Genomic DNA, 72,089 nt, shown 5'->3' on the forward strand with positions numbered 1-72,089 from the left:
AGGAGGCAAGGGACACGAAGTTTTACCCAGGTTCAGGCCCTCTTGATGGAGGTAAAACCCTACGTCCTGCTTGATTAATATTGATGATATGGGTAGTACAAGAGTAGATCTACCACGAGATCAGAGAGGCTAAACCCTAGAAGCTAGCCTATGGTATGATTGTTGTTCTATATGTTGTCCTCGAGTTTATATAGACACCAGAAAGGGTTAGGGTTACACAAAGTCGGTTACAATGGTAGGAGATCTGCATATTCGTATCGCCAATCTTGCCTTCTCTCGGGTGGTAGGTACGACATATGCCAACGGGTGGCTTATCATTGTGGGAGCCAGTAAGACGTCGCCGGTGCCTGGAAACGGGATGAGGCGAAGACATGCACGCCGGCGAATCTTACCCAGCTTCGGGGCTCTCCGTGGAGATAACACCCCTACTGCTGCTCTGCGGGGTCTCCGCATGATCACTAGATGAACAAGTAGCTACACAACGCTCCTTGAGCTGTTTGGGCGAGAGGAGGAAGAAGGGCATGGCTCGCTCTCTTCTCCTCCCTATGTGGTGTCTAAAACTAGCAGGGATCCACCCTTTGCATGGGTGTCCCGGGGGGTTTATATAGGCCTACCCCCCGGGGGTACAATGGTAATCCGGCTGGGCATGGGGCCCAGCCGTCTGTGTCTACACTCTCCGTCTTCTGTGCCGACTGCTGGGGCCCGCCGGCTGGTGGGTCCCGCCGGCTGCCGGCTCCTTGGTCGACAGGCAGGCCCCACTGTCCAGGGCCATGTCGGCGGCTGGTTACTGTTGTTCAATCTTGGTGACGAGGGCTTCGCCGAGGTGGGCGTGGCTACAGTGCCGCCGTCAGGCGGGTGATCGCTGTAGCCTCACCGTGTCTTGTCTCCTTAATGGGGCGTCTCCTTCAAGGGAGGTGGCAAGCCGGCTGTGGGGAGCCGGCTCTATCTTGGGCCGACTGGGGGAGGCCTAGCCGTCTTCGGGTGTCTCTCTGCCCGAAGGGGCTCACCGCCCGTGGGCCATGCTGGCAGCCCGTCGTGGATGACATCAGGGTGAACGTGGCAATAGTGCCGCGCCGGACGGGTCATGGCCACCCGTACGGCGTACTGTGCCAGGCGTGCTCCGGGATTCGGGGGTGGCACGCTTTACTGTAGCCACGCCCCGTCTCATCGTCGTTATGTGGATGCAGACTTCGAGGGTACGATCTTGACCGCTTTGTGGGAGCCGGCTTCTAGGGGTCGGCCTTCTCGCGGCCGGCTTCTCGGAGCCGGCCCTCCCGCGGCTTTCTTCATGAGGGCTGAAGTCGGGCCGCCTTCCGATAGCCGGCCTGGGAGACAGCCGGCAAGGGGAAGGCGGCCCCGTGTCTTGGATTCTTGAGGGCCGAATCGGCTCGTATTGTTTTCAGAAGGGCCAGGGGGAGCCGGCTAGGCTACCCATGGTTATTTACTCCGACAGTAGTCCCCGAAGCTGATCGAGCTTCGAGGCTGACAAAGGGACGAGAAGCTAGGTCAGCTTCCTATCCCGAGGGGCCGGCTTTGCTTGTGCGCGCCGTCTTCGGAAAGCTCCGTTTCTCGTAGTCGGGAACGCGGGCCACGTGGCAAGGAAATCCTGCCAACGCACGCGCGCGACGGGACGCCGCCGCAGGCCCGGGCCCGCCACTCGTAGGCCTCGGCCCGAGCGCGGATCTTCTGTGGCCCACATGGACCGCTCGCCTTCCCGCGGCGGTTTTATTATGCCATCAGGGCACAATAATCACGGGACGTGGGGGAGTGGGCGCAGTTGATCCCCACGTTCCCCCACGCCGCGCCTCCTCGGCTCCACCGCGCGGGTCTATAAGTAGGAGGAGGAGGGGGAGCGGCAGAGGCTCGCACGCTCTCCCTCACTCCGCCCCTTCTCGCCCTCCTTCTTCTTCTCTTCGCCGCAGCAACCCTTTGCTGTGCCGTTCCACCGTCGCTTCGTCTTGCTCCCCGCCGCATCGCTCCCATGGCGCTGTCGAGCTCGTGGGATGGCTCCAACGTCCACGAGGACCACGTCGAGTTCCTCCGCCGGACGCGGCACCTGCCGGGCGAGAACTTCGTGCGGGTTCGTCAAGGGCCGGCGAGGGAGATTTCGCCGGCACCGGAGGAGGGCGAGCGGGTGATCTTCCGCTCGCACTGCCTGCGCGGCTTCGGCCTCCCGGCGAGCGGATTCCTTCGAGCCTTCCTCGAATTCTACCACCTCCGGCCGCATCACCTCACGCCCTACACGGTGATGCTGCTGTCGGCTTTCGTCACCCTGTGCGAGGGCTTTCTTGGGGTTCTCCCCACGCTCGAGCTCTGGGGGGAATTCTTCCAAAGCAAGCTCGGGACTGTCGTCGCGGGCGTGCCCGCCCCCTGCGGAGCCTTCATTGCCATGAGGCGGGCGAGCGAGAACAATCCGTTCCCGTCCATTCCGCTGATCCAGTCGATGAAGCTCTGGCAGAAGTCCTACTTTTATGTGAAGAACGTCGCCTAGCAAGGCGACTACGTCAACCTGCCGGCTTACGTAGCCGGCCCGCCGGCTGGGAGGCAACCTTCGTGGAGCTACCAGGCTAGGTCGTTGTCCCAGGCCGGGAACGCAGCCGTCTCCCGGCTTCAGGTGATGATCCAGTCGGAGGGCCTGACCGGTGCCAACTTGGTGGCCGCCTTCATGGAGCGCCGGGTACTTCCGCTCCAAGGCCGGCCTCACATGATTTGCCAGATGAGCAGCCGCTTCGACCCATGCCAGCTGAGCACCAGGGAGATGCCTGATGCAGAGGTGTCTTATATGGTGAACTACATCTCCAACTGCAAGCTCGCCGAGGATTGGCGATACGGCAAGGAGCCGTATTCCCGCGCCAACCCTCCGCCTGCCGTAAGTTTTTTCTTCTTTTCTTCCTTCTTGTAGCCGGCCTCATGATAGCCGACTCTTGATAAATTGGTTTGCCTTTAGCAGAACCCTCTTCTTCCGCTGACAGCCGGGGCCGCGGGGGTAGAGCGCCAACTCCTCCCCGACCGCACGGTGGACGACGCCGACGATCCGGACCTGGGAGCGGCCGCCATGGAAGATGCCATCGTGGGGGAAGGCGACGAGGCCAGAGGTGCGGGACTCGGGGCCGGCTTCGAAGACTGGCCGGACAACGACGAGGTCGAAGCCGCCCCGCACCACTAGCCGGCGCCTGATCATCAAGGCGCGGGCTCGTCTGCCGTGCCGGCTGCCCATGGCGGCGCATAGAAGCGCCGGGCCGCGTCGACCTTCTTCGGCAGCCGGCCGAAGAAATCCAAGGCTTCCATGGCGGCGACCAAGCGGGATGAGGCGGCCGCGAAGGCGGCCCGCTTCCGCAAGGCGGTGAAACAACCGCAAGCGATCTCGGCGTAAGTTGTCGAATGTCTTGCATATATTTTTTGTTGTCTTTTTCGACCGAAGCTCTTCTAAACCTTTCTTTGCTTGCCGGACAGGGCGCCGCTTTCCCTTGAGCGAGGTCCTGGCGGCTCCGTAGTCGGTCCGACTGGAGGGTCCTCAAGCTCCCGTCACGTGGATCCCTGCGCCAACCTTAGGGAGGCCACGGAGCGGAACGCACGGGAGGAGCGGGAGGCGGCGGAGCGAAGGACCGCCCAGGCGGCGAAGGAGAAGGCCGACGCGGCAGCCAAGGCCCGGGCGGAGGCGGCAGCCGCGGAGATGGAGACGGAGACGGAGGCGGAGGCCTCGCACAACCAGCCTCCGCTGCTCGTCATTCCCCTCCGCTGCTCGTCGTTCCCCTCCGCGCCGTGGCCCCCGACATTCCCGTGCCCCCGTCAGAGGAGGTCGACCAAGGCCCGCCAGTGATGGAGAGGAGGGAGGACCACGTGATCTTCGTGGAGGGGGCGCCGCAGACGGCGCCGACTTGAGCGGGCCAAAGCGGCCAATCATCTGCGGCGCCAGAGCAGCCGTCCGGGGGTGAGCCGGAGGCAGGGGCCGGCCTCGAGGTGCAGCCGGCATTGCGCCAGCGCGCAGGGGGTGGCGCCTCCGCGCCGAAACCGCACTGAGTAGCGGGCGCTAGCCAGATGGCGGAGGCCCTGGAGGCGGCCAGCGCCAGCACGTCCGAGTGGACTCCCAGCGGGGGGACGGGCGAGCTGAACGCGGCGGCCCAGGAGGTCCGGAACCGGCTTCAAGCTCAGGCCGCCTCGCTGCAGCGATCCACCCAAGAGTTCCTCACGACGCGGGCCGTCATCCAGGTGAGTCTTCTGGCCTTGGTTATTTTACTCTTTTGATTTCTTCCGTGGGGGCGCGTCAGCGCACCCACTGGGTGTAGTCCCCGAGTTCCGAGTCGGCTGCTGCGCAGGCGGCTTGGAACTTACTAGGTTCTGACAACTTAACTCATCCTCGCCTCCTGTATAATCTTCCAGGAGTATCATAACCTCCGCGCAGCCGCCTTCAACTCCCAGGCTCAGGAGCTGGGCCGAAGAACCGAGTGTTGGGGAACGTAGTAATTTCAAAAAAAATTCCTACGCTCACGCAAGATCATGGTGATGCATAGCAACGAGAGGGGAGAGTGTGATCTGCGTACCCTTGTAGATCGACAACGAAAGCGTTAGGTTGATGTAGTCGTACGTCTTCACGGTCCGACCGATCCAAGCACCGTTACTCCGGCACCTCCGAGTTCTTGGCACACGTTCAGCTCGATGACGATCCCTGGGCTCTGATCCAGCAAAGCGTCGGGGAGGAGTTCCGTCAGCACGACGGCGTGGTGACGATCTTGATGTTCTACCGTCGCAGGGCTTCGCCTAAGCACCGCTACAATATGACCGAGGTGGAATATGGTGGAGGGGGGCACCGCACACGGCTAAGGAACGATCATGAAGATCAACTTGTGTGTTCATGGGGTGCCCCTTGCCTCAATATATAAAGGATGGAGGAGGAGGAGGCCGGCCAAGGCTTGGTGCGGCCAGGATGTGGAGTCCTACTAGGACTCCAAGTCCTAGTAGGAGTCCACCAAGAGGGGAGGAAGGGAGAAGGAAGTGGAGGAGAAGGAAAGGTGGCCGGCCCCCTTTTCCCTAGTCCAATTCGGACTAGAGGGGAGGGGGGGGGGGCGCAGCAGCCCCTTGGCCCTTTCTCCTCTTCCCACTAAAGCCCATCAAGGCCCATTGCTTCTCCCGTAACTACCCGGTACTCTGAAAAATACCCGAATCACTCGCAACTTTTCCGATGTCCGAATATAGTCGTCCAATATATCGATCTTTACGTCTCGACCATTTCGAGACTCCTCGTCACGTCCCCGATCTCATCCGGGACTCTGAACTCCTTCGGTACATCAAAACTCATAAACTCATAATATAACTGTCATCGAAACCTTAAGCGTGTGGACCCTACGGTTCGAGAACAATGTAGACATGACCAAGACACGTCTCCGGTCAATAACCAATAGCGGGACCTGGATGCCCATATTGGCTCCTACATATTCTATGAAGATCTTTATCGGTCAGACCGCATAACAACATACGTTGTTCCCTTTGTCATCGGTATGTTACTTGCCCGAGATTCGATCATCGGTATCCAATACCTAGTTCAATCTCGTTAATTACCGGCAAGTCTCTTTACTCGTTCTGTAATACATCATCCCGCAACTAACTCATTAGTTGCAATGCTTGCAAGGCTTCAGTGATGTGCATTACCGAGAGGGCCCAGAGATACCTCTCCGACATTCGGAGTGACAAATCCTAATCTCGAAATACGCCAACCCAACATGTACCTTTGGAGACACCTGTAGAGCTCCTTTATAATCACCCAGTTACGTTGTGACGTTTGGTAGCACACAAAGTGTTCCTCCGGCAAACGGGAGTTGCATAATCTCATAGTCATAGGAACATGTATAAGTCATGAAGAAAGCAATAGCAACATACTAAACGATCGGGTGCTAAGCTAATGAAATGGGTCATGTCAATCAGATCATTCAACTAATGATGTGATCCCGTTAATCAAATAACAACTCTTTGTCCATGGTTAGGAAACATAACCATCTTTGATTAACGAGCTAGTCAAGTAGAGGCATACTAGTGACACTCTGTTTGTCTATGTATTCACACATGTATTATGTTTCCGGTTAATACAATTCTAGCATGAATAATAAGCATTTATCATGATATAAGGAAATAAATAATAACTTTATTATTGCCTCTAGGGCATATTTCCTTCACCGAGGACCTGACCAGCAGCCGGAGTGCGTGCTTGTCTCGTTCATCTCCTGCGGGGGCGCGTCAGCGCACCCACTGGGTGTAGTCCCCGAGATTCGGGCCGACTGCTGAGCAGCCGGGTCGGATCTTCCTTGATGACTTCTTCCTTATTAATTTTTTCCTTTGTCTTCATGCTTGCAGGAGCCAATGCTGACTTGAGGGGGCATCTCAGCGGGGCCCAGGCCGCCCTTCGCGCAGGAAGCCGAGTACAACGCCTTGGTCCTGGAGCGTGACCGCCTGGCCAAGAAGTTAGCCGACCAGGAGGAGAGCCACAAGGCGGCCCTGAAGAAGGCGTAGGACAGCGAGGACGCCCTGAAGGCCGAGTTCGAGACCGAAGCGGCGGGCTGGGCTGAAGCGAAGCAGGCGCTGAGCGAGGGCTTCAGTCGTATCGAGGATCTGATCGACGGTAAGCCGCCTTCTTCACTCCCTGCTTGCCCCTTGATCCCTAATTTGTGTTCTGACTTGTGCTGCTTTTTGTTCTCTATGCAGACTACTTTCCCGGCTACTCCGTCTTCGCCACCCAATCCATCGAGGCCCATCGCGAGGCGCGCCGGCAGACGGGGGCTGAAATTGCGCCAGACGCGAGCCGGACGCTTGAGGAGAAACTCTTGGCGGTCCAAGCCCGGCTGCAGTCGGCTCACGTATGCTCCGCCGCCTCCAGCGCGCCGGAGCGTAGGTGTTGGCCGCCCTCTGGCCAAGCGAGACGATTCCCCGCACCCCGAGTCGGACTGCCGACTGGCTGGAGGTTGCGGTTGGCCGCTTCGAGGCCTGGAAGGCGTCGATAGCTCGGCTTGGAGCTGGGCGGGCGCTGGAGTTCGTCCGAGCCTGGTATCCGGGGCTGAACCTGGACCAGCTGCGCACCTGGTGCCTGGAGGCCGATGAAGAGATGGAGGAGGTGCGGTCGGCTATCGCTCAGCGCGCTTCGACGATCGCCGAGTGTACTGACATCGGCGTCTTCGCTCCTGAAATTAATGACGACGGCGTTGCCCAGCCAGAGGAGTGGTTCAGGCTGGACCCGGCAGCGGGTGAAGACTCGGCAGAGGAGATCGCCTCCAGCGATGAGGGCGAAGACGACGAAGGAGAGGAAGGCGAAGATGTTGAGTCGACCGGTGAAGTGGCCAGCCAGCCTCAGCCTGATCGTGCCTCCGGCAACAAGGCGCGTGCTTGCGCGCCCTCTGCGGGAGGCGGTGATCATGCCGAGGTTCCCCAGCCGGCCACTCCTCCAGCCGGCACTGCCGTCTCCACCGACCTGCCCGACTCGCCAGTCGCTCCCTTGGCTTAATCTGCCGTCCTTGTTTTTTCCTGCTTGTTGCCTTTTGAACAATTTTATTAAACTTGCACAGTTCCACCCACTGGGGGTGTATTCGAACTATGTTGAATGCTGGCCTTTTGAAGGTCTTTTATGTAAATATTATTGTGTGTTTGGTTTCCATTCATGTATGCTTTTTATCCTTAGGCTGTTTCCGTTGCCGCCTTCCCCTTTTGGGAAGGCAAGTGATCGAGCTTTCTTAGATTAAAGCGAGGTGAATGGAAGCCGGCCGGCCGGCTACTCTGGTAGTCGGTCGGTGGTGGGAGAAAAACCGGCTTTTGTTATATTAGTCCGTTAGTCCCTAGCCGTTTTTTCGTGTGGGCGCCCTTTCCTACCTTTAACTCTTGCCAGCCGGACAGCCGGTTCTTCGAACTGCGACTTTTGGCAAGAGAAGGCTTGGGAGCCGGCACACTACTTGTCTGACTGCGGGTAGGACTTCTAATATAATTCCAGGTGGCCAGTCCCCGGGCCGACTAGTCGAACCCGGTGCCGGACGGAGAAAGTGAATGTAATGACAAGGTCATAAGCATGATACTTTTCATCCATAGATAAAAGATGGCAGTCCCCAAGCTCTCCTCGGGGGGCCTATTGTCTCGTACTTAGTACAAAAGTTAGCGTGATACATACTGCATTTCAACTGTAAAATCTTCGGAGGAGGTTGGCGTTCCATGGTCGTTCCTACTCCTTGCCGGAGTCGTCTCTCTTTCGTGCCTTCGGCTTCTGCGCGTCGATCAGGCAGTAGGAGTCGTTGCCTAAGGCTCTGCTGATGACGAAGGGGCCCTCCCAAGGGGCCGAGAGCTTGTGCTGGCCGGCTGTTCGCTGGATCAGCCGGAGCACAAGATCGCCCTCTTGGAAGGCCGGCTGTGGTAGCGGCGCAGGCCCTGCTGATAGATGGCGGACCGGCTGAGGGCTAACAGCCGGCCTTCTTCCAGCAGGTCGACGCCGTCTTCTCGTGCTTCCTTGGCCTCCGCTTCCATGTACATGGTTACCCGAGGCGAGTCGAACTCGATGTCAGTTGGGATGACCACCTCGGCACCATACACGAGGAAGAAAGGAGTGAAGCCGGTTGACTTGTTTGGTGTAGTGCGTAAACTCCAGAGGACGGCCGGCAGCTCATCGAGCCAACAGCCGGCTGAACGCTCTAGTGGTACGGCCAGTCGGGGCTTGATGCTGGAAAGGATGAGGCCGTTGGCTCTCTCGACCTGGCCGTTTGACTGCGGGTGGGCAACGGACGCTAAGTCCAACCGGATGCCTTGTGTCGCGCAGAAACGTGCCAAGGCTCCCTTGGCGAAATTCATGCCATTGTCGGTGATGATGCTGTGTGGCATGCCGTACCGAGTTGTTATATCTGCGATAAATGTCACGGCAGTCAGCCCATTCAGCTTCTTGATCGGCTTTGCCTCAATCCATTTGGTGAATTTGTCCACGGCGACAAGCAGATGTGTCATGCCGCCGCGCCCCGTCTTGAATGGGCCCACCATGTCCAGTCCCCAAACGATGAAGGGCCAAGTGAGGGGAATGGTCTTGAGTGCTGAAGCCGGCATGTGTTGCTTGGAGCTGAAGAGTTGGCATCCTTTGCAATGTTTAACTAACCCCTTGGCGTCATCCAAAGCAGTCGGCCAAAAGAAACCATGGTGGAAGGCTTTGGCGACGAGTGATCTTGAGGCTGCATGGTGGCTGCATTCTCCTTGGTGGATGTCTCTGAGGATTGCAATGCCCTTCTCTTGCTCGACGCATCGCTGGAGGACTCCAGTGACACTGCGCTTAACGAGCTCTCTGTTGACGATTGTATATGCTCCAGCTCGGCGTTGGACTTGTCTTGCCTCTACTTCGTCAGCCAGCAGATCTTGGTTTATTAGGAAGTTGAGGATGGACTGAGCCCATGATGGAGCTGCGACTTCTTCTATTGCCAATGCGACTACTGCGACCAGGGCGGGCGGGCTGGGTGGTGAAATGCTGGAGTCGGCCGCCGCCTGTTGTGTTGGTGCAGTCTCCGGGCCGACTATCGCAGTCCCCGAGCCGTGTGTGGCAGTCCCTGGGTCGGGTGTAACTACAGAAGTCCCCGAGCCACCTGCTGATGTCCCCTGGCCGACTATCGAAGTCCCCGGGTCACCTGCTTGGTTCTTCGAGCCGGCCGCGTCGGGGTCAGGCGGCACGAAGATGGAATCGGACTCTGGAGACGACTTGATAGACGGCTTGAGGAGGCGTTGTAGAGAGACACCGGTTGGTATTGCTTGCCGAGTGGAGCCTATTCGAGCCAGGGCATCAGCTGGCTCGTTGTCGGCTCGCGGTACGTGGAGGAACTCGCATCCTTCAAAATACCCACTGATCTGCTGAACGAGGAAGCGGTAGCTTGCCATATTTGCGTCCTTGGCATCCCAGTCGCCGGATGATTGCTGGACCACCAAGTCCGAGTCGCCATAACATAGGATCCGGCGAATGCCGAGTTCTTTGGCAAGCCGGAGCCCGTCTATGAGCGCCTCGTACTCGGCCATGTTGTTGGAGGCGACAAAGTGAATTTGCAGCGTGTATCTGAGCTTGTCGCCTTTGGGAGAGGTGAGGATGACGCCGGTTCCCAAGCCGGTGCGCATCTTGGACCCATCGAAGTGCATGCGCCAATGAGTGGAGTCGGGAGCTGGCGGTAGGTACTGGGTCTCGGCCCAGTCGATGAGGAAGTCGGCAAATGCTTGGGACTTGATGGCGGTGCGAGGCTGGTAGAAGATCGTGTAGGGGGCCAGCTCGACGGCCCATTTCGCCACCCTGCCGGATGCATCCCGGCTGCCTATGATCTCGTCCAGCGGGGCGGTGCATACGACCGTGATGGGATGCTCTTGGAAGTAGGGCTTCAGCTTCTTGGCGGCGAAGTACACGCCGTAGCACATCTTCTGGTAGTGCGAGTAGTTCTGCTTCGAGGTAGACAGCACCTCGCTCAAATAGTACACCGGCCTCTGGACCGGCTGGGCTCGGCCCTCTTCTGGGTGTTGGACTACGATGACGGTGCTGACCACCCGGCTGGTTGCGGCAATGTAGAGGAGCATGGGCTCTTTCTCAGTCGGCGCCGCCAGGACAGGCGGTGTGGCCAGCATCTTCTTCAGCTCGTGAAAAGCTTGGTCGGCTTGGCCATTCCACTCGAAGTGGTTGGTCTTCTTCATGAGGCGGTAGAGGGGAAGAGCTTTCTCTCCGAGCCGGCTGATGAAGTGGTTCAGGGAGGCCAAGCATCCGGTAAACTTCTGGACGTCTCGAAGTTTGGTGGGAATTGCCATTCTCTCAATGGCCTTGATCTTTACTGGGATGCATTCGATGCCGCGTTCGGAGACCAGGAAGCCTAGGAGCTGGCCGGCTGGCACTCCGAACACGCATTTCTCGGGGTTGAGCTTGATTTGGAACCGGCATAGGTTCTCAAATGTTTCCTTGAGGTCTTCCAGCAAGGTGCCGCACTTCTCCGTCTTCACCACAATGTCGTCTACGTAGACGTGGGCATTTCTGCCGAGCTGCTTGAGGAGGCACTTCTGCATGCAACGCTGAAAAGTGGCACCGGCATTTCTCAAGCCGAATGTCATAGTCAGGTAGCAGAAGGCTCCGAATGGCGTGATGAAGGCGGTCTTCAGGCGGTCTGCCGGATCTAACTTTATCTGGTGGTATCCTGAGTAAGCATCCAAGAAACTCAACAGCTCGCATCCGGCCGTGGAGTCTATCACTTGGTCAATCCTTGGCAGAGCAAAGGGATCTTTGGGGCAGGCCTTGTTGAGGCTCGTGTAGTCTATGCACATGCGCCACTTGTTGTTCTTCTTTAGCACAAGGACCGGGTTGGCGAGCCACTCTGGAAAGAAAACTTCCATAATGAAGCGGGCTGCCAGAAGCCGGGCTATCTCCTCTCCTACAATCCTTCTCTTTTCCTCCGACAGTCGGCAAAGGGGTTGTTTGACTGGTTTTGCGTCTTCTCGGACGTGTAGTTTGTGCTCGGCGAATTCCTTCGGAACACCCGGCATGTCCTTGGGGGACCATGCAAAGATGTCCCGATTCTCACGGAGGAAATCGGCGAGCTCGCCTTCCTATTTGCTGTTTAGGTTTGCCCCAATGACGGCAAACCTCTCTGGGTGCTCGGGGTCAAGAGGTATCTTCTTCGTCTCCTTGGCCGGCTGGAAAGATCCTTGAGCATCATGTTCCTTGGGATCGGGGGACAAGGCCGACTGTTTGCCGGCCATGGCCATGACTCGGTCCAACATCTTCTTTTCTTCGGCAATCACAAGGGACTCGGCAAGCCGGCTGCTGGCTGCTACGCACTCGGAGGACTCCTTGTAATCGCCAGCTATGGTGATGATGCCCTTGGTGCTCGGCATCTTCATCTTGAGGTATGCATAGTGGGGAACTGCCATGAACCTGGCCAAGGCAGGTCGGCCAAGCAATGCATGGTAGGGGCTCTCCAGGTCCACCACTTCAAACCAGATTGCTTCCCGGCGGAAATGCTCCTTGTCCCCAAAAAGTACATCAATCTTGATCTTGCCAATGGGGGCGCAGGACAGGCCGGGTACGATGCCATGGAACACAGTCCGAGTAGGCATGAGTTGCTTCGTCTTGACATTCAGCTTCTCCTGGGTGTCAAGGTACAGGATGTTGATGCTGCTCCCGCCGTCTATCAGCACGCGGGAGAAACGGGCGGCGCGTCTATCCGTTGCAAGGGTGGCATCAAAAACCAACGCATAAGAGCCGGGAGACGGCATCGCCTCTGGGTGGTTGACCCGGCTCCAGCTGATAGGTTTTTCTGACCAGTGCATCTGCTCGGCGGGGTTGGCAGCGACCATGCTGACTTCTTGGTGCTCACGGCGTTTGCTGCGCCGGTCTTCGGGCTGGCTTGTAAAGATGAAATAGGTGGCATGCTCGTTGGGGAACTCATCGTGCATGGCTCCGACTGCGGGCCGAGCGATGGGCGGCTGCGGAGCCGGAGGCGGCGGACCGGCAGGCGGAGGCGGCGCGAGCCCTTCTCCTTTGGAGATTCGGTGAGCCAGTGGCACTTCCGGGTCGTGTTGTTGGACGGCTTCACGCCGCTGTGGAACTTGCATGGGGCGTCAAGAGTCTGCTCGTAGGAGAAGGCCGGCTGCCAAGCCGACTTGCCGCCCCTCTGCTTCTTGGGTGCGGGCCGCCCTTCGGGCTGTTCGTCTTCGACCGTGGCCACCTGCCGACTGGTGGAGGGCGGCACGGGGCCCTTGCGCTTGTGGTCGTTCTGGTGTGGGCGTCGGCTGGAGTCCCCAGCCGGCGTCTTGGGCGCCGGGTTGAGTACCTTCCCGGACGCGTCTATCCGGAGTTCGGTCTTCATTGAGGAGTCGGCGGTGGCGTACTTGTCCGCTACGACCAGAAGCTCGTCGAGGGTAGTCGGCTCGTCGCAGAGGAGCTTGTGCTTGAGGAGGGTGCCTTCTCGGCACCCGGCAGTGAAGTATTCTATGGCTTGCACCTCATGCACCCCTTTGCAAGAGTTGCGGAGCTCGGCCCAACGCGTGAGGTAGTCGCGAGTGGACTCGGCGGGGCCTTGTACGCACAAGGAGAGCTGTCTGGGCTTGGGAGCCCGCTTGTAGGTGCTAGTGAAGTTGCGGACGAAGGCTTTTGTGAAGTCTAGCCAGCTGTTGATGCTATATGGCTTGAGGCTGTTGAGCCAGGTCCGCGCCGTGCCTTGCAGCATCAGGGGCACGTACTTCACGGCAACGCGCCTGTTGCCGTTTGCTATGCTAACCGCCGTGGAGTAGTCGATCAACCAATCTTCCGGCTTCACGGAGCCGTTGTACTTGGGCGTGTCTCTTTGGAGCGAGAACCCTTTGGGGAAAGGCTCGTCGCGGATGCGGGGGCCTAAGCAAGGCGGGCCGACATCGTCTTCTTCTTCCAGCGCCAGGGATCGCGCCAGGCGGTCGATCCGATGGCGGACGTCGTTCTCGCTGACTCCTTCGCGGCGACCTAGCCGGCCACTGAGAGTCGGATGCGCAACAGGCGGTGGGGTGGGATATCTCACTCCCGGGGCCGAGGCGGAGGCGGGTTGCCCCGCCACTCCACGGCCCGGGGGTGGCCTTCTGCGTCTCGCTCGATGGAGATTCGGGTTCGACTTCGGCTGGCAGCTGGCTCTTTCTCGCGCCGCGCGCTGGTTTTACCCGTAGTCGGCGTCCGGGACGTCGCGCCGTGATCTCGGCGCGGGGAAGGGCTTTCCGCGCGGGTGTCGGCTTCGTGCCGCTGCGCGGCTGCATCGATTAGCTGCTGGATGCGTCGGGTCATGTGGGGGAGTTCTTCGGCCCCCAGTCCATCTAGCTCGTCTAAGGCCGCCTGGGCGGCGCACAGGTTCTCGAGTGGAGTGGCTTAGACTGGGCGGTCGACTCCTAGCGTATCCGTGACGACAGCGCCACGTTGTCTGACAACGCCGGCCCGGCTGGGCCCGCCTGGGGGCGGCGTGCCAAAGGCGGCGCGGTCGGCCTCGCGTCGGTGGGCCTCGGCGAGGCGTCTCATCGAAACCAACTTCCGGCCCTCTGCGAGGAGGGCGAGGCGGCGAGCCTCCAGTGCTTCAGCGTCAGCATCGGCCGGGAAGGGGATGGACAAGTCGTGGATCGCCGCGTGCGGGGCGTCGTGGGCGCTCTCGTCAGAAGCGCCGCCGTGGCCAATGACCATCACCTCGGTGGTGACAGCGTCGCAGCCATCGGCCCGGGGAAGACGGTCGTTGTAGATTGCGACGTCGGTGGGGAAAGTGTCGAGTGAGGCCGTGTCGGAGTCGACAGGCATCGGATCGGTGGAGCCAACCGACTCCAAGTCCACAGCAGGCTCGCCGGAGACGTGGACCTGGCCGAGGAGGTTGACGAGGTGGTCGGTGCCCGCGTCGGAGGCGAGCTCGTCGGAGATGAGGGTCTTGTCAAGGAGATCGGCGAGGCCGCTCGCCGCACAGACGTTGGTGACGCCTTGCAGCGCGTCGTGGCAAGCGCCATCGGGCGTGCCGGGCTGGCTACGCTCGCGGGGGAGGAAGAGGGTTCCCGTCCAGAACAGGTGTCCGGACGACGGTGCACCTGGCCCCACAGTGGGTGCCAAATGTTGGGTGGTAGGTATGACGTATGCCAATGGGTTGCTTATCATTGTGGGAGCCAGTAAGACGTCGCCGGTGCCTGGAAACGGGATGAGGCGAAGACATGCACGCCGGCGAATCTTACCCAGCTTCGGGGCTCTCCGTGGAGATAACACCCCTACTGCTGCTCTGCGGGGTCTCCGCATGATCACTAGATGAACAAGTAGCTACACAACGCTCCTTGAGCTGTTTGGGCGAGAGGAGGAAGAAGGGCATGGCTCGCTCTCTTCTCCTCCCTATGTGGTGTCTAAAACTAGCAGGGATCCACCCTTTGCATGGGTGTCCCGGGGGGTTTATATAGGCTTACCCCCCGGGGGTACAATGGTAATCCGGCTGGGCATGGGGCCCAGCCATCTGTGTCTACACTCTCCGGCTTCTGCGCCGACTGCTGGGGCCCGCCGGCTGGTGGGTCCCGCCGGCTGCCGGCTCCTTGGTCGATAGGCAGGCCCCACTGTCCAGGGCCATGTCGGCGGCTGGTTACTGTTGCTCAATCTTGGTGACGAGGGCTTCGCCGAGGTGGGCGTGGCTACAGTGCCGCCATCCGGTGGGTGATCGCTGTGGCCTCACCGCGTCTTGTCTCCTTAATGGGGTGTCTCCTTCGAGGGAGGTGGCAAGCCGGCTATGGGGAGCCGGCTCTATCTTGGGACGACTGGGGGAGGCCTGGCCGCCTTCGGGTGTCTCTCTGCCCGAAGGGGCTCACCGCCCGTGGGCCACGCTGGCAGCCCGTCGTGGATGACATCAGGGTCAACGTGGCAATAGTACCGCGCCGGACGGGTCATGGCCACCCGTACGGCGCACTATGCCAGGCGTGCTCCGGGATTCGGGGGAGGCAGGCTTTACTGTAGCCACGCCCTGTCTCATCGTCGTTATGTGGATGCAGACTTCGAGGGTACGATCTTGACCACTTTGTGGGAGCCGGCTTCTAGGAGTCGGCCTTCTCGCGGCCGGCTTCTCGGAGCCGGCCCTCTCGCGGCTTTCTTCATGAGGGCTGAAGTCGGGCTTCCTTCCGATAGCCGGCCTGGGAGACAGCCGGCAAGGGGAAGGCGGCCCCGTGTCTTGGATTCTTGAGGGCCGAATCGACTCGTAATTTTTTCAGAAGGGCCAGGGGGAGCCGGCTAGGCTACCCATGGTTATTTACTCTGACACCTTCCATGCCAACGAAAGTCCCTTCCGCACACAGGACGAAGTCTTCAATCTTGTATCTTCATAGTCCAGGAGTCCGGCTGAAGGTATAGTCCGGCTATCCGAACACCCCCTAATCCAGGACTCCCTCACTAACCCTCTCCGGTGTCTATATAAACCGGAGGATTTTACTCCGTAGGAAAACATATAGAACAACAATCATACCATAGGCTAGCTTCTAGGGTTTAGCCTCTCCGATCTCGTGGTAGATCTACTCTTGTACTACCCATATTATCAATATTAATCAAGAAGGACGTAGGGTTTTACCTCCATCAAGAGGGCCCGAACCTAGGTAAAACTTCGTGTCCCTTGCCTCCTGTTGCCATCCGGCCTAGACGCACAGTTCGGGACCCCCTACCCGAGATCCACCGGTTTTGACACCGACAGGGGTGTTTGCCTTTTATAGTTTTAATTATTGTGCATCTGATGCCAAAAGTGGAATGGATGTTTACTTATTGTGTTCTGGAAGATTCTAAGCTGGTTCAACTTTTGGATGTGGGAATAGATAAAGTGTTCCCCTGGACTGAACTTTATGTTTACTTTTTAGTTGTTATTTTTGTTTGCCATGTGAACTCTAGCTATGAAAACTTTATGTTTACTTTTTGGATCATTAATCCTTTAATCATGTTGCTTTAGGGAAATGGCGCCACCACCACCACCACCACCACCATGTCGACGGTGCAAGTCAAGGTGCGCCAGCAACATTGCAACTGGCACACTGTTTGGCATTTACTTCGAGTCTAGTTTTCTTCATGCGGCGGTCATAAATTATATGAAACTAGTAATTACTATTTTGTTTTTAGTGTTATTGGCATTAATGCATCGTGTATATATCATTTTGCTTTTTGTACATAGATCATCCCATGCAATGTGAGGTCAGAATTCAACAATCTGACTGGAGACTCTGTGACCTTTGAGGCCCCCTACACTATGGAGATCGAGAAAGGACGAAAGATGACGCGGGTGGGAGGAGATGGATGGGTCCGTTTCATCGATCACATGCGTATCACCGGTGGTGAGTTGATCAGCTTCTCCTTCAGAGCTGAAAGACCCAAGCTGGTCATGATTTATGTCAACAAAGTAGAAGATTATGAGGATGATGAGGATGATGATGACCCACTCGGTGATGCCATCGTAGCTCAAAGAATGAAGTTGAGTGAGGAGGAGGTGTGCAACCTATGGGACATCATTCCACCACGTGCTGACTTCGTCGGGGTGCCATTCGTGTCCCGCCTGACAAGTACCATGGTTGATCGGCATATCATGGTATGTTGCATTTACTGTAGTAATTTGTTGATATGATTTATTATTATACTTAGTGTAGAGTCTGATGATATATATGCTTAGTGAATCTTATATACTCAGTAAATCCAATGATCTATATGCTTAGTGAATCCGATGATATATATGCTTAGTGAATCTTATATGCTTAGTGAATCCAATGATATATATGCTTTATTGTTATACTTAGTGTAGAAATGTAGTTTTGTCTTTTGATAGTGTAGAATTGAAAGTGCTAGTGATCGACTAGATGGGGTGGTGAATAGGCTATTTTTATGAAAGTCTTCAAAACATGGAAGTTTTGTAGACAAACAATAGAAATAAACCTATTACCATGCAGCGGAAGGTAGACTACACTAAGCAAGCCATAGTCAAATATTCAATGAAGTGAAAGCACAATGACTAATAGCAGCTAGGCAGTTTAGATCAGATAGGAAGATAGTGTGAAGCCAATCAGAACAAGTAGTCACTCAGTGAAGACAAAACATAATGCAATCATACAATGACTTCACCAGGGCCAACCGTAAGTAAAGGAGAGGGAAGGATGAAACCAGTGACTCATTGAATACAATGATTTGTTGGACCAGTTCCAGTTGATGTGACAACTGTACGTCTGGTTAGGGAGGCTGAGATTCAACTTAGAAGACTGCGTCTTCATCTTATTCCCCTTGAGCTAAGGACACCCAGTCCTCGCCCAATCACTTTGGTAAGTCTTCAAGGTAGACTCCCAAACCTTCACAGACTTCGTTCACTGGCGATCCACAATGACTCTTGGATGCTCAGAACGCGACGCCTAACCAGATGTAGGATTCACAGTCCTCAAGTGTAATAAGTCTTCAGATCACACAGACAGGAAGACTTCAGTGATGCCTAACACTCTTTGGCTCTGGGTGGTTAGGGCTTTATCCTCGCAAGGAATTCTCTCTCAAAGGCTTCGAGGTGGGTTGCTCTCAAACGACAAAAGCCGTACACTAACTCTAAGCAGCCAACCGTTTATGGTTGTAGGGGCTGGGCTATTTATAGCCACTTGGCAACCCGACCTGATTTGTCCGAAATGACCCTGGGTCACTAAGGAACTGACACGTGTCCCAACGGTCAGATTTCAAACTCACACGACAACTTTACTTGGGCTACAAGCAAAGCTGACTTGTCTGACTCTGGACAAGATTCGCTCTCATAGTCTTCACTCGAAGACATAGGTTTTTGGTTTAGGCATCACTTTAGTCATTCTGACTGGTTCTCTTGGACCCCACTTAGCAGTACGGTGGTTCCTATGACTCAACACAAAAGAAAATGAACTACGAAAGATCTAAGTCTTCGAGCTCCATAGGCTTCATATCATATCTTCTCTTGTCATAGTCTTCAATGTGAATATCTTCATATACCACCTTTGACTTCAATGTCTTCATAAAGTTTTAGGGGTCATCTCTGGTAGTAAAACCGAATCAATGAGGGACTTCTACCTGTGTTATCCTGCAATTCTCACAAACACATTAGTCCCTCAACTAGGTTTGTCGTCAATAATCCAAAACCAGCTAGGGGTGGCACTAGATGCACTTACAATCTCCCCCTTTTTGGTGATTGTTGACAAACTGGTTGAAGTTTTCAACGGGGAATATAATTTGTGAAATTGTAAAGATAAGGAATTGTCTTCACAAGTTGCAAGGGCTCCCCCTGAAGATGTGCATATGAGTTAATTTGTTTTTGGAATGCAAATGCACATGGCAGGTTGTACTTGTGGAGATCCACTTCAGCTTATGATGACAATCCACTATGCATGTGAAAGTATATGAAGATAATGACATGAATAATGGAAAATGGACGACTGCAGAATGATCTAAGTGCGGAATTTATCGTCGCACATGCGGAATTTATCTTCGCAAAAGAAGGTGGCAAATAAGTAGCAGACGACCATCTAGTTTAAGTGTTACAACTCATAAGAACCAAATGTAGCAAAAAAACGAGAGTTGTAAGCACGAAGCAAAATATAAGGCACCCACCCATATGAACCCGCTTGAAGACTATCAATCTCATATGCTTCTCCCCCTTTTGTCAGTAATGACCAAAAAGGCTTGAAGACATAGAGCCTCTACTCGTTCCCATGAGGAGTAGGTGAAGTAGCAGGATTGTTGGTGTTTTTTGGCGGTGCAGAAGAGCTTGGAGGTGCTGAAGGATATGGAGGTGAAGTAGCATCGTCTTCTTCCTCAATAATTTTGGCAGTGACTGTGGCAGCAGAGGAAGAGAACTCAGAGTCTTCAAGGGATGGAGTTCCTAGCAGCACAGCCCTTCGAGGAGGTGTGGAGTCAAACTTGAATCTCTCAGTGAAGCCATCCTCTTGAAGATCAGCTTCAGAAAGCATCATCGTTATCCCTTTCCATGTGCAGCAACAGGTTTCATGGGCAACGAACGCATTCTTGGTGGCAAGATTTCGAGTGCGATTAACATCCACCAAGAGGCTTTTCATCTGACGCTTCAGCCAGTCATGATGCCTATCTTGTTTCTGATGTAGAGCCACAAGAAGCTCTCGGTCGTTGAGAACACGAGTGTGCTTCTTGGGTATTGGAGCAGTGGCACTGTCAGTGGCTTCAGTTGAAGCAGGGTGTGGTGCACGTGTAGTGCCAGCCAAAGGATACACTCGAGAAACTGCTTCAACGCCTTCAACGTTCTGACTAAAACTCTGATGTTCGGCATTCTGTAGACTTAGAGGTTGCTCGGCAGGCTCAGAATATATGGCTTCAGTAGACATGTCCACGTCAGGCAAGAAGATCCGATGGTTGCGGGCTGAGGGCTGATACGAGATGGCGGAGTGTAGCTTGATCAGCCGCATGACCCAAGGGGCGTAGAACTTCAAACCAAACAGATCCATGCCTGATGCAGCAAGTTGGCGGATGAAGAAGTCCTGTGCATTGAAGCATTTGCCATGAAGTATATAGAAGACCAAAGTCTTCATTGCACCCTGAAGCTTGGCATTTGGAGAGTGCCCTTTGATAGGCCAGAGAGTTCGCCTGATGATGTGATAGATGGTTCTGGGCAGGTACTCAAGGTCTTCAATGAAGAACTCTGTGGGATACGCAGCATCTTGGGGCAATGGCTTCATCATGCTAAGCATTTGACTCATATTAGGTTCTGGCCGCTGAAAGATGCTCTCAATAGCTTCAGCATGCAGCTGACAGCCTTGCTCGAAGAGATCGCCAGGAGTGGGCAAGCCAGTGAGCTCAATGATGTCAAATGCATTGGCTTCATGATGAACGTTGCCAGTCGTCCACTCCAGGACCCAAGTCTTCGGATCTCTGCTATACCCTTTGATGTGAAGTGTGGCATAGAATTGCAGCAGCAGCTCTTCATTCCAATGCTCTTCATCAGTAACAAACTGCAGCAGACCCACTTGCTTGAAGAAATCCAGCGCTTCTTCTAGACAGGGCAGACCAGCTATAGCTTCAACATCGAGGCGCTTGTGTGGGAAGATGCGACCTTGGTTGTAAAGAATGCAAGAGTAATAGCTTCGCTGAGGATAGCTCCAGAACCGATCAGATGATATCCTTTCCCTTGAGTAGGGGTTCCTGGAGCTGTCGACGAACGTGTTGTCTGCCCTGAAGCCATTGATGTTGAAGGAGCCAGGTGCTGATGCAGGACCTGGAAACCTTGGCAGTCTTGTGATTGGCTTCTGGACCTGAGGCCTGTGCTCAACATGATAGTTGAATTGGGGACCGGCAGCAGACTCAGGAACAGAAGTGGCGGGATCAGTGGCTTCGCTGTCTTCTGAAGCTTTTGCTGGGGAGGGCTCCACATTAGCTTCATTGGTGGTTGTGGCAGCCTCAAGATTTTCATCCTCCACTTGACTAGCTGGAGGGTCGGTCACAGGCACGTTCTCCTGGAGAACTGCTTCTTGGTGGAACAAGGGAGTGGGATCTTGTGGTACTTCTTCTTCTGCGGCTGATGCAGCCGGAATGTCTTCAGCAGCGACTTGAGGCCTTGGACCTTTGCGAAGCCTGCGGAACACAGACGACGCCTGTGGAGTTGGAGTGGGCTGGGCCTCATAGTCTTCTTCCTCTTGTGGGCGATCCGCCCATGAAGCATCCTGTGCAATTGGCGTCAGTGGACAACCAATGCTGATGAGTTCGCTGTTTTCAAACTGAGGAAGGACTGCATCATCTTCTACATTGTCATGATGACCAATGTCTTCAGCAGCGATGGGATCAGCTGCTGGAATTTCTTCAGCTTCAGGAGCCTCTCTGGAAGCAGGCTCATGAACTGTCAGTTGACGTTCTGCGTCAGGATGAACCATAGAAATGGGTTCAACTCTCAAGGGCTCTGTGGGAGCAGCCCGAGCCTTCTTGGTCTTTCTCTTTTTCTTGGTGGGGGCAGTAGGAGAGGCTTCAGAGTGTTTCCTTTTCCTGGCTTCAGCCTTAGCAGTTCTTGTCTTCTTGAGCTCTGAAGCTGTTGACCGGCTCTTTGGCTTCGAGCCAGTCATTCTTGTTGGGAAGACAATCAGAACTGCTTCTTGCCTTGGTGCATCAGATTCAGCCGTAGCAGGCTTCTTCTTCTTCTTTGCGGCCATTCTGGGGTCGATGCCAGGACGCCCAAGTGCTTTGCGCTTCTCAGCCTCATTATAGGCTTGCACACATCTGTCAGCCAGAGTCTTCATGCGCTCACGCGAACCCTGAGCTTCTGCACGCTTCTTCACAAAGGCTTCCTTGAGCTCGTGCATCATTGTCTTGAAGTTCTTCACTTCTTGCACGCTGAGCTTGGCCATATGCTTCTTGAACTGAGCCTTTTCATAGTCAATCTTCTGCTTCAGTTCAACAATGCGCTGGGCAATAGCAAGTTCTGAAGCAATGGCGCCTTGGAAGGCGACACTGAGGCCAATAGGTAGCTGCAAATCTTAAAAGCTGATGTTTGGCGTGTCAAACCAGTCGTCAATGAAGTTGTGGATGATGGTGACATCAAAGAGAGGCAGATCATTGAAGATTTCTGCTTCTTCTTTGCTCTTGATGAGTTGCTCAAGAGCGTCATCTGCAAGATCCTCATCACTTGACAGATCAATGTCATCATTGCGCAGGATGGAAGCAGCTGTTAGCTCTTTGCCAGTGTGAGACAGAGGCATCTTGGCCTTCTGGGGCTTGGAGACGCGTGATAAATCTTCAGACTGCACACTGTCTTCAGGAGGTGCAGTTGCAAGTGGCTTCGCCCTTGAGATTTTCGGTGAAGAGGCAGGCTTTGAAGCTTTAGGCTTCTTCATCTTCTTTGGCTTCAGCACTGCAGGAGCTTCTTCTGATTCAGAATCAGCTGGAGGCTCATTCACTGCGGTCCCTTGAACTAAGATGCGGGTGATGAGGCCTTCAAGGTTGGCATAAGGACCGATGACATTAGGTTCTGCCTCTCGTGTGCCATCTGCCCTTGGTGCTGAGGGACCAGGGTTGAAGTCTAACCCAAATTTCTTCTTGTTCTGCTTCGCTGAGTTTTGGGCAAACTAGAAGTTGCGCTTGAACAGATTGTCGTCACAACACCAGAGTAGTGACGACGGATGTGCATCATCAGGCTGTGGCCCACGAACCATGCATGGATAGAAGCTTTGGGCAATAGCTTCATCTCTGGACCTGGGTAGAAGATTCTTGTATAAGATGTCTCCCCACGGTCTTTTGATGGCACTTTTCTCAGCATACTCTTGGGTTGTGAAGCGGTATTTGAACCATTGTTCTGCCCAATAGCGTTGAATCCATTGGATTCGGGTCTTGCGCTGACTATAATCCTCTTCAGGATCTGTCTTATACATTTCTGCGAGTTCATCAGGCAGATCTCTGGATGTTCCGCCCCGACGTTGTCTGCCCCCCTTCCTTGCTGCTTTCTCTGAAGCCATAAACTTTAACTTGAAAGGCTTCAAGACGTTCAACGGCTTCAAAGGCTTTCTCTTGCTGGACCAACAGGAACTGGCTTCGGGAGAATTTATGTGATGCTGTAAGAATTCTGCAAATGAATGCAGACTATGAGAACCAAAGGATTCTCCCACGGACATGTACCTGTGATAGCATTAAGGTGTGAGGGAAGGGGAAGAGGTCATATGCATTCTCAGAAGATTTTGAAGATAAATCAGTTTAGAAGACATTGACCTCATCGTGCGAAGACATTCACTCATAGATAAGAAGTTGGTTCCAGATTTGTACGAACCCACAGATCAGTACAAGTGAGGAATCTAACTACTTTGTGAAGCACAAGTGAATATACTAGGCATGTTATGAGATGCAGTATGAGAGAGATCTAGCTTGTGTGAACAGAAACTGCTTGTGGTAGAAAGTGACAGATCAATAGGATCAACGGTGCTGTAAAAAGGGAGTTTTATTTACCAGACTGAGAACTGCTAGACGGAGTGGGAGATGAGGCCGAGCAGTTCACTCTTCCGTGCCCTAACTTGGCGATGGAGGACACCTACGGCGACGAAGGAGAGGACGATGTCCGCGGTCGGCGTGAAGACGGCGTCAGAGAGGTTGCGGCAGCGAAGCGCTTCGTCGCCGGCGTCGTCGAGAGCTAGTGGTGGCGCTAGGGTTCGTGCGAGGGTGGAAGAAGAGATAATTACCGCTGTGAGTGTGTACTTATAGGCACAGGGGCGGCACTGTGCTATTACACAGGTGCCCCTGGCAATTTGCATCTGACGAACACGTGGTCAGTATGCGGAATTATGGGGTTTGTTCCACGTCCCACGCACGCCTGGATTGTCGGGTGGTCGTTCCTACTTCTCCGGATTTCATGTGGAGGAATGAGCATTGAAAACGGACTTAATGGTTGTCTCTGTATCTTCTGCTGACAAGGACGCAGAGAAGACATTCGACAGTTTCAATAGAATGCATATGACTTGGAGAGATAGAGTTTGAGATAGAAAGCATAGAGAAGTTGGGGTCCGATCACATTCACTTAGTTCAAAAGATTCAACATGAAGACATAGCTATAAGTGAATGCTGTAGAGGACAGAACACTAGCATATATATGTATATATATCTATAATCAACATAGTGAAGATAATCATGAAAATATGTTGAGTTCGAAGCCAAACCAAATGTGAAGACATTGCAAGGTAATGCCATGAGTGAAACACTTCAAAAATAGAACGTTTGGTGGTGGCGTTACCCATCGTATAGGAAGTATTAGACCCAGACACGGCGCACAATTATCGTGGCGCTCCGAAGTCAAATTCCACATTAATGTATTCACACTTAGACTGTATGTCTTCATTGATTGAAGATATACTTCACTTCGTGTGTTGCACATCTAAGTCATCAATATGCATATGGGTTAGGATGTGTGCCTGATCACAGGACATTTGAAGATTCCAGGATATTTAGCTCACACCGTAACTTGCAAAACCTCTTCTCATCCAAGGGCTTGGTGAAGATATCTTCCAATTGCTCTTCAGTGTTGACGTGTATGATATCAATGTCTTCCTTCACAACATGATCTCTGAGAAAGTGATGACGAATTTCAATGTGCTTTGTCTTCGAGTGCTGAACTGGGTTGTTGGCAATTTTGATGGTGCTTTCGTTGTCGCTGTAAAGTGGCACTTGCTTCAGATGAATGCCATAGTCCTTGAGTGTTTGCTTCATCCACAGAAGCTGAGCGCAGCAAGATCTAGCAGCAATGTATTCAGATTCAGCAGTGGAGAGAGATACACAGTTCTGCTTCTTTAAAGACCAACATACAAGTGATCGTCCCAGAAAGTGACATGTGCCTGATGTAGACTTGCGATCAACATTGTCACCAGCATAATCAGCATCCGAGAATCCAACCAGATCAAACTCTGAGCCCTTTGGATACCATAATCCTAGAGTTAGGGTGTGAGCCAAATATCGAAGAATTCGCTTCACAGCTAAGTGATGCGACTCCTTTGGTGCCGCTTGAAATCGAGCACACATGCAAACACTAAGCATAATATCTGGCCTAGATGCACATAGATAAAGTAAAGAACCAATCATGGAGCGTTATACCTTTTGATCGAACTTTTTACCATTGTCGTCAGGACGCAGATGATGTTTGGCTGGCATTGGTGTTGTGAAGCCTTTGCAGTTTTGCATACCGAACTTCTTCAGGCAATCTTTGAGATACTTCTCTTGAGATATGAAGATGCCATTGCGTTTTTGTCGTATTTGAAGACCAAGGAAGAACTTCAGCCCCCCCATCATGGACATTTGATATTGTTCTTGCATCATATATCCAAACTCTTCACTGTACTTCTGATTGGTGCAGCCGAAGATAATGTCATCCACATATATTTGGCACACAAACAGTTCACCATCATATGTCTTCGTGAAAAGAGTGGGATCTAGGGAACCAGGTATGAAGCCTTTGCTCTTCAGGAAGTACTTGAGTGTGTCATACCAGGCCCTAGGGGCTTGTTTGAGGCCATACAGTGCCTTGTTGAGCTTGTATACCATGTCAGGATGTTTTGGATTTTCAAAGCCAGGCGGTTGTGCAACATACACTTCTTCTTCAATCTTGCCATTGAGAAAGGCACTCTTCACATCCATTTGATATAGAAGTATGTTATGATGATTTGCATAGGCCAGCAGTATGCGTACGACTTCAAGTCTAGCCAGAGGAGCAAATGTTTCATCGAAGTCAATGCCTTCCACTTGAGTATATCCTTGAGCAACGAGACGAGCTTTGTTTCTGAAAACTTGACCATGCTCATCTTGCTTGTTGCAGTATATCCATTTGGTGCCTATTATATTGTGCTTCCGTGGATCAGGACGCTTAGCCAGTTCCCATACATTATTCAGCTCAAACTGTTGAAGCTCTTCTTGCATAGCTTGAATCCATTCAGGTTCCATGAAGGCTTCTTCAACTTTCTTGGTTCTGATATTGAGACGAATGCGAAGTGCCCACAGAAATTTGCTAGCTGAGTTGCCATTGAACGAGTGAGTGGACCAGGTGCATTTATGCTATCAATTATTCTTTCAATCTGCACTTCATTGGCAATGCGAGGATGTACAGGGCGAAGACTTTGCTCTTGCTGATCATTGTCGTTGTTGGAAGGAATGTCTTCAGGCTGAGCATTGTCTTCATGTTGATCAGGTGCTGAAATGATAAGTTCTTCTTCAGGATGAGCTTCAGAAGGTATAATTTCTCCAGTTCCCATTAGCTTGATTGATTCACTGGATGGAACTTCATCCAGCACACTTGGCAGCTGCTCTCTTTGTGAACCGTTGGTCTCATTGAACCGCACATCCACTGTTTCAACCACTTTGTAATGAAAGAGATTGAAGACTCTGTAGGAGTGCGAATCCTTTCCATATCCAAGCATAAAACCCTCATGTGCTTTTGGTGCAAATTTTGAGGTGTGATGTGGGTCCTTGATCCAGCACCTTGCGCCAAATACTCTGAAGTAACTGACATTTGGCTTTTTGCCAGTAAGGAGCTCATAAGATGTCTTGTTCAGTAGCTTGTGAAGATAAACACGATTGATTGTATGGCATGCAGTATCAATGACTTCGGGCCAGAATTTTCTTGGGGTCTTGTATTCATCTAGCATCTCAATTAGTGTTCTGTTCTTGCGTTCGACGACGCCGTTCTGCTGTGGCGTGTACGGGGCTGAGAATTCATGTGTGATGCCCAAGGTATCAAGATATGTATCAAGGCCAGTGTTCTTGAATTCAGTGCCATTGTCACTTCTTATGTGCTTTATCTTGGTGCCAAAATTGTTCATAGCTCGACTGGCGAACCGTCTGAAGACATCCTGCACTTCAGTCTTGTAAAGGATTATGTGCACCCAAGTATATCTAGAATAATCATCAACAATAACGAAGCCATAGAGGCAAGCAGTAGTAGTTAGAGTTGAGTAATGAGTGGGACCGAAAAGATCCATGTGAAGCAGTTCGAAGGGTTGAGTAGTAGTCATGATTGTCTTCGAGGGATGTTTGGCCCTCGTCATCTTCCCCGCTTCACAGGCACCGCATAAGTGGTCTTTCTTGAACTTGACGCCCTTGATGCCTATGACATGCTTCTTCTTCGCAAGGGTGTGGAGGTTCCTCATGCCAGCATGTCCAAGCCTTCGATGCCAGAGCCAGCATTCTGAAGCCTTTGCTAGAAGACATACTGCAAGCTGTGGCCCTGCTGAGAAATCTACCACGTACAAATCATCTTTTCGATACCCTTCAAACACTAGAGACTTGTCAGATTCCATTAGTACAAGGCAACGATATTTTCCAAACATTACGATAATGTTCAAGTCGCAAAGCATTGAGACAGACATTAAGTTGAAGCCAAGGGATTCAACAAGCATGACTTTATCCATGTGTTGATCCCTTGAGATTGCAACTCTACCTAGACCCAATACCTTACTTTTACCAGTGTCAGAAAATGTGATGTGGCTCTTGTCGGATGGACATAAGGTTGAGTCCATAAGACCTCTTTTGCCAGTCATGTGATTTGTACACCCACTGTCAATAATCCATTCTGAAGACGCTGGTGTCGTACCCTATAGTGCAGTTAGGGGGATAGGCTTCACCAAGAGCATTGTGAAGCAAAACATTTGACGAACCAGTGGGTTATGAAAGCTTAGATCCAGGTTAGGACTAATAGGGAGAGTAGCAAGTGATTCAGGTATGAAGTACATAGTAAGACCATTTGGGCATTTGATCTTGCGCCCTACAAGATGTTTAAGGTCCCCAGCAATAGCGTCAGACGATTTTGGTTTTCTGCTGGAGACCTTTCCCTGCAAAAGAGAGTTAAGCCTTCTTAACCACCCACATCTTCAAGGGTGGCTTAGAAGCAATAAGACTAAGTGCGGCATCTGAGAATTTTGGCTTTGAAGCCTTAGCAAACAGTCTTGCAGGCGGACAATAGTACTCATAAGAATAAGCAGAATAGTTCTTGGTCTTATGAACATGGCGGTTTGATGAACCGCTCTCATATTCATATGCCTGAGTATGATTTTCCTGCAAAACATTTGCATTAGTGTGACTCAGGTGAGTCCTCTGTTTTTATGAAGCCTTTGGACCGTATGAAGCCTTTGGTCTGAGGTTTGTCTTCTTCACATGAGGTGTCATGATGACATTCACAGGAAGACTCTCCAGACACCTTTTCGGAACCCAGATCTTCTTCATAGGCGGTCCATTCCCGCAGTTAGTACCAATGTACCTGGCAAACACTTCACCATTCTGTTTCTTAAACAGTATATAGTTTGCATCAAAGGATTCATCAATGATAATGGGGTTAGCACAAGTGAAGCCAGATAGATTGGATGGATCTGCTGAAGGTTCCTTTGCAGCAACCCACATGGTTTTGGGGTACTGCTCAGGTTTCCAGTAAGAGCCATCTGCATTCATTTTCCTTACGAACCCTACACCCTCTTTCCTAGGATTTCGGTTCAGAATCTGCTTTTTTAGGACATCACATAGCGTCTGATGCCCTTTAAGACTTTTGTACATCCCTGTTTCAAGCAATGTCTTCAACCTAGCATTCTCATCAGCAATAGAGGTGGTATCCTCAGCAGAGGGGTTAGTTACCGCATCAATAGTTGAAGATATTGCAACAGCTTAAGCAGTAGAACATTCAGCAACAGAAGTAGCATTATCACGCTCAATGCATTTAAGACATGGTGGTTCAAATCCTTCCTGAGCGGGACTGATCTGTTTGGCGCGAAGTGACTCGTTTTCCATTTGAAGATCTTCATGAACCGCTCTCAATTTCTCAAGATCTTGCTTCCTTTGAAGATAATAATAGGAAAGCTTTTCATGAGTTGTTGAGAGAGTTTCATGACGACTTTCAAGTTCCTGATACTTAACATGAAGATTTTTTATGTCTTCAATTAAGGATTCAGATCGAGTCATTTCAGCACCTAACAGATTATCGCTTCTGTCTAACAGTTTTTGAATATGTTCCATAGCTTTCTGTTGTTCAGTTGCAATTTTAGCAAGTGTTTTGTAGCTAGGTTTTGAACCACAATCAGAGTCATCGTCACTAGATGTTTGATAGTGAGTAGTGCGTGTGTTTACCTTGGCACCGCGTGCCATGAAGCAGTAGGTAGAAGCGGAGTAGTCCTTGTCATTTGCATCGGTGTCGGTGATGAAGTCATTGTCTTCAGTGTTGAAGATGGACTTGGCAACGTATGTTGTAGCCAGACTTGCGACGCCTGAGTCGGATTCCTCCTCAGACTCCACCTCCGCCTCCTCAGAAGCAGACTCCTCCTCTGAATCCATTTCCCTGCCAACAAATGCACGTGCCTTGCCAGATGAGCTCTTCTTGTGTGATGAAAACTTTGAGGAAGACTTGGAAGAAGACTTTGATTATTTCTTCTTCTTCTTCTTGTCGTCAGAGTCATATTCCTTGCTCTTCTTCTTCTTTTTGTTCTCATTGTCCCACTGTGGACACTCAGAGATGAAGTGGCCAAGTTTCTTGCACTTGTGACATGTTTTCTTCTTGTAGTCATGAGCAGGAGCTTCATCATTCCTTGAACTTGATCGGGAAGACTTTCTGAAGCTTTTCTTCTTGGTGAATTTTTGGAACTTCTTGACAAGCATAACAAGTTCCCTTCCAATGTCTTCAGGGTCATCAGAACTGCTGTCAGATTCCTCTTCAGATGAGGAGACAGCTTTTGCCTTCAAGGCACGAGTTCGCCCATAGTTTGGACTGTAGATCTCTCTTTTCTCCGAAAGCTAAAACTCATGTGTGTTGAGCCTCTCAAGGATGTCAGATGGATCGAGTGTCTTGAAATCAGGACGTTCTTGAATCATCAGGGCCAGGATGTCAAACGAACTATCAAGTGATCTCAGCAGCGTCTTGACGACTTCGTGTTTGGTAATCTCAGTGGCGCCGAGGGCTTGAAGCTCATTTGTGATGTCAGTGAGTCGGTCAAATGTGTGCTGGACATTCTCATTGTCATTTCGCTTAAAGCGGTTGAAGAGGTTGTGAAGGACACTGATTCTCTGATCTCTCTGGGTTGAGATGCCTTCATTAACCTTGGAAAGCCAGTCCCAGACCAGCTTGGATGTCTTCAAAGCACTCACACGGCCATACTGTCCTTTGGTCAGATGACCACAGATGATATTCTTGGCAGTAGAGTCCAGTTGAACGAATTTCTTGACATCAGCAGCAGTGACACCTTCTCCAGCCTTGGGAACGCCGTTCTCGACGACATACCATAGGTCGACATCAATGGCTTCAAGATGCATAAGCATCTTATTCTTCCAGTAGGGATATTCAGTTCCATCGAAGACGGGGCACGCAGCGGAGACTTTAATTATCCCTGCAGTCGACATAGCTAAAACTCCAGGTGGTTAAACCGAATCACACAGAACAAGGGAGCACCTTGCTCTGATACCAATTGAAAGGCATTATATCGACTAGAGGGGGGGTGAATAGGCGATTTTTATGAAAGTCTTTAGAACATGGGAGTTTTGAAGACAAACGATAAAATTAAACCTATTACCTTGCAGCGGAAGGTAGGCTACACTAGGCAAACCATAGTCAAGTATTCAATGAAGTGAAGGCACAAAGACTAATAGCAGCTAGGTAGTAAGGATCAGGTAGGAAGATATTGTGAAGCCAAACAGAACACGCAGTCACTCAGTGAAGACAAATGATAGAGCAAACATACAATGACTTCACAAGGAGTAACAGTAAGTAAAGTGAAGTGAAGATGAAACCAGTGACTCGTTGAAGACAATGATTTGTTGGACCAGTTCCAGTTGCTGTGACAACTGTACGTCTGGTTGGAGTGGCTAGGTATTTAAACCTTAGGACACACAGTCCTGGACACCCAGTCCTGAACACGCAGCTCAGGACAACCAGTCCTCACCGTATTCTCCTTGAGCTAAGGTCACATAGACCTCGCCCAATCACTCTGGGAAGTCTTCAAGGTAGACTCCCAAACCTTCACAGACTTCGTTCACCGGCAATCGACAATGTTGTTGGGGAACGTAGTAATTTCAAAAAAATTCCTACGCACACGCAAGATCATGGTGATGCATAGCAACGAGAGGGGAGAGTGTTGTCTACGTACCCACGCAGACCGACTGCGGAAGCGATGACACGACGTAGAGGAAGTAGTCGTACGTCTTCACGATCCAACCGATCAAGCATTGAAACTACGGCACCTCCGAGTTCGAGCACACGTTCAGCTCGATGATGATCGCCGGACTCCGATCCAGCAAAGTGTCGGGGAAGAGTTCCGTCAGCACGACGGCGTGGTGACGATCTTGATGTACTATAGCAGCAGGGCTTCGCCTAAACTCCGCTACAGTATTATCGAGGACTATGGTGGCTGGGGGCGCCGCACAAGGCTAAGGAATAGATAACGTGGATCAACTTGTGTTTCTTGATCTATCTTTGGTGCTAGCCCTGCCCCTCTATTTATATCTTGAGCCCTGGGGTCGAAACTTGGAGTAAAAGTCTCCACAAAGTCGGTTTCACCCGATAGGCAAGAGTCCTTCTCGGACTCCAGGGCCACACGCCAGGGATCCCGGCGTCTGGACCCAGACGCCAGGGACCCTGGCGTCTGGCCCCTGGACTCCGCAAAACTTCCTTTTGTGCTTTCCAAAAACCTTGTGGGCTTTCCCCTTTGGCCCAAATAAACTGTTCTCGTACCCAAACATTTCGGGAAACATCCGGAACCCCTTCCGGTGATTTCCGGAACCCTTCCGGTGACCAAACACTATTATCATATATATCAAACTTTATCTCTGGACCATTCCGGAGTTCCTCGTCATGTCCGTGATCTCATCTCAGACTCCGAACAACCTTCGGTACATCAAAATGCACAAACTTATAATATAACTGTCATCATAACCTTAAGCGTGCGGACCCTACGGGTTCGAGAACAATGTAGACATGAACGAGACATGTCTCCGGTCAATAACCAATAGCAGGACCTGGATGCCCATATTGGCTCCTACATATTCTACGAAGATCTTTATCGGTCAGACCGCATAACAACATATGTTGTTCCCTTTGTCATCGGTATGTTACTTGCCCGAGATTCGATCGTCGGTATCCAATACCTAGTTCAATCTCGTTACCGGCAAGTCTCTTTACTCGTTTCGTAATACATCATCTCGCAACTAACATATTAGTTACAATGCTTGCAAGGCTTATGTGATGTGCATTACCGAGAGGGCCCAGAGATACCTCTCCGACAATCGGAGTGACAAATCCTAATCTCGAAATACGCCAACCCAACATCTACCTTTGGAGACACCTGTAATGCTCCTTTATAATCACCCAGTTATGTTGTGACGTTTGGTAGCACCCAAAGTGTTCCTCCGGCAAACGGGAGTTGCATAATCTCATAGTCATAGGAACAAGTATAAGTCATGAAGAAAGCAATAGCAACATACTAAACGATCGGGTGCTAAGCTAATGGAATGGGTCATGTCAATCAGATCATTCAACTAATGATGTGACCTCGTTAATCAAATAACAACTCTTTGTCTATGGTCAGGAAACATAACCATCTTTGATTAATGAGCTAGTCAAGTAGAGGCATACTAGTGACACTCTGTTTGTCTATGTATTCACACATGTATTATGTTTCCGGTTAATACAATTCTAGCATGAATAATAAACATTTATCATGAAATAAGGAAATAAATAATAACTTTATTATTGCCTCTAGGGCATATTTCCTTCAGTCTCCCACTTGCACTAGAGTCAATAATCTAGATCACATCGCTATGTGATTAACACCAATAGTTCACATCTTTATGTGATTGGTTCACATCTTCATGTGACTAACACCCAAAGGGTTTACTAGATTCAATAATCTAGTTCACATCGCTATGTGACTAACACCCAAAGAGTGATCATGTTTTGCTTGTGAGAGAAATTTAGTCAACGGGCCTGCCAAATTCAGATCCGTATGTATTTTGCAAAATTCTATGTCTACAATGCTCTGCACGGAGCTACTCTAGCTAATTGCTCCCACTTTCAATATGTATCCAGATTGACACTAAGAATCATCTAGATCAGTGTCAAAAACTTGCATCGACGTAACCCTTTACGACGAACCCCTTTTTGTCACGTCCATAATCGAGAAACATATCCTTATTTTACTAAGGATAATTCTGACTGCAGTCCAGTGATCTACTCCTAGATCACTATTGTACTCCCTTGCCAAATCAGTGCAGGGTATACAATAGATCTGGTATACAGCATGACATACTTTATAGAACCTATGGCCAAGGCATAGGGAATGACTTTCATTTTCTTTCTATCTTCTGCCGTGGTCGGGTTTTGAGTCGTACTCAAGTTCACACCTTGTAATACAGGCAAGAACTCTTTCTTTGACTACTCCATTTTGAACTACTTCAAAATCTTGTCAAGGTATGGACTCATTGAAAAAACTTATCAAGCGCCTTGATCTATCTCTATAGATCTTGAAGCTCAATATGTAAGCAGCTTCACCGAAGTCTTTCTTTGAAAAACTCCTTTCAAACAATCCTTTATGCTTTACAGAATAATTCTACATTATTTCCGATCAACAATATGTCATTCACATATACTTATCAGAAATGCTGTGGTGCTCCCACTCACTTTCTCGTAAATACAGGCTTCACCGCAAGTCTGTATAAAACTATATGCTTTGATCAACTCATCAAAGTGTATATTCCAACTCCGAGATGCTTGCACCAGTCCACAGATGGATCGCTGGAGTTTGCACATTTTGTTAGTACCTTTCGGACTGACAAAACCTTCTGGTTGCATCATATACAACTCTTCTTTAATAAATCCTTTAAGGAATGTAGTTTTGTTTATCCATTTGCCAGATTTCATAAAAATGCGGCAATTACTAACATGATTCGGACAGACTCAAGCATAGATACGAGTGAGAAACTCTCATCGTAGTCAACACCTTGAACATGTCGAAAACCTTTTGCGACAATTCTAGCTTTGTAGATAGTAACACTACTATCAGCGTCCGTCTTCCTCTTGAAGATCCATTTATTTTCTATGGCTTGCCGATCATCGGGCAAATCCATCAAAGTCCATACTTTGTTCTCATACATGGATCATACCTCAGATTTCATGGCCTCAAACCATTTTGCGAAATCTGGGCTCATCATCGCTTCCTCATAGTTCGCAAGTTCGTCATGGTCTAGTAACATGACTTCCAGAACAGGATTACCATACCACTCTGGTGCGGATCTCACTCTGGTTTACCTACGAGATTCGGTAGTAACTTGATCTGAAGTTTCATGATCATCATCATTAGCTTTCCTCACTAATTGGTGTAGGTGTCACAGAAACCGGTTTCTGTGATGTACTACTTTCCAATAAGGGAGGAGGTACAGTTACCTCATCAAGTTCTACTTTCCTCCCACTCACTTCTTTCGAGAGAAACTCCTTCTCTAGAAAGTTTCAGAATTTAGCAACAAAAGTCTTGCCTTCGGTCTTGTGATGGAAGGTGTATCCAATAGTTTCTTTTTGGATATCCTAGGAAGACACATTTCTCCGATTTGGGTTCGAGCTTATCAGGTTGACGCTTTTTCACATAAGCATCGCATCCCCAAACTTTCAGAAACGACAACTTTGGTTTCTTGCCAAACCACGTTTCATAAGGCGTCGTCTCAACGGATTTTGATGGTGCCCTATTTAACGTGAATGCAGCTGTCTCTAATGCATGACCCCAAAACGATAGTGGTAGATCGGTAAGAGACATCATAGATTGCACTATATCCAATAAAGTACGGTTATGACGTTCGGACACACCATTATGCTGTGGTGTTCCATGTGGCATGATTTTGTGAAACTATTCCACATTGTTTTAACTGAAGACCAAACTCATAACTCAAATATTTTACCTCTGCGATCATATCGTAGAAACTTTTATTTTCTTGTTACGATGATTCTCCACTTCACTCTGAAATTCTTTGAACTTTTCAAATATTTCAGACTTGTGTTTCATTAAGTAGATATACCCATATCTGCTCAAATAATCTGTGAAGGTCAGAAAATAATGATACCCGCCACGAGCCTTAACAGTCATCAGATCTCATACATCAGTATGTATTATTTCCAATAAGTCAGTTGCTCGCTCCATAGTTCTGGAGAACGGCGTTTTAGTCATCTTGCCCATGAGGCATGGTTCGCAAGCATCAACTGATTCATAATCAAGTGATTCCAAAAACCCATTAGCATGGAGTTTCTTCATGCGCTTTACACCAATATGACCTAAACGGCAGTGCTACAAATAAGTTGCACTATCATTATTAACTTTGCATCTTTTGGTTTCAATATTATGATTATGTGTATTACTATGATCGAGATCCAACGAACTATTTTCATTGGGCGTGTAACCATATATGGTTTTATTCATGTAAACAGAACAACAATTTATTCTCTTACTTAAATGAATAACCGTATTACAATAAACATGATCAAATCATATTCATGCTCAATGCAAACACCAAATAACACTTATTTAGGTTCAACACTAATCCCGAAAGTATAGGGAGTGTGCGATGATGATCATATCAATCTTGGAACCACTTCCAACACACATCGTCACTTCACCCTTAACTAGTCTCTGTTCATTCTACAACTCCCGTTTCGAGTTACTACTCTTAGCAACTGAACAAGCATCAAATACTGAGGGGTTGCTATAAACACTAGTAAAGTACACATAAATAACATGTATATCAAATATACTTATGTTCACTTTGCCATCCTTCTTATCCGCCAATCAATTGGGGTAGTTCCGCTTCCAGTGACCAGTCCCTTTGTAGTGGAAGCACTTAGTCTCAGGCTTAGGATCAGACTTGGGCTTCCTCACTTGAGCAGCAACTTGCTTGCTGTTCTTCTTGAAGTTCCCCTTCTTCCCTCTGCCCTTTTCTTGAAACTAGTGGTCTTGTCTATTATCAACACTTGATGTTTTTCTCGATTTCTACCTAAGTCAATTTTCCGCATTACGAAGAGCTTGGGAATTGTTTCCGTTATCCCTTGCATATCATAGTTCATCACGAAGTTCTACTAACTTGGTGATGGTGACTAGAGAATTCTGTCAATCACTATCTTATCTGGAAGATTAACTCCCACTTGATTCAAGCGATTGTAGTACTCAGACAATCTGGGCACATGCTCACTAGTTGAGCAATTCTCCTCCATCTTTTAGCTATAGAACTTGTTGGAGACTTCATATCTCTCAACTCGGGTATTTGCTTGAAATATTAACTTCAACTCCTGGAACATCTCATATGGTCCATGACGTTCAAAACGTCTTTGAAGTCCCGATTCTAAGCCGTTAAGCATGGTGCACTAAACTATCAAGTAGTCATCATATTGAGCTAGCCAAATGTTCATAACGTCTGCATCTGCTCCTACAATAGGTCTGTCACCTAGTGGTGCATCAAGGACATAATTCTTCTGTGCAGCAATGAGGATAAACCTCAGATCACGGATCCAATCCGCATCATTGCTACTAACATCTTTCAACACAATTTTCTCTAGGAACATATCAAAATAAACATACGAAAGCAACAACGTGAGCTATTGATCTACAACATAGATATGCTAATACTACCAGGACTAAGTACATGATAAATTTAAGTTCAATTAATCATATTACTTAAGAACTCCCACTTAGATAGACATCCCTCTAATCTTCTAAGTGATCACGTGATCCAAATCAACTAAACCATAACCGATCATCACGTGAAATGGATTAGTCTTCAATGGTGAACATCATTATGTTGATCATATCTACTATATGATTCACGCTCGACCTTTCGGTCTCCGTGTTCCGAGGCCATATCTGTATATGCTTGGCTCGTCAAGTATAACCTGAGTATTCCGCGTGTGCAACTGTTTTGCACCCGTTGTATTTGAACGTAGAACCTATCACACCCGATCATCACGTGGTGTCTCAGCACGAAGAACTTTCGCAACGGTGCATACTCAGGGAGAACACTTCTTGATAATTAGTGAGAGATCATCTTAAAATGCTACCGTCAAACTAAGCAAAATAAGATGTATAAAAGATAAACATCATATGCAATCAAAATATGTGACATGATATGGCCATCATCATCTTGCGCCTTTGATTTCCATCTCCAAAGTACTGTTATGATCTCTATCGTCACCGGCATGACACCATGATCTCCATCATCTTGATCTATATCAATGTGTCGTCACGTGGTCGTCTCGCCAACAATTGCTCTTGCAACTATTGCTATCGCATAGCGATAAAGTAAAGCAGTTATTGGGCGCTTGCATCTTATGCAATAGAGAGACAACCATAAGGATTTTGCCAGTTGCCGATAACTTCAAGAAAACATGATCATCTCATACAACAACTTATATCTCATCACGTCTTGACCATATCACATCACAACATGCCCCGCAAAAACAAGTTAGACGTCCTCTACTTTGTTGTTGCAAGTTTTACGTGGCTGCTACGGGCTTAAGCAAGAATCAATCTTACCTATGCATCAAAACCACAACGATAGTTTGTCAATTTGACTCCGTTTTAACCTTCGCAAGGACCGGGCGTAGCCACACTCGGTTCAACTGAAGTTGGAGAAACTGTCACCCGCAAGCCACCTATGTGCAAAGCACGTCGAGAGAACCGGTCTCGCATAAGCGTACGCGTAATGTCAGTCCGGGCCGCTTCATCCAACAATACCGCCGAACCAAAGTATGACATGCTGGTAGGCAGTATGACTTATATCGCCCACAACTCACTTGTGTTCTACTCGTGCATATAACATCAACATAAATAACCTAGGCTCGGATGCCACTGTTGGGGAACGTAGTAATTTCAAAAAATTTCCTACGCACACGCAAGATCATGGTGATGCATAGTAACGAGAGGGGAGAGTGTTGTCTACGTACCCACGCAGACCAACTGCGGAAGCGATGACACGACGTAGAGGAAGTAGTCGTACGTCTTCACGATCCAACCGATCAAGCACCGAAACTACGGCACCTCCGAGTTCGAGCACACGTTCAGCTCGATGACGATCCCCGGACTCCGATCTAGCAAAGTGTCGGGGAAGAGTTCCGTCAGCACGACGGCGTGGTGACGATCTTGATGTACTACAGCAGCAGGGCTTCGCCTAAACTCCGCTACAGTATTATCGAGGACTATGGTGGCTGGGGGCGCCGCACACGGCTAAGGAATAGATCACGTGGATCAAATTGTGTTTCTTGATCTGTCTTTGGTGCTAGCCCTGCCCCTCTATTTATATCTTGAGCCCTGGGGTCGAAACTTGGAGTAAAAGTCTCCACAAAGTCGGTTTCACCCGATAGGCAAGAGTCCTTCTCGGACTCCAGGGCCAGATGCCAGGGATCCCGACGTCTGGACCCAGACGCCAGGGACCCTGGCGTCTGTCCCCTGGACTCCGCAAAACTTCCTTTTGCGCTTTCCAAAAACCTTGTGGGCTTTCCCCTTTGGCCCAAATAAAGTGTTCTCGTACCCAAACATTTCGGGAAACATCTCGAACCCCTTCCGGTGATTTCCGGAACCCTTCCGGTGACCAAACACTATTATCATATATATCAAACTTTATCTCCGGACCATTCTGGAGTTCCTCGTCATGTCCGTGATCTCATCTCGGACTCCGAACAACCTTCGGTACATCAAAATGCATAAACTCATAATATAACTGTCATCGTAACCTTAAGCGTGCGGACCCTACAGGTTCGAGAACAATGTAGACATGACCGAGACATGTCTCCGGTCAATAACCAATAGCGGGACCTGGATGCCCATATTGGCTCCTACATATTCTACGAAGATCTTTATCGGTCAGACCGCATAACAACATACGTTGTTCCCTTTGTCATCGGTATGTTACTTGCCCGAGATTCGATTGTCGGTATCCAATACCTAGTTCAATCTCGTTACTGGCAAGTCTCTTTACTCATTTCGTAATACATCATCTCGCAACTAACATATTAGTTACAATGCTTGCAAGGCTTATGTGATGTGCATTACCGAGAGGGCCCAGAGATACCTCTCCGACAATCGGAGTGACAAATCCTAATCTCGAAATACGCCAACCCAACATCTACCTTTGGAGACACCTGTAATGCTCCTTTATAATCACCCAGTTACGTTGTGACGTTTGGTAGCACCCAAAGTGTTCCTCTGGCAAACGGGAGTTGCATAATCTCATAGTCATAGGAACAAGTCTAAGTCATGAAGAAAGCAATAGCAACATACTAAACGATCGGGTGCTAAGCTAATGGAATGGGTCATGTCAATCAGATCATTCAACTAATGATGTGACCGCATTAATCAAATAACAACTCTTTGTCTATGGTCAGGAAACATAACCATCTTTGATTAACGAGCTAGTCAAGTAGAGGCATACTAGTGACACTCTGTTTGTCTATGTATTCACACATGTGTTATGTTTCCGGTTAATACAATTCTAGCATGAATAATAAACATTTATCATGAAATAAGGAAATAAATAATAACTTTATTATTGCCTCTAGGGCATATTTCCTTCAAATGTCTCTTGGATGCTCAGAACGCGATGCCTAACCGGCTGGAGGATGCACAGTCCTCAAGTGTAATAAGTCTTCAGATCACACAGACAAGAAGACTTAAGTGATGCCCAATTCTCTCTGGCTCTGGTGGTTAGGGCTTTATCCTCGCAAGGAATTCTCTCTCAAAGGCTTTGAGGTGGGTTGCTCTCAAACGACAAAAGCCGTGCTTTCAATCTGAGAAGCCAACCGTTTATGGTTGTAGGGGGTGGGCTATTTATAGCCACTTGGCAACCCGACCTGATTTGTCCGAAATGACCCTGGGTCACTAAGGAACTGGCACGTGTCCCAACGGTCAGATTTCAAACTCACACGGCAACTTTACTTGGGCTACAAGCAAAGCTGACTTGTCCGACTCTGGACAAGATTCGCTCTCATAGTCTTCACTCGAAGACATAGGTTTTTGGTTTAGGCATCACTTCAGTCATTCTGACTGGTTCTCTTGGACCCCACTTAGCAGTACGGAGGTTCCTATGACTCAACACAAAAGAAAAAGAACTACGAAAGATCTAAGTCTTCGAGCTCCATAGGCTTCATATCGTGTCTTCTCGTGTCATAGTCTTCAATGTGAATATCTTCATATACCACCTTTGACTTCAATGTCTTCATAAAGTTTTAGGGGTCATCTCTGGTAGTAAAACCGAATCAATGAGGGACTTCTACCTGTGTTATCCTGCAATTCTCACAAACACATTAGTCCCTCAACTAGGTTTGTCATCAATACTCCAAAACCAACTAGGGGTGGCACTAGATGCACTTACACATATGCTTATCCCCCTTTTGTCAGTAAGGACCAAAAAGGTTTGAAGACATAGAGCACCTACTCGTTCCCATGAGGAGTTGTTGAAGCAGCAGGGTCGTAGGAGTTGGTTGGCGGTGCAGACGAACTCGATGCAGTGGTGATTCGCGTCGAAGGTGGTGAAGTAGCATCGTCTTCATCATCGATGACACGTGCATTCACTCTTGCAGCAGAGGAGGAGAACTCAGAGTCTTCAAGAGACGGAGTATGCTGCAGCAAGGTCCTTCTCGGAGGTGTTGAGTCAAACTTGAAGCGTTCAGAGAAACCATCATCTTGAAGATCATCTTAAGAACACATAAGCGTCAGCCCTTTCCATGTACGCCGACAAGTTTCATGGGCGACAAAGGCATTCTTGGTGGCAAGGTTGTGAATCCTGTTTACGTCCAACAAGAGGCTTTGCATTTGGCGCTTCAGCCAGCCATGATGCTTATCCTGTTTCTGATGAAGGGCAACCAGAAGCTCTCGGTCATTGAGAACAAGAGATTGCTTCTTGGGCCATTGTGCAATGGTGCTTTCAGTGGCTTCAGTGAGGGCACGATGAGGTGCACGGGTAGTACCAGCCAAAGGATAAACACGAGTGACTGCTGGGTCGCCTTCAATGTGTTGAGAGAAACTTTGCTTATCAGCATTCTGAAGACTAAGGGGCTCCTTGGCAGGCTCTAGATAGATGGCGTCGACTGACATATCGACGTCAGGCAGAAAAATCCGATGATTGCGAGCAGAGGGCTGATAGGTGACAGCTGAGTGTAGTTTGATCAAACGCATAATCCATGGAGCGTAAAACTTCAAGCCAAAGAGATCAGATCCTGATGCAGCAAGTTAGCGGATGAAGAAGTCTTGTGCATTGAAGCTTTTGCCGTGAAGAATATGGAAGACCAAAGTCATCATTGCACCTTCCAGCTTTGCATGTGGAGAATGTCCTTTGATGGGCCAGAGAGTTCGCCTTATGATGTGATAGATAGTGCGTGGCACATACCCAAGGTCTTCAACAAAGAACTCCTTAGGATATTCAGCATCTGGAGGCAAAGGCTTCATCATGCTAAGCATCTGACTCATGTTGGGTTCACGCTTGTGAAAAATGCTTTCCATAGCAGCACTGTGAAGCTGACAACTAGGTTCATAAAGATCTTCCAGAGTGGGCAGGCCAGTGAGCTCAATGATATCAAAGGCTTTGGCTTCCTGATGAACATTGCCTGTCATCCACTCAAGGACCCAAGTCTTCGGATCCCTGTTGTAGCCACGAATATGAAGAGTGGCATAGAATTGGAGCAGCAATTCTTTGTTCCAGTGCTCCTTGTCAGTGACGAACTGCAACAAGCCAGATTCTCTGAAGCAATCCAGCGCTTCCTCCAAACAGGGCAGACCAGTTATGGCTTCAGTGTCAAGACGCATATGGGGAAAAATGCGACCTTGATTGTACACGATGCATGAGTAATAACTGCGCTGCCGATACCTCCAGAACCGATCAGAAGATATTGTTGCCTTAGAGTAGGGGTTCTTGACGCTATTGAAGAAGGTGTTGTGTGCTTTGAAGCCATTGATATTGAATGATCTGGGTGCAGATGCAGTTCTTGGAAACCTAGGCAGCCTTGGCATTGGCTTCTGAACCTGAGGCATGTGCTTGACGTGATAGTCAAATTAGGGACCAGCAGCAGGTGGAGGAACAAGAAGAGGCCATTTGACAATGATGAACTGACCATAGTTGTATGCTTGCTCAATAGTATGTGGCCTTGGTGGCGGAACAGGAGTTGTGGCATCAACAGAGGCGTCAGGCTGCACATTTGTTGCAGGTGCATCATTGGCTTCATTGGCTTCTGGCACAGTGTTAGGTGCAGGCTCCACACTATCTTCAGCCATGACCACGTCATTGGCTTCAGTGGTGTTAGTGGTGGCAGCCTCAGGATTCTCAACCTCCACTTGAGGAGCTGGAGGGTCGGGCACTGACACATTCACTTCAGGAACAACTTCTTCAGTGATGGGGGAAGTAGGGACACGTTCTTCTGCTTGTTTCTCTTTGGCTGATGCAGCCGGATTGTCTTCAGCAACTTTAGCGTCAGACTCGGAGACGTTCATAGTAGGAGTAGCTTCGGGGAACACCTGACGTGCAACAGATTGGTGGTGCACTTCTCCTTCTAAAACTCTCGAAAGAGGGACTTGGGGCCTTGGTCCTTTGCGAAGCCTGTGTAACGCCGGCGACGCCTGTGAAGATGGAGTTGGCTGGGCCTCAAAGTCATCCTCTTCTTCTTGCACTGGTGGGGTGACTTGTTGTCGGGGAGTACTAGGGGTTTCTTGTTGTTGTGGGTGATCAGCCCATGATGCATCCTGAGCAATTGGCGTCAGAGGACGACCAATGCTGATGAGTTCGCTGTTCGTGAGAACAGGCGATGATACCAAGTTGTGCTCGATTTGAGGAAGAACTACATCATATTCAACATTGTCACGGTGACCAATGTCTTCAGCAGCGGTGGGGTCAACTGCTGGAAAGTCTTCAGCTTCAGGAGCCTCTGTGGAAGCAGGCTCATGAACTATCATCTGTCGTTCTTGATGCGAAGAGTTAGGACGAGCAACCGAGATGGGCTCGACAACAAGGGGCTCTGTGGGAGCAGCCTGATCTTTCTTGGTTTTGCGCTTCTTCTTGGAGGGAGCGACATCAGAAGCGTCAGGATTTTTCCTCTTTCTGGCTTCAGCCTCGGCAGCCCTTGTCTTCTTCAGGTCTGAAGCGGTGGACGTGACCTTTGGCTTCGAGCCGGACATGCTGCTTGGGAAGACAATGCGGGGTTGTTCCTGCCTTGAAGGTGCAGATTTGTCAGTCGATGGCTTCTTCTTCTTCTTTGCAGCCATTCTGGGGTCGATGCCAGGACACCCAAGAGCCTTGCACTTCTCATCTTCATTGTAGGCTTGCACGCACTTGTCAGCCAGACTCTTCATGCGCTCACGAGAACCTTTGGCTTCTTCTCGTTTCTTGAGAATGGCTTCCTTGAGCTCGTGCAGCATACCCTTGAGGTTTTTGACATCTTGCACGCTAAGCTTTGCCATGTGCTTCTTGAACTGAGCTTTCTCATGGTCGATCTTTTGCTTCAGTTCAATGATGCGCTGAGCTAGAGCTAGCTCAGAAGCAATGGCGCCATTGAAAGAGACGCTGAGGCCAATTGGAAGTTGCAGATCGTCAAAGCTGAGATTGGGGGTTTCAAACCACTCATCAATGAAGTTGTGGATGATTGCCACATCAAAGAGGGGCAAATCATTGAAGATTTCTGCTTCTTCCTTGCTCTTAATTAGTTGCTCAAGAGCGTCATCTGCAAGATCTTCATCACTGGACAGGTCAATGTGTTCGTCTCGCAAAATGGCAGCAGGAGTCAATGCCTGATCAGTATTCTTTTTCATCTCCGTCTTCTTGGAGATACGTGATAGATCTTCAGACTGCACACTGTCTTCAGGAGGTGCAGGAGCTAGTGGCTTCACACGTGAAGCTTTTGGAGGAGCAGTTGACTTTGAAGCTCTAGCCTTCTTTGGCTTCTGCAGGTTTGGAGCTGGGGCTTCATCAGTGTCGGCATCATCATCAGAATGATCTACTTTGGCACCTTGAACAAAAATGTGAGTGATAAGGCCATCAAGGTTGTAGAAAGGTCCGATGATATTGGGTTCAGCATCGCGTGTGCCGTCACCCCGTGGAGCAGAAGGACCAGGGTTGAAGTCTAGTCCCAATGACTTCTTGTTTTCCTTGGCTGATGCCTTTGCGTGCTGGAAGTTGTGCTTGAAGAGATTATCATCACGACACCAGAGTAGTGATGATGGGTCAGCATTGTCAGTCTGTGGTCCACGGACCATACAGGGATAGAAACCCTGAGCAATGGCTTCAGCTCTGGTCTTGGGTTAAAGATTTCAGAAGAGAATGTCACCCCAAGGACTCTTGATGGCATTCTTCTCAGCATACTACTGGGCCACAAACTTGTATTTAAACCATTGTTCGGCCCAATATCTTTGAATCCATTGGATTCGTGTCTTGCGCTGATTGTAATCCTCTTTTGGATCTGTCTTGTACAGCTCTGAGAGGTCATCAGGCAGATCTCTTGATGTTCCCCCTCGACGCTGTCTGCCACCCTTCCTTGCTGATTTCTCTGTAACCATGAACTTCAAATTGAATGGCGTCAACACGTTCAAAGGCTTCAAAGGCTTCCGCTTGCTGGTCAAACAGGAACTGGCTTCGGGAGAGTTAATGTGATGCTATAAGAATTCTGCAAACGAATGCAGACTATGAGAACCAAGGGATTCTCCCACGGACATGTACCCGTGACAACATTAGAGATGCGAGGGAAGGGGAGAGGTCATATGCATTCTCAGAAGATTTTGAAGGTAAATCAGTTTGAAGACATTGACCTCATAGTGCGAAGACATTCACTTATGTGTTCGGGGTTGGTTCCAGATTTGTACGAATTCAGGAATAGGTACAAGTGAGGAATCTAACTCGTTATGAAGCTTAACTGAATATACTAGGCATTATATGAGATACAGAGATGATAGATCTAACATTGAGTAGGTAGAAACCACTTTCGGTGAACAGGATGAATCTCTTAATTTCAACAAGATGGTAAAAAGAGAGTTTTACTTACCACACGATGAACTGCTAGATGGGAAGAGTAGGAGACCGAGCAGTTCAATCCATCGTGCCCTAACTTGGTGACGGAGGACTCCCACGGCGGCGGCGGAGAGGACGAAGACCGCGGCCGGCGTGAGGACGGCGTCGGTGAAGTCGCGGCAGCTAAGCGCTTCGTCGCCGGCATCGTCGCGAGCTAGCAGTGGCGCTAGGGTTTTGTGCGAGAGTGTAAGAAAGGATAATGACTGTGGTGAGGCATGTATTTATAGGTATAGGGACGACACAGTGTTATTACATAGGTGCCCCTGGAGATTCACATATGAAGGACACGTGGCTATCATGCAACACATCGGAGGTTGTTCCATGTTCCCACGCACGCCTGGATTGTCGGGTGGTCGTTCCCACTTCTCCGGGTTTTAGGTGAAAGGATTTAGCATTGAAAACGGATTAATGTTTGTCTCTGTGTCTTCTGCTGACAAGGACGCAGAGAAGACATTCGACAGTTTCAATAGAATGCATATGACTTGGACAATAGAGGTTGAGATAAAGAGCATAGAGAGATTAGGGTCCGATCACATTCACTTAGTTCAACAAATTCAACAAGGAAGACATAGCTATAAGTGAATGCTGTAGAGGACAGAACACAAATATGTATATATCAAAAGACAATCAAATCAGCAGAGTGAAGATAATCATGAAGACAAGTTGAAATTCAAGACAATCCCAATGTGAAGACATAGCAGATGTAACGCCATGAGTAAAACACTTCAAACATAAGAATTTGGTGGTGGCGTTACCCACCGTATAGGAAGTATTAGACCCAGACAAGGCGCACAATTATCGTGGCGCTCTGAAGTCAAGTTCCACGTTAATGTATTCACACTCAGAATGTAAGTCTTCATTGATTGAAGATATACTTTACTTCGTGTGTTTCACATCTATGTTATCAACATGCTTAAGTGCTAGGATGTGTGCCTGATCACAGGACATTTGAGGATTCCAAGATATTTAGCTCACACAGTAACTTGCAAAATCTCTTCTCATCCAAGGGCTTGGTGAAGATATCTGCCAATTGCTCTTCAGTGTTGATGTGTATGATATCAATATCTTCCTTCATTACATGATCTCTGAGAAAGTGATGACGAATTTCAATGTGCTTTGTCTTCGAGTGCTGAACTGGGTTGTTGGCAATCTTGATGGCGCTTTCGTTGTCGCAGTAGAGTGGCACTTGCTTTAGATGAATGCCATAGTCTTTGAGTGTTTGCTTCATCCATAGAAGCTGGGCGCAGCAAGATCCAGCAGCAATGTATTCAGATTCAGCAGTGGAGAGAGATACACAGTTCTGCTTCTTTGAAGACCAACATACAAGTGATCGTCCCATAAAATGACATGTGCCTGATGTAGACTTGCGATCCACCTTGTCACCAGCATAATCAGCATCCGAGAATCCAACTAGATCAAACTCTGAGCCCTTTGGATACCATAATCCTAGTGTTGGGGTGTGAGCCAGATATCTGAGAATTTGCTTCACAGCTAAGTGATGCGATTCCTTTGGTGCCGCTTGGAACCGGGCACACATGCAAACACTAAGCATGATATCTTGCCTAGATGCACATAAATAAAAGGAAGAACCAATCATGGAGTGGTATACCTTTTGATCAAACTCTTTACCATTGTCGTCGGGACCCAGATGATGTTTGGCTGGCATTGGCGTCGTGAAGCCTTTGCAATCTTGCATCCCAAATTTCTTCAGGCAATCTTTGAGGTATTTCTCTTGAGATATAAAGATGACGTTGCGTTGCTGACGTATTTGAAGACCAAGGAAGAACTTCAGCTCACCCATCATGGACATCTGATATTGCTCTTGCATAATGTATCCAAACTCGTCAGTGTATTTCTGATTGGTGCAACCGAAGATAATGTCATCCACATATATTTGGTACACAAACAGTTCACCATCATATGTCTTCATGAAGAGAGTGGGGTCGAGGGAACCAGGTTTGAAGCCTTTGCTCTTTACGAAGTCTTTGAGTGTGTCATACCAAGCCCGAGGGGCTTGTTTGAGGCCATACAGTGCCTTGTTGAGCTTGTACACCATGTCAAGATGTTTTGGATCTTCAAAGCCAGGTGGTTCTGCAACATACACTTCTTCTTCAATCTTGCCATTGAGAAAAGCGCTCTTCACATCCATTTGATGCAGAAAAATGTTATGATGATTTGCATAGGCCAGAAGTATGCGTATGGCTTCAAGCCTAGCCACAGGAGCAAATGTTTCATCAAAGTCAATCCCTTCAACTTGAGTGTATCCTTGAGCAACGAGACGAGCTTTGTTTCTGACAACTTGACCATGCTCATCTTGTTTGTTGCGATATATCCATTTAGTGCCTATTATGTTGTGCTTACGAGGATCAGGACGCTTAACCAGTTCCCATACATTATTCAGCTCAAACTGTTGAAGCTCTTCTTGCATAGCTTGAATCCATTCAGGTTCCATGAAGGCTTCATCAACTTTCTTGGGTTCAGATATTGAGACGAATGCGAAGTGCCCACCGAAATTTGCTAGCTATGTTGCCCTTGAATGAGTGAGTGGACCTGGTGCATTGATGCTATCAATTATTCTCTCTATCTGTACTTCATTTGCAACACAAGGATGTATAGGACAAAGATTTTGCTCATGCTGATCATTGTCATCGCTAGAAGGATTGTCTTCAGGCTGAGCATTGTCTTCAGCTTGATCAGGTGCGGAGATGATAAGTTCCGCTTCAGGCTGAGCTTCAGATGGTATGATTTCTCCAGTTCCCATAAGTTTGATTGATTCACTGGATGGAACTTCATCTAGCACATTTGGCAGGTGCTCTCTTTGCGAGCCGTTAGTCTCATCGAACCGCACATCCACAGTTTCAACCACTTTATAGTGAAAGAGGTTGAAGACTCTGTAGGAGTGCGAATCCTTTCCATATCCAAACATAAAACCTTAATGTGCTTTCGGTGCAAATTTTGAAGTGTGATGTGGATCCTTGATCCAGCACCTGGCACCAAATACTCTAAAGTAACTGACATTTCGCTTCTTGCCAGTAAGGAGCTCATAGGATGTCTTGTTGAGAAGCTTATGAAGATAAACACGGTTGATGATATGGCATGCAGTATCAATGGCTTCAGGCCAGAATTTTCTTGCAGTCTTGTATTCATCAAGAATCGTCCGGGCCATCTCAATAAGTGTTCTGTTCTTGCGTTCGACGACGCCATTCTATTGTGGTGTGTACGGAGCTGAGAATTCATGAGTGACGCCCAAAGTATCAAGATATGTATCTAGCCCAGTGTTCTTGAATTCAGTGCCGTTGTCACTTCTGATGTGCTTTATCTTGATGACATAGTTGTTCATGGCTCGATTGGCGAAGCGTCTGAAGACATCTTGCACTTCAGTCTTGTAGAGGATTATATGCACCCAAGTATATCTTGAATAATCATCAACAATGACAAAGCCATAGAGACAAGCAGTAGTAGTAAGAGTTGAGAAATGAGTGGGACCGAAAAGGTCCATGTGGAGCAGTTCGAAGGGTTGAGTCGTCGTCATGATTGTCTTCGAGGGACGCTTGGCCCTCGTCATCTTTCCTGCTTCACAGGCATCGCATAAGTGATCCTTCTTGAACTTGACGCCCTCGATGCCTATGAAATGCTTCTTTCTTGAAAGAGTGTGCAGGTTCCTCATGCCAGCATGCCCTAGCCTTCGATGCTAGAGCCAGCATTCTGAAGCTTTTGCTAAAAGACATATGGCAAGTTATGGTCCTGCTGAGAAATCTACCATGTACAAATCATCTTTCCGATACCCTTCAAAAACTAGAGACTTGTCAGATTCCATTAGAACAAGGAAACGATATTTTCCAAACATCACAATCATGTTTAAATCGCAAAGCATTGAGACAGACATTAAGTTGAAACCAAGGGATTCAACAAGCATGACTTTATCCATGTGTTGATCCCTTGAGATTGCAACTCTACCTAGACCCAATACCTTGCTTTTACCAGTGTCAGCAAATGTGATGTGACTTTTGTCAGATGGACGTAAGGTTGAGTCCATAAGAAGACTTCGCTTGCCAGTCATGTGGTTAGTACACCCACTATCAATAATCCATTCTGAAGCAGCTGGTGTCGTACCCTACAGTGCAATTAGGGGGATAGGCTTCACGAAGAGAATTGTGAAGCAAAAACATTTGACGAGCAAGTGGATTATGAAAGCTTAGATCAAGGTTAGGACTGATAGGGCAAGTAGCAAGTGACTCAGGAACAAAATACATAATAAGACCATTTGGGCATTTGATCTTGCACCCTGCAAGATGTTTAAGGTCACCAGCAATAGCTTCAGACAATTTTGGTTTTTGGTTGGAGACCTTTCCCTGCAAAAAGAGAGTTAAGCTTTCTTAGCCACCCACATCTTCAAGGGTGGCTTCGAAGCAATGAGTCTAAGTGCAGCATCTGAGAACTTTGGCTTTGGAGCCCTAGCAAAAAGTCTTGCAGGTGGACAATAGTACTCATAAGAATAAGCAGAGTAGTTCTTGGTCTTATGAACATGGCGGTTTGATGAAACGCGCTCATATTAATAGGCCTGAGTGAGGTTTCCCTGCAAAACATTTGCGTTAGCGGGACTCAGGTGAGTCCTCTGTCTGTATGAAGCCTTTGGACCGTATGAAGCCTTTGGTTTGGGGTTTGTCTTCTTCATGTGTGGTGTCATGACGACATTCACAGGAAGATTCTCCAAACATCTCTTCGGCACCCAGACTTTCTTCATAGGCGACCCATTCCTGCAGTTAGTACCAATATACCTGGCAAACACTTCACCATTCTGATTCTTAAACAGTTTATAGTTTGCACCAAAGGATTCATCAATAACAATGGGATTAGCACAAGTGAAGCCAAATAGGGTGGATGGATCCGCTGAAGGTTCCTTTGCAGCAACCCATGTGATTTTGGGGTACTGCTCAGGTTTCCAGTAAGAGCCATCAGCATTCATTTTCCTTTCGAACCCAACACCCTCTTTCCTAGGGTTTTGGTTCAGGATCTGCCTTTTGAGAACATCACATAATGTCTGATGCCCTTTGAGACTTTTGAACATTCCTGTTTCAAGCAATGTCTTCAACCTAGCATTCTCATCAGCAATAACAGTGGCATCCTCAGCAGAGGGGTTAGTTACCACATCAGCAGTTGAAGATATTGCAACAGTAGCAGCAGTAGAACATTCAGCAACAGAAGTAGCGTTATCACGCTCAAGGCATTTAAGACATGGTGGTTCAAATCCTTCCTGAGCGAAACTAATCTGTTTGGCACGAAGTGACTCGTTTTCCTTTTGAAGATCTTCATGAGCCGCTCTCAATTTCTCAAGATCTTGCTTCCTTTGAAGATAATCATAGGAAAGCTTTTCATGAGTTGTTGAGAGCGTTTCATGACGACTTTCAAGTTCCTCATACTTAACATGAAGATTTTTTATGTCTTCAATTAAGGACTGAGATCGAGTCATTTCAGCGTCTAACAGGTCATCGCTTTTATCTAATAGTTTTTGAATATGTTCCATAGCTTTCTGTTGTTCAGTTGCAATTTTAGCAAGTGTTTTGTAGCTGGGTTTGGAACCACAATCAGAGTCATCTTCACTTGATGTTTGATAGTGAGTGGCGCGTGAGTTTACCTTGGCACCACGTGCCATGAAGCAGTAGCTAGGAGTGGAGTTGTCCTTGTCATTAGCATGGGCGTTGGTGACAGAGTCATTGTCTTTAGTGTTGAAGATGGACTTGGCAACGTAGGCTGTAGACAGACTTGCCACGCCAGAATCGGACTCCTCCTCAGACTCCACCTCCGCCTCCTCAGAAGCGGACTCCTCCTCTGAATCCATTTCCTTGCCAACAAACGCACGAGCCTTGCCAGATGAGTTCTTCTTGTGTGATGAAGACTTTGAAGAAGACTTGGAAGAAGACTTTGAGTATTTCTTCTTCTTGTTGTCATCAGAATCATACTCCTTGCTCTTCTTTTTCTTCTTGTTCTCATTGTCCCACTACGGACACTCAGAGATGTAGTGGCCAGGTTTCTTGCACTTGTGGCATGTTCTCTTCTTGTAGTCACGAGCAGAAGCTTCATCATTCCTTGAGCTTGATCGTGAGGACTTTCTGAAGCCTTTCTTCTTGGTGAATTTTTGGAACTTCTTCACAAGCATAGCAAGCTCCTTTCCAATGTCATCAGGATCATCAGAACTGCTATCAGATTCTTCTTCGGATGAGGAGACAGCTTTTGCCTTCAAGGCACGAGTTCGCCCATAGTTGGGACCGTAGATGTCTCTTTTCTCAAAAAGCTGAAACTCATGTGTGTTGAGCCTCTCAAGTATGTCAGACGGATCGAGTGTCTTGAAGTCAGGACGTTCTTGAATCATCAGGGCTAGGGTGTCAAACGAGTTGTCAAGTGATCTCAGGAGTGTCTTGATGACTTCATGCTTGGTGATCTCAGTAGCGCCGAGGGGTTGAAGCTCATTGGTGATGTCAGTGAGTCGATCAAACGTGAGCTGGACATTCTCATTGTCATTTCTCTTGAAGTGGTTGAAGAGGTTGCGAAGGACACTGATTCTCTGATCTCTCTGGGTTGAGACGCCTTTGTTGACCTTGGAGAGCCAGTCCCAGACTAGCTTAGATGTTTCCAAAGCACTCACACGGCCATACTGTCCTTTGGTCAGATGACCACAAATGATGTTCTTGGCAGTGGAGTCCAGTTGAACGAACTTCCTGACATCAGCAGCGGTGACACCTTCACCAGCCTTAGGAACGCCATTCTTGACGACATACCATAGGTCGACATCAATGGCTTCAAGATGCATGCGCATCTTATTCTTCCAGTAGGGATATTCAGTTCCATCGAAGACTGGGCACGCAGCGGAGACTTTGATTATCCCTGCAGTCGACATAGCTAAAACTCTAGGTGGTTAAACCGAATCACACAGAACAAGTGAGTACCTTGCTCTGATACCAATTGAAAGTGCTAGTGATCGACTAGAGGGGGGTGAATAGGTGATTTTTATGAAAGTCTTCAAAACATAGAAGTTTTGAAGACAAACAATAGAAATAAACCTATTACCATGCAGCGGAAGGTAGACTACACTAAACAAGCCATAGTCAAATATTCAATGAAGTGAAAGCACAATGACTAATAGCAGCTAGGCAGTTTAGATCAGATAGGAAGATAGCGTGAAGCCAATCAGAACAAGCAGTCACTGAGTGAAGACAAAAGATAATGCAATCATACAATGACTTCACTAGGGCCAACCGTAAGTAAAGGAGAGGGAAGGATGAAACCAGTGACTCATTGAAGACAATGATTTGTTGGACCAGTTCCAGTTGCTGTGACAACTGTATGTCTGGTTAGGGAGGCTGAGATTCAACTCAGAAGACTGCGTCTTCACCTTATTCCCCTTGAGCTAAGGACACCCAGTCCTCGCCCAATCACTCTGGTAAGTCTTCAAGGTAGACTCCCAAACCTTCATAGACTTCGTTCACCGGCGATCCACAATGACTCTTGGATGCTCAGAACGCGACGCCTAACCGGCTGGAGGATTCACAGTCCTCAAGTGTAATAAGTCTTCAGATCACACAGACAGGAAGACTTCAGTGATGCCTAACACTCTTTGGCTCTAGGTGGTTAGGGATTTATCCTCGCAAGGAATTCTCTCTCAAAGGCTTCGAGGTGGGTTGCTCTCAAATGACAAAAGCCATACACTAACTCTGAGTAGCCAACTGTTTATGGTTGTAGGGGGTGGGCTATTTATAGCCACTAGGCAACCTGACCTGATTTATCCAAAATGACCCTTGGTCATTAAGGAACTGACACGTGTTCCAATGGTCAGATTTCAAACACACATGACAACTTTACTTGGGCTACAAGCAAAGCTGACTTATCCAACTCTGAATAAGATTTGCTCTCATTGTCTTCACTCGAAGATATAGGATTTTGGTTAAGCATCACTTCAGTCATTCTGACTGGTTCTCTTGGACCCCACTTAACAGTACGGTGGTTCCTATGACTCAACAAAGAAAAACACAGAATGACGAAACTGCTAAGTCTTCGCGCTCCATAGTCTTCACGCGATGTCCTCTCTTGTCATAGTCCTCAATGTGAATGTCTTCACATACCACCTTTGACTTCAATGTCTTCATACATTTTTGGGGGTCATCTCTGGTAGGAAAACCGAATCAATGAGGGACCTCTACCTGTGTTATCCTGCAATTCTCACAAACACATTAGTCCCTCAACCAGGTTTGTCGCCAATACTCCAAAACCAACTAGGGGTGGCACTAGATGCACTTACAAGAATGTGTGAGGCTACTTATTAATTGATATGTTTTTCTTATTCAGAAATTGCCAAAGAGCCTATCTGAGAGTTTTGGTATCAAGCCTGATGAAGAAGGTTCTGCTGGAATGCGCCTTACCGCGAGGGGCTCCATCACCACTTGTGCGTACGGCGTGGACACGGACGGTCGCACACAGTTCAGCTCGGTTGGGTGGAAGAGCTTCCTCGTTGGCAAGAATCTTCATGTTGGACAGGCAATCCTAATTACTATCAGGAACACCCACCGCCCAGGCTTGAGGATGATGGTCATCATCGATATCATCTAGAACTACATATTCTTGTGAGATCTATCCATGCATGTGTGTGGATGCTGAACCATATATATGCTAGTATGACTACCTAGTAGACTTATCAACTATGATCTATCCATGCATTGTTGACTACTATATATGAGTTTGTGAGATTGTGTGGTTATATTAAATGTGGTATTTGTCGTTAATGCTTGTGAGATGGTTATGTGAACTTAGTTTATTTGCACTGGACTTGTCTTGATTTAAATGAATATTGCCTCTGCCTCTTTTTTATTTTTTATTTCTATTTACCTAGTTGTAGCGTGGGGAGAAAATAGGGCGCTACTACTATGTGATCATAGTAGTAGCGTTGGTAGAGAAAGAGATGCTACTACTAAGTATTTTAGCTACAGCGCTTGTTTAGAAACGCGCTACTGCTAAATAATAGCTGTAGCGCCCTAGCAGTAGCGTTGGTGCCCGTGCTACTGGTAGCTCAAAAACCAGCACTACTGGTAAGCATTTTCCTAGTAGTGTATACCTACTGTATTCCAACTTCTCTATGGTTTATAAACTATTTTACTAGCCACAGATTCATCAAAATAAGCAAACAACACACGAAAAACAGAATCTGTCAAAAACAGAATAGTCTATAGTAATCTATAGCTAGCGCAAGATCTGGATCCCCAAAAATTCTAAAATAAACTTCTGGACGTGAGGAATTTATCTATTAATCATCTGCAAAAAGAATTAACTAAATAGCACTCTCCAAATAAAAATGACAGCAGTTCTCGTGAGCGCTAAAGTTTCTGTTTTTTACAGCAAGTTCAACAAGACTTTCCCCAAGTCTTCCCAACGGTTCTACTTGGCAAAAACAGTAATTAAACACAAAAAACACAACCAAAACAGAGGCTAGATAAATTATTTATAGAATAACAGCAAGGAAAAATATTGGGTTGTCTCCCAAGAAGTGCTTTTCTTTAAAGACTTATAGCTAGGCAATGATAATTTTAATGATGCTCACATGAAAGACAAGAATTGAAGCACAAAACGAGCATCATAAAGCATGTAACAAACACATCTAAGTCTAACATACTTCCTATGCATATGAATCTCATAGACAAACAAATTATCAAGGCAAGCAGAAACTAGCATACGCAAGGAAGAGCAAAGAAACAATAGCAATCTCAACATAACGAGAGGTAATTTAGTAACATGAAAATTTCTAAAACCATATTTTCCTCTCTCATAGTAATTACATGTAGGATCATAAGCAAATTCAACAAAATAGCTATCACATAAAATATTTTCAACATGATCCACATGCATGCAAAGTTGACACTCTCCCAAAATAGTTGGATTAACATTAACTAAAGTCATGTCTTCTCCAAACCCACTTTCAATAATATTGCAAACACTATTATCAATCTCATATTCATCATGGGGATTAAATAAAATTTTAAGATCATAAGAAGAATCACCCCAATCATGATCATTGCAACAATAGAGGACATAGCGAAACTAGCATCCCCAAGCTTAGGGTTTTGCATATTATTAGCATAATTGACATTAATAGAATTTATAATAACATCATTGCAATCATGCTTTTTGTGAGTGTCAAAACCAGCGGATCTCGTGTAGGGGGTCCCGAACTGTGCATCTAAGGCAGATGGTAACAGGAGGCAGGGGACACGATGTTTTACCCAAGTTCGGGCCCTCTCGATGGAGGTAATACCCTACGTCCTGCTTGATTGTTCTTGATGATATGAGTATTACAAGAGTAGATCTACCATGAGATCAGAGAGGCTAAACTCTAGAAGCTAGCCTATGGTATGATTGTATGTTGTCCTACGGATTAAAACCCTCCGGTTTATATAGACACTGGAGGAGGCTAGGGTTACCCAAGGTCGGTTACAACGGAGGAGATATACATATCCGTATTGCCTAGCTTGCCTTCCACGCCAAGTAGAGTCCCATCCGGACACGGGACGAAGTCTTCAATCTTGTATCTTCGTAGTCCAACAGTCCGGCCAAAGGATATAGTCCGGCTGTCCGGAGACCCCCTAATCCAGGACTCCCTCAGTAGCCCCTGAACCAGGCTTCAATGACGATGAGTCCGGCACGCAGTGTTGTCTTCGACATTGCAAGGCAGGTTCTTCCTCCGAATACACCACAGAAGAGTTTGAATACAAGGATAGTGTCCGACCCTGCAAAATAAGTTCCACATACCACCGTAGAGAGAATAATATTTCCACAAATCTAATCTGCTGACGCGTTTTGGCAGCATGACATCATGCCATGGCCCGGTAATTCTTAGAACCGTTTTTCTTTAACCAGCCCCGCACATAATGCGAGACGGTTTCTTGACACGTCTTGTCAAAGCAGAGATCATGTTCCCCTTATCACGGGATTCTCATCAATACCAACGTGGGTAACCCAACCGTGCCTATTGGTATGACTCCTAGATCTTAGGTAAGTCTCAGACGGCCACGAGGGGGACGCCTGATATTCACCCTCTTTATAAAGGGACAGGGATTTTTCTTTTTTTCCCTCCCGCGCTCAATCGAATCCTTCCCCCGCCTCGATTTCTAACACCCAAAGCTCAGGTCAGGCGCTTCGGACCTTTAATCATGTCCGGATCCAGCCTTCAAGGCCGGTGGATGCCTTCCTCCGTCACAGAGGAGGACATCAAGAAGTTGAGGGAGGCCAGATATCCGACCACCAAAATTTCGCATAGGCTGCCCGCCCGAGGGCAGGTCGTCCCTACTCCCGAACCCAACGAGAGCATCGTGTTCATCTCTCACTTCCTCCGAGGGCTAGGCCTCGCTCTGGATCCCTTTGTTAGGGGTCTTATGTACTATTACAGGCTGGATTTTCAAGATCTGGCCCCGGATTCCCTTCTTCACATCTCATCATTCATTGTCGTATGTGAGGCCTTCCTCCGCATTGCCCCTCACTTCGGTCTGTGGCTCAAGACCTTCGATGTGAAGCCGAAGATGGTCGAGGGGTTGTACGCAGCGCGCGGAGGTGCTTTAATAAGAAAAATTGCTGACGCTCCATGGCCAAAGGGTTCCTTTCCAGAGATGTCCGGATTGTGGCAGCGGGAGTGGTTCTACATCACAGCTCCCCGAACTGCCAAATGGGTAGCTGCCCCCGCCTTTCGCTCGGGCCCCCCACCACAACTGATGTCATGGATCAGCAGTTGTCTGAGCTAGGGTCCAGCCAAGGACGTGCCAATATTGCAGAGTCATATCCGAGATCTCTTCGAGGGAGATTTCAGTCTGGTTATGGTAATGCAAGTTATGCTGGTTCGTCGAGTCCAGCCTTGCAAACGTCGACCCCTCCGTATGTGGGAATTCAACCCGGAAGGACCGCATGCTATTCAGCATTTCCTCGGCATGACGCACGAGGAGATGTACAAATCGTTCTTCGGACCCCAAATAGAGTGTCCGGACACCACCGAGGACGTGGGCCTAAGCTGCAACCGCCCTGCTGCCCAAGTAAGAAATCCCATGGCCGAACACACTGTCCTTTTAATTATCATGACATCATTCTAAAGAATCGCTCTTGGACCAGGACTGGATAACAAAGGCTAGGCTGATTCGGTGTTCGGCTCCCCTTCCCGAGGGATTGGACAATCCGGTTCTGGAAAAGATGCTTGAGCCAGCACCTTGTCCAGTGCCCTCCAAGGAAGATGAAGGGGGAATAAAGAGGACAAAATCGGGCCTCCATCTCTATCTATTCCAATCGAGGGAATGAGCACCTCCGTGAGGGAGGATAACCAAGGGGAAGAATCTGACATTCTTTCTCCCTGAGGAAGGAAGAGGACCACCTCTGAAGATCCGGAACCTAAGGTTTCCAAACGGGAGAAGGAATGCCCGCCAGATGGTCCTTCCTCGGAGGGTATTCTGGTCGCACAATGTCTGCGCGGGGATCAACCCTCTACCGAGCTGTAAGTACTCAAAAAGTACTTACTAGTGAAGATATCCTATCTTACTTCCGAAGACAATAATCGATGCTTATATTGTAGTCTGGATCGCAGCCCTTCTCAACAGAGTTCATCATTGGGGGATCTTCTTCCGGAGATGATGGAGAACGAAACGCCTCCCCCGGACTCCCCAACTCAAGAAGCGGGCGACCTTGAAGTGTCGCCGCCAAGGGCATCTCCGTATCCACTAGGTCCAGAGGATAACCCTTTGGCTGCCCAGAATCCCCAGTATTCGGCTCCTAAGGAGAGCGACAGCGAGGGTCTGCACAGTGTGCGGTCGGACACACTGAAGGATCTTTTGAGGCAAGTTTCCGTCTCAGAAGCACATCGTACGCTAATGGGTACGGTAATTGGGAGGATTTCATCTGCTAAAAGCGGGTTGAATGAAGCTTTTATGAGTCTGCTGAAAGGCTTCGAGGTACGTGAAATAATGTATGCTTTTAACAGTACCGCATACGTTAGGTACGACCATGTAGATAGTAGCCCCTGAGACTCTGGTTGTCGTCGAGAACGGCGGCAAACAGAGGATCATAGTCCCACGTAATAACCAGACCGCCTTTATGTGCAGGTGGTTGAAGCTCCGGTGGCTAGCCGTACTGATGGGTTTGCCGAACTAAAGCAGCAGCTGGATGCGGCAGATGCCGACATTGTGCTTGTCAACAAGCGTCTTGACGAGGCACAGGGTGAGTGATTTTTCTGGTGATCGTCACATAGTAAGAGTAGCATGATACCAGTATCTTTAATATGTTGTGACTTCAGATGGAGCTGCCATCGTGGAGACCCTTCGGGCGGAGCTTGCCCGAGCCAAGGAGCAAGCAAGGAGTAGCAATGCGGCCGCTTTAAAGGCGGCCGAGGAGTTAAGGGCCGAACAGGCCGCGCATTGCGAGAGCAAAGAAAAAAATAGCCAAGATGGCCATGGAGTTAAAAGATGCTGCTGACCATTACCGGCTTCTTGAAGAAGAAAACCGGGCAAAGGCGACGGACCTGGAGAAGGCCTGGGTGGCTGCCAAGGAAGCTCGCTCCAAAATTAGAGCGACGAAGGAGGAGTTGAATCAAGCTGCGCCCTTCTTGTTGCGGACTAAGTTCGGAGATCCGAAATATGCTCCTCTGGACCGGCTATGGAGTTCTGCGGACGAGTACATGGATTTGGCTGCAAGTGCTGCTGATGCGGCGAAGTACTTCAAGGATCAGAAAGGTCCTGAAGTGGAGAATCTGTCCTGTTCACAGTTTCACGCTCCAGTCCGTCCGCTGCTGCTGAATGAGCGATTGACCGGTTGGGCCGAGCTCCATAGGTTGTCCGTACTTGCCATGAGGTCCATTGTGGTGTTGGGGAACGTAGTAATTTCAAAAAAATTCCTACGCACACGCAAGATCATGGTGATGCATAGCAACGAGAGGGGGAGAGTGTGATCTACGTACCCTTGTAGATCGACAACGGAAGCGTTAACTTGGTTGATGTAGTCGTACGTCTCCACGGCCTGACCGTTCAAGCACCGAAACTACGGCACCTCCGAGTTCTAGCACACGTTCAGCTCGATGACAATCCCCGTGTTGGAAATATGCCCTAGAGGCAATAATAAATTAGTTATTATTATATTTCCTTGTTCATGATAATCGTTTATTATCCATGCTATAATTGTATTGATAGGAAACTCAGATACATGTGTGGATACATAGACAACACCATGTCCCTAGTAAGCCTCTAGTAGACTAGCTCGTTGATCAATAGATGGTCACGGTTTCCTGACCATGGACATTGGATGTCATTGATAACAGGATCACATCATTAGGAGAATGATGTGATGGACAAGACCCAATCCTAAGCCTAGCACAAAGATCGTGTAGTTCGTATGCTAAAGCTTTTCTAATGTCAAGTATCATTTCCTTAGACCATGAGATTGTGCAACTCCCGGATACCGTAGGAGTGCTTTGGGTGTGCCAAACGTCACAACATAACTTGGTGGCAATAAAGGTACACTACGGGTATCTCCGAAAGTGTCTGTTAGGTTGGCACGAATCGAGACAGGGATTTGTCACTCCGTGTAAGTGGAGAGGTATCTCTGGGCCCACTCGGTAGGACATCATCATAATGTGCACAATGTGATCAAGGAGTTGATCACGGGATGATGTGTTACGAAACGAGTAAAGAGACTTGCCGGTAACGAGATTGAACAAGGTATAGGTATACCGACGATCGAATCTCGGGCAAGTGTCGTACCGATAGACAAAGGGAATTGTATACGGGATTGATTAAGTCCTTGACATCGTGGTTCATCCGATGAGATCATCATGGAACATGTGGGAGCCAACATGGGTATCCAGATCCCGCTATTGGTTATTGACCAGAGAACGTCTCGGTCATGTCTGCATGTCTCCCGAACCCGTAGGGTCTACACACTTAAGGTTCGATGACGCTAGGGTTATAAAGGAAGTTTGTATGTGGTTACCGAATGTTTTTCGGAGTCCCGGATGAGATCCCGGACGTCACGAGGAGTTCCGGAATGGTCCGGAGGTAAAGAATTATATATACAAAGTGCTATTTCGGCCATCGGGACAAGTTTCGGGGTTATCGGTATTGTACCGGGACCACCGGAAGGGTCCCGGGGGCCCACCGGGTGGGGCCACCTGCCCCGGGGGCCACATGGGCTATAGGGGGTGCGCCTTGGCCTACATGGTCCAAGGGCACCAGCCCCAAGGGGCCCATGCGCCTAGGGTTTCACAAAAGGGAAGAGTCCCAATAGTGGAAGGCACCTCCTAGGTGCCTTGGGGGGAAGGGAAACCTCCCTGGCCGCCGCCCCCCCCCCTAGGAGATTGGATCTCCTAGGGCCGGCGCCCCCCCCCCTTGGCCCTCCTATATATAGTGGGGGAAGGAGGGCTTTTCATCTATGCCTTTGGTTGCCTCCTTCTCCCTCGCCAACACCTCTTCATCCTCTTCTGTGGTGCTTGGCGAAGCCCTGCAGGATTGCCACGCTCCTCCATCACCACCACGCCGTTGTGCTGCTGCTGGATGGAGTCTTCCTCAACCTCTCCCTCTCCCCTTGCTGGATCAAGGCATGGGAGACGTCACCGGGCTGTACGTGTGTTGAACGCGGAGGTGCCGTCCGTTCGGCACTAGGATCATCGGTGATTTGGATCACGACGAGTATGACTCCATCAACCCCGTTCTCTTGAACGCTTTCGCTTAGCGATCTACAAGGGTATGTAGATGCACTCTCCTTCCCCTCGTTGCTGGTCTCTCCATAGATAGATCTTGGTGACACGTAGGAAAATTTTGAATTTCTGCTACGTTCCCCAACACCCCGGACTCCAATCTAGCAAAGTGTCGGGGAAGAGTTCCGTTAGCACGACGGCGTGGTGACGACCATGATGTTCTACTGTCGCAGGGCTTCGCCTAAGCACCGCTACAATATTATCGAGGACTATGGTGGAAGGGGGCACTGCACACGTGTAAGAATATGATCACGTGGATCAACTTGTGTGTCTATGGGGTGCCGCCTGCCCCCGTATATAAAGGAGTGGAGGAGGGGAGGGCCGGCCCTCTCTATGGCGCGCCCTAGGGGAGTCGTACTCCCACCGGGAGTAGGATTCCCCCTTTCCTAGTCCAACTAGGAGTCCTTCCATGTAGTAGGAGTAGGAGAAAAGGAAGGGGAAGAGGGAAGACAAGGAAGGAGGGGGCGCAGCCCCTCCCCCTAGTCCAATTCGGACTAGGCCTTGGGGGGCGCGCGGCCTACCTCTCCCGCTCCCCTAAAGCCCAATAAGGCCCATATACTTCTTCTCCCATATTCCCGTAACTCCCCGGTACTCCGAAAAATACCCGAACCACTCGGAATCTTTCCGATGTCCGAATATAGTCGTCCAATATATCGATCTTTACATCTCGACCATTTCGAGACTCCTCGTCATGTCCCCGATCTCATCCGGGACTCCAAACTCCTCCGGTACATCAAAACTCATAAACTCATAATATAACTGTCATCGAAACCTTAAGTGTGCGGACCCTACGGGTTCGAGAACAATGCAGACATGACCGAGACACGTCTCGGGTCAATAACCAATAGCGGAACCTGGATGCTCATATTGGCTCCCACATATTCTACGAAGATCTTTATCGGTCAGACCGCATAACAACATACGTTGTTCCCTTTGTCATCGGTATGTTACTTGCCTGAGATTCGATTGTCGGTATCTCAATACCTAGATCAATCTCGTTACCGGCAAGTCTCTTTACTCGTTTCGTAATACATCATCTCGCAACTAACTCATTAGTTGCAATGCTTGCAAGGCTTATGTGATGTGCATTACCGAGAGGGCCCAGAGATACCTCTCCGACAATCGGAGTGACAAATCCTAATCTCGAAATACGCCAACCCAACATGTACCTTTGGAGACACCTGTAGAGCTTCTTTATAATCACCCAGTTACGTTGTGATGTTTGGTAGCACACAAAGTGTTCCTCCGGAAAACGGGAGTTGCATAATCTCATAGTCATAGGAACATGTATAAGTCATGAAGAAAGCAATAGCAACATACTAAATGATCGGGTGCTAAGCTAATGGAATGGGTCATGTCAATCACGTCATTCTCCTAATGATGTGACCCTGTTAATCAAATAACAACTCTTTTGTTTATGGTTAGGAAACATAACCATCTTCAATTAACGAGCTAGTCAAGTAGAGGCATACTAGTGACACTCTGTTTGTCTATGTATTCACACATGTATTATGTTTCCGGTTAATACAATTCTAGCATGAATAATAAACATTTATCATGATATAAGGAAATAAATAATAACTTTATTATTGCCTCTAGGGCATATTTCCTTCAGTCTCCCACTTGCACTAGAGTCAATAATCTAGTTCACATCGCCATGTGATTCAACACTAAGAGTTCACATCACCATGTGATTAACACCCATAGTTCACATCGTCATGTGACCAATACCCAAAGGGTTTACTAGAGGCAATAATCTAGTTCACATCATTTATGTGATTAACACCCAAAGAGTACTAAGGTGTGATCATGTGGATCACCTGTGGCCGGGAGGGCCAAGGCCGAGGAGCTACTTTAGCTTAGTGCAACAATTCCTTGAAGCTGTGCCACGCATCGATGCTGTAAAGAGATCAGCATGCATAGAAGGTGCGCGGATGGCCCTAGCCCGTCTCAAAACATACTGGGCGGATATGAGGACACCACTGTTGCGGCACAGGGTTCGGCCATAGGCCGAGTGGCTGCCGAGCACTACTTTGAAGAAGTCCTTGAAGGCGCTTGCTCCATAGAGGCTCAGTGCTCGAAGAATATTATTTTCCAGTGACATGTAGTCCCATTATACAAACAATGTTTTTCTGAATTAATCAAGGCTGTATTTATACTTTTGCCCGAAAGTACTATGATGCCTCCTGTGCGGCCATTTGTGTATATATGTATATAACCTGAAAGTTTGCAGTCGTCAGTTTCCGCCCCCACGCATATAATGCGGGGGTGTTCGCAAAAGATGCATATCCACACTTGATCCAACGTCTTGGTCCGTTAAGGAGGTGATAGCGTAGCGAACAAGGCAATCAGACTATATTGCTTTAACACTTTCACTTAGCCATAGGAGTTTGATAGTGGGGCTACTATATAGCCCCTGGTACTTCTGCGCTCGTCCTGATACGGTGCGCGTACGTACATGATTGGGAAACAGCCCTTCATTAATGCGGAGGAATCCCAAAGATTCCGATTAATCATCGAGTGGTTGACGAGTCTCTCGCTATATCATGACAGTTAGTTTTCGGCTTTCTCTACTGAGGTGCTCATCCGGATGAACCAGGGCACAATTGCAGTAGTTCTCCCAGTGCTACCTTAGCCGATATAACGGAACGTAAGGTAGAAAAATGTGGGAGCCGGGCAAACCCAACATTTATCCAAAGACATGATTCGGAGCTGATGCATATACGGCCAAACTCGCGACACCGAACACTACCTAAGGTGTTTGGTCTTTATAACAGATACCGGGCTAAACAATGCCCTTTATAAGAAACCCCATGTGTCAATAACGCCAGAATCCTTCTCGGTTGTATGGAGTATTCGGAGGATGTGAGCAACAAGAGACAGTAAAAAAGGTTTACGCAGGGCCTTAGTCTAAAAAGAAACCTTCGGGCGTGTCCCTGCTGCACGTCTGCGCCTGTGTCTCCGTTGCGCCGTGTCCTGGACGGGTGTAGCACGATTGCAACCTGCAAAAGGAAAGAATTTAGGTGCCGAAAAGAAGAATGAGTTATTAGAATTCCAGAGAAGCCTAGTTGAGCTAGACTGGCCCTGATTATACGCGGGAAGCCCCTGGTATCATTTTATGAGGATTCAAAATCCAATCTCATGCATGTATGATGGAACGCCGGACTCGTCTAACCATGTCCGTGGTCTTGACGACCTGCCATTTTTCTGGTTGGTGAGGCCGCCTAGTGTGCGGTTGTTAGAGCCGCCGCGTCCTCTTCCGTACGTGAAGGACGGTTGGTATTTCCGCTAACTGTAATGATGCCTCGTGGACTGGGCATCTTGAGCTTGAGAAAAGCATAATGCGGTATTGCATTAAAACGAGGGAAAGCCGCCCTTCTGAGTAGTGCTTGAAAATCACTTCGGAATGGAGCGATGTGAAAAGTTAACGTTTCACTTCGGAAGTTATCGGGAGAACCGAATACCACCTCTAGTAGTAGAGAGCCCGTACAGTGGGCCTCTTGGCCTGGTATTACTCCCTTGGAGGTAGTATTACTGTGGCTTATTTGTGTCGGGCCTATCCCCATTTTGCGGACTGTGTCTTGATATATCAGATTGAGATCATTGTCTGTAACGCCCCAGATATACTTTCCATATTTGTATCCAACTCTTGCCGTCTCCGGCGCTAAGTTATATTTATTTCTCGAGTTCGGGTCTTTGTCTCTGTGTGTTGTTTTTCTTTTTCGTGCATCTCTTATCATGTCATCACGTGCATTGCATTTGCATACATGTTCATCTCATGCATTCGAGCATTTTCCCCGTTGTCCGTTTTGCATTCCGGCGCTTTGTTCTCCTCCGGTGGTCATTTCTAGCCTTCTTTCGTGTGTGGGGTTCAAACATTTCCGGATTGGACCGAGACTTGTCATGCGGCCTTGGTTTACTACCGGTAGACCGCCTGTCAAGTTTCGTATCATTTGGACTTCGTTTGATACTCCAACGGTTAACCGAGGGACCGAAAAGGCCTCGTGTGTGTTGCAGACCAACACCCCCCAAATTTGGCCCCAAACCCACCAAACTCTGCTCCATGTCCTAGATCGTTCGATCACGATCGCGTGGGCGAAAACCGCACCTCATTTGGACTCTCCTAGCTCCACTTATGCCTATTTCAAGGCCCCCCATTTTCGGATCTCGTCTTCCTCCCCGTCCTCCTCCTAAAAAAAAGCAGATCAAACCCCCCCCCCCCCCCCACCGACGGATGTGTCTGGATCCGACCGTACAACATCCGCCCGTCCACCGCCACCAATCGCCGAACGCCACGTGGCGCCGCCGCCGTCACCGCCGCCGCCTCCTCTTTCGCCCGAGGCCGCCGCCGCCCGACGCTCCGCCGGCCGCCGCCCTCGTCGCCGGCGCGCCCCGCCGCCGCCCGCATCGGCGCCGGCCGCCACCGCCCCTGGCCGGCGCGCGGGCCGCGTCCACCGCCGCCGGGCGCCGCCACCGGCCTCCCCCGGCCTCCCCGGCGCCGCCCCGGCCTCTCCCCACCGCCTCGCCGGCCTCCCCTCCTCCACCGGCTCCGGCGACGAGCTCCTCCGGTGACTCGTGCTACAGTGCCCCGTCCGCCTCGTAATCCGTGCCGCTGGATCTAGATCTGGGTTGACCCTTCTCCCCCGAAACCCTAATTTTCGTGCTACATTTGACTGCTTGTATCTCCGCAACCGTAGCTCCGTTTTGGGCATATGATATATCAAAATCTTCGTCTCGACATGTACATCATTTCATTCCATTGCATCATTTGCATTTGAGGTCATCCTGATGCCCAAAATGCTGTTAGTAGGAGGCTTCGTGAGTTAAATTGCAGATCCGTTAGTTCATCATAGACTTTTGTCATTTTTGCCATGTTTAATCCGTGCATGATATGCCTGTGCCCCTTTGGGATGAATTGTTAAGCATTTTGTCTTCTTTCCAGAGGTGCCACCCATGCATTTTTAGGATGTGTGTGTTGTCTTGTGCAAGCTTGCGAAGAGAGGTACCTGAGATTGCTGATTTCAGGGACTTAGTGATTTTCACTAAGTCTGGGATATTCTAGTTCATGATGCCATATGTCCAGCTTGTTTCCTAGTGATCCGTGCCACTTTTGAGGATGAACAGTAAGGGAGTTTTGATATTTATGTTATGCTCTATCCATCCATGTCTTTGTTTGCATATGTGGAGTGCTCTAGGTTGACTCAATCGAGCTCAACTTTTGCTTCGTTGTTAATCTGGGCAGATCGTCAACTTGTTTGCGATTTTGCCGATGCTACCGTTAGTGTTCCATGCATGCTATGCCTTTGCTCTTGCCATGTGTAGCTAGCACATTGTGCCTTATTGCTGGTTATATTCTTTCCTTGCCATGACTTGCACCTTAGTGAGTGCATCGAGCTCGTTTACATGCCTTCGTGAGTTAAATTTCTGCATGTCTCAGTTTTCACTAAGTCTGAAAACTGATTGTGTTCGAGCTATGTTCGTGAGCTCGGTAGAGTATTTTGTGAACACTTTTGGCCCCAGGTCACTTTGGGTGTTTTGTTAAGCTTGTTGAGTAGCTCCATGCCATGTTCTTACTTGTCATGTTCAGGTTTTGTATCATGTTGTTTTGCTGCTCCGAAGAGGGCTTCGTGATCTGAAATTTCAGGCTAGTGTTAATTTCACCAAGCCTGGAATCTGTTTTGCGTTTGCGTTTTTGCCATGCTTGTTTGAACCTCTTAATGGATGAATTTGCCTATGGCTCAGTGCTAGTGTTTTGGTAAGCATCTTGTGTACATCACTTCCATGTATTTTGTTTTCATGTTTGGTGGCTGTAGCATGTTCATTTCGTTGCATTTAGGAGCCTACTTGCTGTATATCGCATATCGGTTCGTTTCGTAAAACGCTCGCCATTTCCAAACCGTAGCTCCGATTCCTATGATCTTTATATCGTTTTCAGGTGATTTCTACCCCTCTATCCAGTGGCCCACTTGATCATCCATGTTGAGGCCAGATTCATGCATTTTCTGTCACGTCTTGCATTTTGCATCCCGCCTCGCATCCCGCATAGCATATCATCTTTGCATATTATTGTTTGCCCTTGCACGTGGTTGATTGTGTTCTTGTTGGTTGTTTGTGTTGTTGGGTAGAGCCGGGAGACGAGTTCGCTAACGAGGAGCCCGTTGAGTGTGCTTTTGAGGATCCAGTCAACTCTGACAGCTTTGCAGGCAAGATGATCATACCCTCGAAATCACTACTATCTTTGCTATGCTAGTTTGCTCGCTCTTTTGCTTTGCCACTGCTACGATGCCTACCACTTGCTTGTCAGCCTCCCAATTGCATGATTGAACCTCTAACCTACCATTGTCCTAGCAAACCGTTGATTGGCTATGTTACCGCTTTGCTCAGCCCTTCTTATAGCGTTGTTAGTTGCAGGTAAAGATTGGAGCCGTTCCTTGTTGGAACATTTATTTACTCTTTGGGATATCATTATATTGCTATGTTATCTTAATGCATCTATATACTTGGTAAAGGGTGGAAGGCTCGGCCTCTCGCCTAGTGTTTTGTTCCACTCTTGCCGCCCTAGTTTCCGTCATATCGGGGTTATGTTCCCGGATTGTTGCGTCCCTTACGCGGTTGGGCTATAATGGGAACCCCTTGATAGTTCGCCTTGATTAAAGCTTTTCTAGCAATGCCCAACATTGGTTTTATCATTTGCCGCCTACCCCCTTTTCCCTTGGGTTTCCGGAGCCCGAGGGTCATCTTTATTTTAGCCCCCCACGGGCCAGTGCTCCTCTGAGTGTTGGTCCGAACTAGAGCCCTGTGCAGCGCCACCTCGGGGAAACTCAAGGGCTGGTTTTAGTTGTACGGATTTCTCATCTGAGTGTGCCCTGAGAAAGAGATATGTGCAGCTCCTATCGGGATTTGTCGGCACATTCGGGCGGTGTTGCTGGACATGTTTTAACCTGTCGAATCATCTTGTTGTACCGAGATACTGAGTCTGATCGGTGTGTCTTGGGTGGAGGTCTATTCCTTCGTTGACCGTGAGATCTTGTTATGGGCTAAGTTGGGACTCCCCTGCAGGGATTGATCTTTCGAAAGCCGTGCCCGCGGTTATGGGCAGATGGGAATTTGTTAATGTCCGGTTGTAGATAACTTTAACTAAACTTAATTAAAATGAATCAACCGTGTGTGTTACCGTGATGGCCCCTTCTCGGCGGAGTCCGGGAAGTGGACACGGTGTTGGAGTTATGCTTGCGCAGGATGTTCCTTTAGCTTCTCACTCGTGCTTCGCCTTCTCTTCTCGCTCTCATTTGCGTATAAGTTAGCCACCATATATGCTAGTCGCTTGCTGCAGCTCCACTTATATTGTCGTACCTGTCCTATAAGCTTAAATAGTCTTGATCGCGTGGGTGTGAGATTGCTGAGTCCCTGTGGCTCACAGATACTACAACTCCAGATGCAGGTCCAGGTGTTTCTGCTCCGGTTGACGATTACGAGCTCAAGTGGGAGTTCGACGAGGACTCTCAGCGATACTACGTGTCTTTTCCGGATGATCAGTAGTGGTGCCTAGTTGGGGATATCGATTCAGGGCCTTGTCGCATGTTGGGGGTCTTTTCTATTTTGGCACCGTAGTCGGGCCCTGAGTGATTTGTATGATGGATGTTATTTATGTACTTTGATGTGACGTGGCGAGTGTAAGCCAACTACGTTTCTCCCCTTCATATTATTTATGTACATGGGATGTGTAAAGATTTCCCGACTTGCGACATTGCTTTCAATGCGGTTATGCCTCTAAGTCGTGCCTCGACACATGGGAGATATAGCCGCATCGAGGGCGTTACAAGTTGGTAATCAGAGCCTTCCCCGACCTTAGGAGCCCCCATTGCTTGATCATTTTTAGCAGCCGAGTTGTGTCTAGAAAAATGTTTTGAGTCCTTAGGAATTATATATCGGAGAGCTTAGGAATTCTTTTTACTTCCCAGTCTCCTCATCGCTCTGGTAAGGCATCCTGACGTAGAGTTTTGACTCTTCTCTTCTCAAATTTCACTAAAAAAAAATTTAGGATCACGCGAGTATCTTGGTTTTGTTCCAATGGTTTTGTGACGAGAACATTGTTCTTGGTGCCTCCTGTCTTTAGGGGTTGTGGCAGTGTCCCGGGGAGTTGAGCTCCGAGGTGTTGTCGTCACAATTTTATCGTTGCAATTCTGGTATACTTGAGATATGTGCGCGACATCGAAAATCTCCTTTATGCAGTTCGTTGGTGAGATAACCTCGACGCCACCCAGTACTGGGGCGAGAGTTCGGGAGTATCGCCATAACTTGTATAATGGATGCTTTTCGAAGGTTGAGATAGATGGTTTCCGAAGGTTTCTTGGTTATGTGTTGAAGGATGGATACAGCTGGATGTAGGATTGCTAGCTTGAGTGAGATATTATGCTCCCCTGTATCCCCAACACCTGATTGCATAACCGGGAAAATTTTGGGAATTTCATAGGTGGGAATTCAAGTAGCCTTAGGATATCTTTCCGACAGATGTATGATATGAAATTGGGGTTCGACGTCTAGTGGTTCGCCTATTCACGGTCGATTTTACAGTGGTCTCGTTGTGTCTTAAAGAGTCCTTGGCTATGCTGACTCGGGGACGCTTCGTATGTCATGTGCACTGCCTTGTACATGATGGTGCTGTACGATCGAGCCCGTGTAGGTCCCACCACGAAAACTTCGGACAAAATTTCTATCATGTATTTGTTCCGGCTTATTCCGCAAGCCAACCCTTGGTTTTATTTCGAGTTGTGGCATTCGTTTTGCTTCGACGTCATATGTTGATTCCATCCCTCATTGTTGTACCCCTTCTACCTGATTCTTCGTGGCTTCGCAATTTAGGAATATGTGACCACTTCAAGAGAAGTGCATTCGTTCATTTTGTTCGGATGTGAAGACTTTATGTTGCAATTATCATTCCGTTGGATTCAGCTTCAATATTTGTCTATTTGTGTGCTAATGGTGGTCAACCTGTTCAGGATGGCTCCCGCTAAGAGCACCAGTCAGAACCAGAATCAAGATCCACCACCGCCTCCACCTCCTCCAGAGGCATGGCAAGCTGTGATGGCCGCAACCAATGCAAACACTCAGCTGATCATGCAAATTCTCCAAGAGCGCAATCAAGGCAGTCAAGGGAATCAAGGCAGCAACCAGGGTCACTTTGCTACACTCAACCAGTTCCTTGCTAAAGGTCCAAAGACTTTCAGTAATTGTGTTGAGGCAACCGATGCTGACGGTTGGCTTGTGGATCTGTGTAAGCATTTCGAGTGCAGCAACGTCAGGCTTGAGGACTTTGTGAAAGTCGCTTCCTTCCAACTCAAAGATCAGGCTGCAGAGTGGTTCCAGCAGTACAAGGATTCCAGAGGTGGACGTTTGATCACTTGGGATGATTTCCGTCAAGATTTCCGCGCTCATCACATTCCTCAAAGTGTGGTTGAAAGTAAGCGTCAGGAATTCCGCAATCTGAAGCAAGGCTCTTTGTCTGTCTATGACTACAACAAGTTGTTCCAGAAGCTCGCCCGTTTTGCCAAGCAGGATGTTCCTCATGAGAAGAGCATGATCTATCAGTTCAGGGGTGGTCTTCGTGAAGAAATTCAGCTCGCTCTTGTCCTCTTTGAGCCGTTGAGATACGATGAGTTCTACAACATGGCACTGAAGCAAGAGGCTGCTCAGTTGAGGTGTGATGCTTCCAGGAAGCGTGCCAGAGATGTTACTCCGTCTTCCTCTACTCAAGTGGCCAAGTAGCAGAAGTATTGGCTTCCTCCTCCTCCGTTCCGTCAGCCGTATCAGCAGAAGAGCAAAGGTGGCAGTGGTTTCTCCCACCCACCCAACCCAGGCTTTCAGAACAAGACTTCGTCTCAAGCTCCAAGATCGAGTGCTCCGTATCACCGTCCGCTTTCAGAGGTCACGTGCAACAACTGCCAACAGAAGGGTCACTATGCCAACAAGTGTACCAACCAGAGGCGTCTTCCTCCTCCTCCTCCTGTCAGATCGGCAAGTACAGCTATGGTCAAGAACAATCCCAAGCATGCCAAGGTCAATATGGTGAATGCAGCTCAGGCAGAGGATTCTTCAGATGTCATCATGGGTAACCTTCCTGTTAATGATATTCCTGCAAAAGTTCTTTTTGACACTGGTGCATCGCATTGTTTCATCTCGAGACCTTTTGCTTCCAAGCATGATTTTGTTACTCAAATGTTGCCGAGACCGTTGTCTATTGACTCTCCGGCCAGTCTGTTGACATCTCGAGTGTGTGTTCCGGATGTTACTATCAGTTTGGGCGACCGCAAGTTTCTCTCTTCTCCGGTGGTTCTTGGTAATTCAGATATCGATCTTATTCTTGGGATGGACTGGCTCTCTAAATACAAGGCTCACCTCGATTGTGCAGCCAGGCAGATTCAACTGACTCATTCGTCTGAGGATGTCATTGTCTTTGCCGCTCGGGATAATACCATCCGGTTGTTTTCTCTCAATGAGAAGGGTGAATTGGATGCTATTTCGCAGATTCCGGTTGTTTGCGAGTATCAAGACGTCTTCCCAGAAGAACTCCCAGGGATGCCTCCAAACCGGCCGGTTGAATTTGTTATTGAACTTGAGCCCGGTACGGAACCTGTGTGCAAACGTCCCTACAAGCTCGGCCCCGAAGAGTTGAAGGAGTTGAAGAAACAACTCGATGAGCAAGAAAGATTGGGTCTCATCCGGCCTAGTACTTCTCCGTGGGGTTGTGGTGTTCTTTTTGTGAAGAAGAAGGATGGATCGAGTCGACTTTGTGTTGATTACCGTCCAGTGAACAAGAAGACCATCAAGAACAAATACCCACTTCCCAACATCAATGAGTTGTTCGAACAACTCAAGGGTCCCCAAGTATTCTCCAAGCTTGATCTCCGTATGGGTTATCAGCAGATTCGTATTCGTGAGCAAGATATTCCCAAGACGGCGTTCAGAACAAGCTTTGGTTCATATGAATACACCGTCATGTCTTTTGGCCTCGCCAACGCTCCTCTGACATTCTCTCGCATGATGAACTTCATCTTCAGCCCCTACACCAATGACTTCGTTTTGGTCTATCTCGACGACATTCTGGTTTTCTCCAAGAACAAGGAAGATCATGCCAAGCATTTGCGTTTGGTTCTTGACAAGCTCAGGGAACATCAGTTCTACGCCAAGTTCTCCAAGTGTGAATTTTGGCTCGATGAGGTTCTTTATCTTCGTCATATCATCTTTGCCAAGGGCATTTCCGTGAATCCTGAGAAGTTGTCTGCAATTGTGAATTGGGAACCTCCTCAGAACGTGAAGCAACTCCGTAGTTTCCTCGGTCTCGCAAGCTATTGCAGAAGA

At 48.6% G+C, this 72,089-nt stretch overlaps 1 protein-coding gene across 1 annotated transcript; it reads left to right on the plus strand.

The window, feature by feature from the left end:
- Positions 1-16,781: 16,781 nt before the first annotated feature.
- LOC147988355 (uncharacterized) lies at positions 16,782-53,572 on the plus strand. Its single transcript, XM_087539000.1, has 2 exons — positions 16,782-17,048; positions 53,312-53,572. The coding sequence occupies exons 1-2, from the start codon at positions 16,782-16,784 to the stop codon at positions 53,570-53,572; spliced, it is 528 nt and encodes a 175-aa protein (XP_087395126.1).
- The last annotated feature ends 18,517 nt before the right edge of the window (positions 53,573-72,089 follow it).

The sequence above is a fragment of the Triticum urartu genome, chromosome 1A (genome assembly GCF_056163025.1).
Source record: "Triticum urartu cultivar PI428250 chromosome 1A, HENAU_Tu73, whole genome shotgun sequence".
In the NCBI taxonomy this organism is placed as follows: domain Eukaryota; kingdom Viridiplantae; phylum Streptophyta; class Magnoliopsida; order Poales; family Poaceae; genus Triticum; species Triticum urartu.

Excerpts from the sequence above, each read along its gene's own strand:
- LOC147988355 (XM_087539000.1), top strand. The coding sequence starts at position 16,782 with ATGCGTATCACCGGTGGTGAGTTGATCAGCTTCTCCTTCAGAGCTGAA. Across the intron at positions 17,049-53,311 it reads TGGTTGATCGGCATATCATG|AAATTGCCAAAGAGCCTATC; the intron begins GTATGTTGCATT and ends TTTCTTATTCAG.